This window comes from Zingiber officinale, chromosome 7B (assembly GCF_018446385.1).
Source record: "Zingiber officinale cultivar Zhangliang chromosome 7B, Zo_v1.1, whole genome shotgun sequence".
NCBI lineage: Eukaryota > Viridiplantae > Streptophyta > Magnoliopsida > Zingiberales > Zingiberaceae > Zingiber > Zingiber officinale.
The window spans coordinates 101,278,466-101,350,554 of NC_055999.1; the positions used below are offsets into that span (position 1 = coordinate 101,278,466).

At 38.4% G+C, this 72,089-nt stretch overlaps 4 protein-coding genes and 1 non-coding gene across 7 annotated transcripts; 4 read left to right on the plus strand and 1 right to left on the minus strand.

Moving 5' to 3' along the window:
- The first annotated feature begins 15,653 nt into the window (after positions 1-15,653).
- On the plus strand, positions 15,654-33,925 carry LOC122006550 (putative metallophosphoesterase At3g03305). The gene is made up of 4 exons (XM_042562098.1): positions 15,654-15,974; positions 17,847-18,088; positions 31,925-33,436; positions 33,518-33,925. The coding sequence occupies exons 1-4, from the start codon at positions 15,677-15,679 to the stop codon at positions 33,644-33,646; spliced, it is 2,181 nt and encodes a 726-aa protein (XP_042418032.1). The 5' UTR covers positions 15,654-15,676; the 3' UTR covers positions 33,647-33,925.
- Positions 33,926-34,768: 843 nt separating this feature from the next.
- LOC122003993 (cytochrome P450 71A1-like) lies at positions 34,769-36,637 on the plus strand. Its single transcript, XM_042558941.1, has 2 exons — positions 34,769-35,733; positions 35,823-36,637. Exons 1-2 carry the CDS (start codon positions 34,822-34,824, stop codon positions 36,456-36,458), a joined length of 1,548 nt encoding a protein of 515 aa, XP_042414875.1. The 5' UTR covers positions 34,769-34,821; the 3' UTR covers positions 36,459-36,637.
- Positions 36,638-55,732: 19,095 nt separating this feature from the next.
- Positions 55,733-55,806, plus strand: TRNAI-AAU. The gene has a single exon. It is a non-coding gene; the product is annotated as a tRNA-Ile (tRNA).
- A 447-nt stretch (positions 55,807-56,253) lies between these two features.
- LOC122006551 lies at positions 56,254-61,875 on the plus strand. Of its 3 annotated transcripts, XM_042562100.1 has the most exons (7): positions 56,254-56,400; positions 56,556-57,036; positions 57,100-57,311; positions 58,920-59,211; positions 59,302-59,387; positions 59,466-59,557; positions 61,215-61,875. In XM_042562100.1, exons 2-7 carry the CDS (start codon positions 56,662-56,664, stop codon positions 61,445-61,447), a joined length of 1,290 nt encoding a protein of 429 aa, XP_042418034.1. In that variant the 5' UTR covers positions 56,254-56,400; positions 56,556-56,661; the 3' UTR covers positions 61,448-61,875. The 3 variants fall into 3 exon arrangements, with proteins under 3 accessions (XP_042418034.1, XP_042418033.1, XP_042418035.1); XM_042562099.1 differs by lacking the exon at positions 56,254-56,400 and having other exon boundaries at positions 56,409-57,036; XM_042562101.1 differs by lacking the exon at positions 56,254-56,400 and having other exon boundaries at positions 56,410-57,036; positions 58,923-59,211.
- A 190-nt stretch (positions 61,876-62,065) lies between these two features.
- Positions 62,066-65,941, minus strand: LOC122006552. The gene is made up of 3 exons (XM_042562102.1): positions 65,752-65,941; positions 65,469-65,674; positions 62,066-62,586 (listed from the first exon to the last, which is right to left on the minus strand). Exons 1-3 carry the CDS (start codon positions 65,845-65,847, stop codon positions 62,316-62,318), a joined length of 573 nt encoding a protein of 190 aa, XP_042418036.1. The 5' UTR covers positions 65,848-65,941; the 3' UTR covers positions 62,066-62,315.
- Positions 65,942-72,089: the final 6,148 nt, after the last annotated feature.

Genomic DNA, 72,089 nt, shown 5'->3' on the forward strand with positions numbered 1-72,089 from the left:
AAAAAAAATTAAAGTAAAAATTCAAAATTCAATTAAAAATTTAAAATTAAAAAAATTCGAAATAAAAATTAAAGTAAAAATTTGAAATTAAAATTAAAAATTAAATTAAAATTTAAAATTAAACTTAACATTCTAAATTCAATTGAAAATAGAAGGAGGATCCAGAATAGCTGGCACCCGCAACTAAACTACTCGACTGGGTAACCAAACTTAATCTACCCGAAATGGGTAAACAAGAGTAGACTACCCGACAGGGTAATTTAAGTTAGATAAAATAGGCTAGGTTTAACTTGACCCACGGTATTGGTGAAGTTTTTGGATGATAGTACGTTAGGGAAGCTTGGGCATCGCATGTCTAGGAAGATATGGCTTCGACCTGGTGCATTTGGCCAAGTGGAACTAACCGAAGCTACCCTTAAATGAATCCTAACTAGTTAGACCAAGGTTTAGTATTAAGTTCAATGGGTAGGACTATTTGGAAAACCTCGAAGGCATGGTTACTTTAATAAGTTCCTTGTGACTCACCATAGCCCAGAAGTTTATCCAAAGAATGCTTACTTGTTGAACCCAAAGCTAAACCGGAATCTAACATAAAGTTAAACATAATCCTAAAATTGAATCTCTATTCATCTCACAAAAATTATAGGAGTCCCTGATTGAAAATTTAGATCGGGTGAGATGACTAAGAAACAAAAAAAAAAATTAACTTAAATATTTTTCAAAAATTAACTTAAAATATTTTCAAAATTAAAATTAACTTAAAATATTTTCAAAATTTAAAATTAACTTAAAATATTTTCAAAATTAAAATTAACTTAAAATATTTTCAAAATTAAAATTAACTTAAAATATTTTCAAAATTAAAATTAACTTAAAATTTTTTCAACATTAAAATTAACTTAAAATATTTTCAAAATTAAAATTAACTTAAAATATTTTCAAAATTAAAATTAACTTAAAATATTTATAAAATATTTTCAAAATTTAAAATTAACTTAAAATATTTTCAAAATTAAAATTAACTTAAAATATTTTCAAAATTTAAATTAACTTAAAATATTTTCAAAATTTAAATTAACTTAAATATTTTCAAAATTAAAATTAACTTAAAATATTTTCAAAATTAAAATTAACTTAAAATATTTTCAAAATTTAAAATTAACTTAAAATATTTTCAAAATTAAAATTAAATTAACTTAAAATATTTTCAAATTTTAAAATTAACTTAAAATAGTTTCAAAATTAAAATTAAATTAACTTAAAATATTTTCAAAATTAAAATTAACTTAAAATATTTTCAAAATTAAAATTAACTTAAAATATTTTCAAAATTTAAATTAACTTAAAATTAACTCAGATTGGGTAAGATGTAAAATTAAGGACATACTTCAATTAAACTGTCTTTTGATCCATCAACTACTTTATGTGTAGGAATTGGATCAATGGATGTTGAACAGTGGATGCTCCAGACATATGACTGGAGATAGGTTGAAGTTCACTAAGCTAAAACTAAAGAACCTAGGATCAGTTGCATTCGGCAACGATAGAAAACTGAAAGTAATCGGAAAAGGTAATATCGAACTTAACTCCGATTTTATTATTCGAAAAGTATTATTAGTTGAAAATTTTAATTTCAATTTATTAAGTATAAGCCAATTATGCGATACTGGTTACTCAGTTAATTTTACCAAGTCCGAATGTATAGTCAAACATATTAATAATCCAAAAATCATACTTAAGGACACTAGGAAAGATAATGTCTACACCATTTATCTACCAATACCCTCAATAAAGTGTTTTCTAACACAACAAGAGGAAACTGAGTTGTGGCACAGGAGATTGGGTCACACTCACACAAGACTCATTTAAAAAATGAGTCAAAATGGACTAGTTAGAGGATTGCCCAAATTAAAAGTTATTGAAAATTCAATCTGTAATGCGTGTCAACAATGAAAACAAACCAAGTCAACCCACAAGTCAACCAATCTAGGTAGAACTACTTGTTTACTTGAGCTCCTTCACCTAGACCTATTTGATTCACACGGAGCCAAGTCTCTAAGCAAGAACCAATATTGCTTAGTTATAATAGATGATTTCTCCAGGTTCACCTGGGTAAAATTTCTAACTTTAATCTAACTCAATTAATTCTAATTCAAATCAAATTATTTTTAAAACTTTTTAAACTTATTAAAAATTATTTTAAACTTATTAAAAAAATTATTAAAAATTATTTTAAAAAATTATTTTAAACTTATTTAAAAAATTATTAAAAATTATTTTAAAAATTATTAAAAATTATTTTAAACTTATTAAAAATTATTTTAAACTTATTAAAACTTATTAAAAATTATTTTAAACTTATTAAAAATTATTTTAACCTTATTAAAAAAATTATTAAAAATTATTTTAAACTTATTAAAAATTATTTAAAACTTATTAAAAATTATTTTAAAATTATTAAAAATTATTTTAAACTTATTAAAAAAATTATTAAAAATTATTTTAAACTTATTAAAAATTATTTTAAAACTTATTAAAAATTTATTAAAAATTATTTTAAACTTATTAAAAAATTATTTTAAACTTATTAAAAATTATTTCAAAACTTATTAAAAATTATTTTAAAACTTATTAAAAATTATTTTAAAACTTAATTTAAATCTTAATTATTTTAAAACTTAATTAAAAGTATTTTAAAACTTAATTAAAATTATTAAAAAAAACTTAATTAAACTTATTTTAAAAAAAACTTATTTAAAATTATTAAAAATTATTTTAAACTTAAAAAAAACCGGTTATTAAATATTTCCAAGTTTTTAAATATTCTAATTGTGTTTCAATCAACTTTAAAATAACTAACCCACTCAATTTCATCCTTTGAACCAAACTTTGGTTTACTCCTACGTTGTGTAGGGATCCAAAGCTCTGGATAAATGGATTCTGGACAGCGGCTGCTCCAGACACATGACTGGAGATCAGCACAAGTTCACCAACATTGAATTCAAAAACTTAGGGTCAGTTGCCTTTGGAAATAATGGCAAGCTAAAGGTAATTGGTACAGGTGAAATTCAATTGCAGTCCAATATTTTAATTAAAAAGGTTTTACTTGTTGAACATTTTAATTATAATTTGCTTAGTATAAGTCAACTCTGTGATTTAGGATTTATAGTTAAATTTTTATCTTCTGAATGTTTGATAAGTTACAATGACTCAACTAATATATTACTAAAAGGCTTTAGAGATAAAAATATATATTCTAATCATCTACCTAAAACAATATCAAAATGTTTCCTAACAACTAATGATGAAACTTGGTTATGGCATAGGAGATTAGCTCATACTCACCTTAGAAATTTATTAAAATTAAGCAAACAATATGGTTTAGTAAAAGGTTTGCCAAAATTAGGGAACCCTATAAATAAATTTTGTAATTCTTGTCAACAAGGAAAACAAATTAAATCAACTCATAAACCTACAAATCAAAATCGAACAAATAGAATACTTGAACTAGTACATTTAGATTTATTTGATTCTCATGGGATAAAATCTTTAAATGGAAATCTTTATTGCTTAGTAATTATTGATGACTACTCTAAATATACTTGGGTAAAATTTTTATCTAATAAAAATGAAACCTTTGAAATATTTAAGTATTTCTGTAAACAAGTAGAAAATGATAGAGATATTAAAATAAAAAAAAATAAGAAGTGATAATGGAGGCGAATTCAAAAATCAAAATTTTAATAATTTTTGTTTAGAAAATGGTTATCACCATGAGTTTTCATGCCTTAAAACTCCACAACAAAATGGCTTAGTAGAACGTAAAAACAGAACCTTACAAGAAGCTGCCCGAACCATGTTAAATGAATACAATACACCAAAATACTTTTGGGCTGAAGCTGTTAACACAGCTTGTTACGTTCAAAATCGAATCATAATTAGTAAAGATCAAAATAAAACATCTTATGAAACTTATTTCAACAAAATTCCTAATATAAAATATTTTAAAGTTTTTGGTTGTAATGTTTATATCTTAAATCTTAAAGATCACTTAGGCAAATTCACTTCAAAAACTAACCTAGGAATTTTTCTAGGATATTCATCTACAAGTAGGGCCTATAGAGTTTATAATAAATCTACTTTGAAAATTGAGGAAACAACAAATGTAACATTTAATGAAATTGATAAAGTCTCTATTACTCAACCTCATTCAAATGCTAATCAAGAAGAAGATGAAGAAATAACCAACCTTAAAGAATTTGAAAATTCAAAAATATTAAAATCTAACCCTCACCATCCAATCAACCAAATCATAGGAAATCCTGATTTAAGGGTTCAAACAAAATCTGCTTTTAGAAATCTAAGTCAAATAGCATTAATATCTAAAATTGAACCTAAAAATATAAATGATGCATTAATAGAACCTGACTGGGTAATTGCAATGCAAGAAGAGTTAAACCAATTTGAACGAAATTAGGTTTGGGACTTAGTACCTCCACCAATAAATAAGACGGTCATTGATACTAAATGGGTGTTTAGAAATAAATTAGATGATCAAGGTAATATTTTAAGAAATAAAGCTCGTTTAGTAGCAAAAGGGTTTAGTCAAGTCGAAGGACTAGATTACGACGAGACTTATGCCCCGGTAGCTAGACTTGAATCAATTAGAATGTTGCTAGCCTATGCTGCATTTAAAGGGTTCAAGTTGTACCAAATGGATGTTAAATCCGCTTTTCTAAATGACCTTATTAAGGAGGAAGTCTACGTTAGTCAACCACCCGATTTTGAAGATCTAGAAAATCCAACCTATGTCTTTAAACTAAAAAAAGCTTTATATGGTTTAAAACAAGCACCTAGGGCTTGGTATGAACGTCTGTCTAGTTTTCTAAAATCAAAGGGTTTTAAAGAATGCCAAATTGATCCTACACTTTTTATTAAAACCTTTAATTCAAACATTTTTATAGCCCAAGTTTATGTGGGCGATATTGTATTTGGTTCAACCAATTCAAAATTTTTAAAAGAATTTGTAACCCTCATGGAAAATGAATTTGAAATGAGTTTGGTTGGTGAATTAAATTATTTCTTAGGTCTCCAAATTAAACAAACTAAGGATGGTAATTATGTACATCAAACTAAGTATACAAAAGAACTTCTTAAAAAATTTGGTATGGAAAACTGTAAAGGGCTTAAAATACTAATGGCAAGTAACCTAACCCTTGATAGTGATGAAAATGGTATACCTGTTGACTTAAAGTATTACAGAAGCATGATAGAGAGTTTACTTTATCTAACTGCAAGCCGACCTGACATTTTATTTGCAGTTAGTATGTGTGCCCGATATCAGATTTGTGCAAAAGAGACCCATCTTTCACTGGTTAAAAAAATTATTAAATATTTAAAAGGAACTATTAATGTAGGAATTTGGTACCCAAGAACCTCACATTTTGACTTAGTCGGATACTCGGATTCGGATTATGCTGGGTGTAAGTTAGATAGGAAGAGTACAAGTGGAGGTTGTCAACTATTAGGTTCATCTTTGGTTAGTTGGTTTAGTTGTAAGCAACAATGTGTTGCCTTATTTACCACTGAAGTCGAATACATAGCAATGGGTGAATGTGTAGCCCAATTGTTATGGATGTCTCATACATTAAAAGATTTTAATCTAGATTATAAAAATGTAAAAACCTACATTGATAATATAAGTTCTATAAATCTAACTAAAAATCCAGTACATCACTCTAGAACTAAACATATAGAGGTTAAACATCACTTCATTAGAGATCATGTGTCTAAAGGGAATATCGAACTTAATTATATTGAATTCAAATCTAACTTGGCAGACATTTTTACTAAACCTTTACTTGAAACAGAATTTAGTAATCTAAGAAGACAATTAGGGTTATGCTTTATAGAATAGGTTTGTTTGTTTTGAAAATTACTACTTAGTTTATTTTTCAAAATTATTTGTGTAAAAATCTCCATTTCAAATTTTTGTTTCAAAATTCTTTGAAATTATTTTCTGGAATAGCCTAGGTCTTACCGTAGAATTGCATGATCCTATAGTTCTAGGAGCCAGCATCTCACAAGCACAGTAGGATCCCTTGCTTGTAAACATAGAATGGGTGAGATGCTTAGGTCTTAGCCATAGATTTCAAATGCTTATGTCAGTGCATCGCTATAAATCTGGGTTTTAAAAAGCATACATTCATCAATTTGGGTTAACTAGCTGGTAAAACCAGTTAGTACTAAATACTCAAATTGACCAACCTGAGTCAAATTGCTACTATCTTGTGATAGCTAGTCTTGGACAAGGGTTGGACATTTCATCATAAGGACAATTTTTCCTTAGTTTTTCTATATCCATGCTTGGACTTTAGGAATTTGTCAATTTTAGGGGGAGCTTCAAAACAAGATTTTTTTTAAGCTTATACTATTTTGATCAAATTATTTTCAAAATATTATTCAAAAATTCATTTTTTTCAAGATATTTTTTTTTCAAAATATTTTAAAAAAATTATTCTTTTCAAAATATTTTAAAATGTTTTTCAAAATTCAAGAGTTTTATGTTTTTCAAAATTCATTCTTTTTCAAAATATTTTTTCAAAATATTTTTCAAATTTCAAAGTATATTTTTCATAATGTTGTTTAAAAAATTAATTCTTTTTAAAATATTATTTTTCAAAATTCTTCTTTTCAAAATATTTTTTAATATTCATTCTTTTAAAAATAGTATTTTTCAGATATTCATTCTTTCAAAATATTCTTTTTAAAATGTTCAAAAGTTTTTTTTCAAAATATTTTTAATGTTTTTTTTCAAAATTCAAAATATAATTTTCAAAATATAAAATTTCAAATGTTCTAATTTACTTCAATTTTTTTTTTCAACATATAATTTTTAGAATTTTTCAAAATATTTCTTGACTTAGTATACTTTTAGTAATGTATATTTTTGGTTCTGCCCCTATTTTTGATATGTGTCAAAGGGGGAGAGATAGTGAATTCAGGGGGAGTTAGTTAACTCAAAGGGAAAACTTAAAAGTTAAACTGTTTATTTATTTACTTGTTGCTTGTTTTTAACTTAACTTTGAACCTTGGTTGCCAAACATCAAAAATGGAGAGATTGTTGGTGCAAGCTGCACCAGAATCAAACCTGAGTTTTGATGTTGTCAATGGTTCAAGTTAAGTCTTGTTATGATCTAACAAGTTGACTGAGTGTGCAGGATGTTTACTCAACCGGGAAAGTCCTAGCTGGAGGCTAGGCAGAGAAATCTTAGCAGATCGTGGAACCCAGGTGCAAGTCCAAGTGGGTCGAGGGGATCCGAAGCTTGGCAGAGTGATCGAGAGGTCTGGAGGACCAAAGATCAAAGGAAAAGTCCTGGGGAGCTGATCAAGACTGAGTGAAAAGTCCAAACTAGATCTGGAGGATCAAAGTTTGGCAGGTAGGTTGAGGTAAATAAACTGGAGGAGCGACAGTGAGGTCGGGTTCCCGAAGGGAACAACCTTAGGTCGCTGATCCAACTGAAGAAACCGGGAAGGTTTCTAAGTTGTGATCAAGAACAGTTCTACTGTTCTTTTATTTCTCATTATTATACTATTGTGCTAATATCTGTGTTGCAGGTTGTTTTGGTCTAATATTTGTGTTGCAGGTTGTGTTGGCCTAACATCTGTGCTGCAGGTTATTTTTAACACTGTCTTGCAGGTTAAGTTGGATCGGTCGACCGAACCAGAGGATCGGTCGACCGAACCAAGTAAGATCAGCACATAAGTCAGTCCAGATCAGAACTGAGCCAGAATCGGATCAAAGCCTGATCGATCGACCGAACAGTAAGATCGGTCGCAGAATAGTGACTGATAAGGCAACGAACATGGATCCAACAGAAAAAGGAAGGATGATCGGTCGATGGATGTCCGACCAAAATCAACCAGACACAGATCATGGTGATTCGGCGTCGACGCCACGAAAAGTGGTAGGCAGTGGCTAGGGTACCGGCAAAAGATCAACTCGAATGCTCGAGCCAGCTTCGAACTTCAGCCAGGAAGGAAGGGAGCGGGTTCGGTCGACCGAACAGTGGGATCGGTCGACTGAACCTCCAGTACACCTATACATTCAGACTCGAAGACAGAGGCCAATACAACAATCTTTTCTGATCAATTCTGGTGCTACTCTGCAAAACTGCTCATGCAACACAGCTCCATCAACACTGCAAGCTACTTCACCAGATAGTGCCGACTAAGCATCGTCTTTCAATTACTTGTCGGTATATTTAATTTTAGCTTGCATTGTAATTTCATTTAAGCAAGATAGTAGGGTGTTACTATCTTGCTCCATTGTACGATTCACTTCTTTCCGAGGACTTCGGAAAGAAGGATTTTAGTGCTTTGCCCATCAGTGCAGTCAAGGACTGCGGGCCTTCGAGTAGGAGTCGAGCTAGGCTCCGAACGAAGTAAATACATTGTCTCTTTTTCTTATTTCCGCTGCACGACTTTGGTTTCAAAATACGAAAAGATTAGTTTTAAAAAGGGCAATATTCACCCCCCCTCTATCGCTTCAAACGATCTATCAAAAAGTTATGGTCTCTCAATATTTAAGTTAGCAATATGTTGTTGTTGGTTTCTTAAATTCAACAACACTGTGAACGAGCTTTTATTTGATATATTATGCGTTCGGTAGTTCAACCTGAATCAAAAGTTATGATCTCTAAAAGTTATAACTTATAGTTATAGCTGTAAGTACCTTGAGTTAGTTTTGATGTGATCAACTGAGTTAAGTTAGGTTCTACAGTTTTGATCCCTTGTGTCTAAGTGTGCAGGGACTCAGGAACACAAGAAGTTGAGTAGAAGACACATCCATCGAGAAGGATGGCATGGAAAGTGAGTCGATGAGCTCAGTGCATCCAAGTGATGAGGAGCTATAGAAGAGTACACTGGCAGATGAGAAGGGCATGCACGACGCTTCAGAGGGATGAGAAGCTGGAGAGGAAGATTACTCGAGGAGAAGACTAGAGTTGGGTTCGGGTGAGCTCAACTTTGAAAAGTAAGAGAATCATCCAAGAGACCGGACTCCAGGCACTTGGATAAAGTCTAAGTGCCTAGGATGTCTCGTCCAAGTTAGGGAGATGTTGTAGCGAGGATCAACACTAGAGTACATGTATGCTGACTCCAGGTGTCCGGACCGCGTCCAAGCGCTCGGGAAGCGAAGTCCGTTGGAAATAATCCATTACAGCATGGATTGAGTTGACCAAGTCCAGGCCCCTGGACTGGGTCTAGGCACCCGAGAGGTGCTACATCAGCCAATGACTAACTTTGACAAATGAGATATAAATAGAGTCTTGGTACTCGAAGTTCAATAGACAAGACACACTCTATACTTTTGTTATAAATCCATGTTCTCTATTCTTGTACTTAAACGTTGTAAGGGGCTACTCTACCTCTGACACTGTCGAAGAAGGAGTTTGATAGTGGATTTCTATTGCCTTGGTTCAGCAACCTCCCCAGTTGCAAACCAAGTAACTCATTTTGTCCTCTTTACTTTGTTATATTATTATTTTTGTTTGACTAATGTGTGTTTGCCCTTGCTAAGTTAAAATAGCAAGAGAAAGTATTAAAATTGTTATTGCAGACTATTCATCCCCTCTAGTCGCCTCATCAGACTTACAAGTGGTATCAGAGCAAGGTTCTCTTTAGAAGGACTAACTGCCAATTAAAGCAAGGAGATGACTAGATCGAGCATTCACCCACCAAAGTGTGAGGGGGATTTCATAATTTAGAAAAATAGAATGGAGATATTTTTCAAAACAGACTTTGAAATTCTTTTGACAATAAAATATGATTTTGTAGCACCCATAGATCAGTATGAAGAAGAAAATAGGAATATCTGTAAAGCAATAAGGAACAAGTTTATTTCATGGTAAATGATAAACTAGAATTTCATCTGCTGAGCATTCTACCGGTGCAAGAAGTCAACCGAATTGACGTCTACGACTCCTCCAAGGAACTCCGGGGGAAATTTTTGGATCTTCATGAAGGAACCTCAAAGGCTAAGCTAGTGAGATGAGACCTGCTCCGAAATTAACTCAGTAACCTCTGGATGGAAAAGGAAGAAAAAGTAGCTCATCTACACGTAAGGATTTAGAGTTAATCACCAAACTCACAAATCTTAGACAATCGGTAACAAATTGAAATTCACTAAGGTATGCGTTAAATGCGTTCCTGAGAACACTAGAATGTATATCTATAGTAGATTCCTACTATATTTTCAAATACCTTGAGATAAGTAGTTTAGAAAATTTATTCTCTACTTTTGAATTAGATGAGTCTCAATGTACATGACAAAGAAAAAACTAAATCAGGGTTTCGCACTACAAGCCAACAAGATCGAGCTGGATTCCAAATCATCTCTTGATAAAGATGAAGCAACTTTTATGGTAAGGAAGTTTTCAAAGTTCTTTAAGTCTAATAACTTTAATAAGAGACAGACCAACAAGATTCTCTAGACAACGAGGAAAGTTAGATGCTACGACTACCAAGAAGAAGGATACATTAAGGACAATTGCTCGAACCTCAAAAGCACGGAAAAAGACAAATGGCCAAGACAATCGAAGCATAAGAATCTGAAAGCTACATGGGACGAAATGTCATCAGAATCAAAAGTTGAAGCGTACACTGGACTTGCACTAATGGCAAGTCACCGAGAAGAAGAAGACGAGGAAGTCTCGTCCGAGATAAGCATCGAGAGCATCGATGAAGGGGGACTTTAAATTACAAGTCTGACATAGTAAGTGAAGTACAACTCTTTCCTCTTGATCAACTTTATGAAACAGTGAAAATGCTATCTAGATCCTTATGCAACTTATAAACTAAATGTATGAATCTGAACAAAAAGATAACAATGAGTTAAAAATAAATTTAATTAATAGATGTCCATTAGAATATATTGATAAAATTCAAACAGAAAATTTAAAATTAAACGAATAAATAGACTTATTGAAAAATAATTATGCATGCTCCAATTCTTTACCAATTTCAAATTTTAAAAAATACTAAAAGGCTAAATTGATATATTAGAACTCACATGGGCCAAATTGTAAATATACTTAGAAATTATATTCTAAAAAATTTCTCATAAATCTAGTAGGTAGAAATTTATTTTAAATTCCTAAATATATTCTAAACTATTAATTTATTTTATTTTCATATTTAAATTTAATTTGGTTTAATTTTTAATATTGTTAGTAAATTTAATTATTTTGTAAACCTTCCGTTTATAGTTTCTATTTAATTTTTTTTATGAAAAACAAAGATATTATCTGCTAATAGAAAAATTTTCAAAATTTATTTAATGGTATATACTGTTTTCATGAATTTGTTAACAAAATTAGGATTTTTAAAATGAAAATTATTTCAAAAAATGATTTTTAAAAAACTTTATTTTTGTTAGAAAACATTATGTTTTATACTGTTATAAAATATTTTGAGATTTTTCAGACACTTATATAATTTTTTATAAATTTTTTGATAAAAAAAATAATTTTGAAATTTAAAATTTTTCAATGATTAATTTTAGAAAACTTTACCTGAAGATCGTTATGTTTTGAATGGTTAGAAAAATCATTAAGATTTTTAGATAATAAATTCTATTTTTATTTATTTAATTTTGAAAGTCATTATTTTTGTAAAAAAATATTTATTTTGGTCAAAATAAAAATATGTTTTTTGTAAAAAATTTTATCTTGATTCAACTATCTCTGTTTGACCATAAAAAAAAATTAGATTTTTTTGAAACTTAAAAATTATTTTTAAATTATTTTTGACAAAATAGAAAATTAACTGGTAAAAAAACACTATCTTTAAAAAATAAGTTCAGTAAAAGGATATGTTCATGAATGCTCTATTTAAAATCCCTAAAAAAATTTTCCAATATTTTTCTATTTTTTCATATATTTTTTTAATATTTTTTTTTATCAAAGGGGGAGAAATTAGGAATTAAGTTAAGGGGGAGGTATCTAATTTTTCTTATATTTATTGAAAATGTACTATTTGTATTGATTTGCAAATTTATTTATTTTAGAATAAATTATTTTATTATTTAGTTTACCCTAACTTAACTTGTATTGATGTACATAAAAAAGGGAGAGATTATAAGTACCCCGAGTTGGTTTTAATATGATCAACTGAGTTAAGTTTGGCTTTGCGATTTTGATCTCTTGTGTCTAAGTGTACAGGGACTTAAGAACAGAAGAAGTTGAGCGAAAGACACAGCTAGCAAGAAAAATGACATGGGAAGCAAGTCGACGGGCTCGGTGCATCCAAGTGAAGAGTTGTGGAAGAGTACACCAACGTGAAGGCGCTGGAATTCCGTTCTGTTTAAATTTCCTATACAAAAAAAATTGTACAAGTACAGAACTTTTCCTAGCAACCCGCATGTTCAATTAGACATGTGTTTGATCAATCAAGCAAATTCTTGACAGATCAAAGCACACCTTGATCCAAGTACAAGATCGCGACCTCTTGTGTTGGTATTCAAAATCGATACGAAGAAAACAAAACTAGTTACACAGCGGAATTAAAGAACTAGTTGTACCTTTTCTTTGTAGCTAAAGATCTCTTGATCTTCTGTCGTATTCCTCTCTTCTTCTTGGACGTCGTGTGGGCGACGATCTACCAAGACAATACCACCCTCCTTCTCTTCTCGGTTTCCAAACCGCCGGCTACAAAAGAAGGCTCTAGGATGGGGCACCTTGTAATCTTCTTCTTCCTCTTCTTCCTTTTCTTCAAGCCGCCGCCCACCAAGGGAGAAGGGGCGCCGACCCTAAGCAAAGAGGAAGGGGGCACCGACCCTTGTTGTGGAGGAGGAGGGGCGCCGACCACAAGGAAGAGATGTGGCTGACCCTAGGTGGAGATGTGGCCGGCCCTAGCAAGGGAAGAGGGGCGCCGACCACAAGGATGAAGGGAAATTGCGGAAAATTAGAAAGTTAGGTTTTAGGGGCCACCACCTACTCCTTTTTATAGGTTTGCCGTCAGTTACAAAGAATGAAAAAATAACAGAATTTTGTTTAGAAAAAATCTAAACCAAACTATGTTAAACCAAACCAAGTTTAACCAAACCAAGTTAAGTTAAACTAAACCAAGTTAAGTTAAACCAAACCAAGTTAAACCAAACCAAGTTAAGTTAAACCAAACCAAGTTGTGGATGGGTGGATGCGAGACTTTATATAGAGACTACAACAGGGACCTAGAGGAAGAATTGATTTAGGCCTCCTGATGGGCTTGGGCTTCCTGTGTTCAGCCCGAACACCCAACCCAAGTCCATCAATAATAACACATACCACTAAAGGGTTATTATTGAATTATCACACCAATCCCATATTACAATATGAGCTCCTTCTTATCATGAGTGCATTAATCTCCATGTGTTTAAGATATTGTATGTCCGTTAATTAAATAAGTTACTGACAACTCAATTAATTAACATATGATTCCAAGAGTAGTACCACTCAACTTTATTATAATGTCGGAGTAAGACCACCTGTAGGGTTTACATGATAATCCTTATGAGCTCCTTAAGGGGATATCACCAGCCTAAATAATTAGGACACAGATTCCTTCTATAATCAACAACACACCATATAAACAGTACTATTTCGTAACTCATCGGGCCTATTGATTTAACGAATAAATCTCACCCATTGATAAGTTAAAGAAATAAATACTAAGTATATGTGTTTGTTATTATATAGGGATTAAGAGGATGCACATTCATAATAACAGAGGTTCTGTTCTTTTATATAGTCAGTATAAATCGAACAACCTCAAATGATCCTGCTCAATACACACATAGTGTACCAGTGTAATTTTATAGTTAAGACAGATTAATAACAAATTACACTACAACCGTTCCAATGGTTTGTCCTAATCTATCTTGGTTGTGAGCTACTATTTATAATTTATAAGGAACCGATAACATGATCTTCTGTGTGGCACCATACACCATGTTATCTACAATATAAATTAAATGAACAACTGTATTAACGTATATATAAATATAAAATGCAAACATTTGACCAAAGTGATTCTTATTTCAAAATATTTCAAAACAGATGTTCATACAAAAGCTAGACTTATAGTATACATCCCAACACAGCGGACGAGAAAGATGTTCACGACACTTCCGAGGAACGAGAAGCTAAGGAGGAAGACTGCTCGAGGAGAAGGCCGGAGTTGGGTTCGAATGAGGTCAACTCTGGAAGGTCGGAGAATCACCCAAGCACCCAGACTCCAGGCACCCAGACTAGGTCCAGGTGCCCGAGATGTCTCGGCCTAATTAGTGAGACGTTGCAGTGAGGATTAGCATTGGAGTATACGTTAGTCAACTCCAAGCGCCCGGACCACGTCTAGGTGCTCGGGAAGCAAAGTTCTATTAGAAAGAAGTCATTGCTGAGTGGATCGAATTGACCACGTTCAAGCGCCCAAACCGGGTCGAAGCGCCCAAGAGGTGCCACGTCAGCTAATGGTTAATTTTAACCACTAGACTATAAATAAAGCCTTGGTACTCAAAGTTCAATAGACAACACACACTCTGTACTTTTGTTACAAATCTATTTTCTCTGTTCTTGTACTTAAATGTTGTAAGGGGCTACTCCTTCTTCAACAATGTCGAAGGAGTTTGATAGTGCGCTTTCTACTGCCTTAGATTAGTAACCTCCCCGGTTGCAAATCAAGTAACTTGTTTTATCTCCTTTACTTTTTATGTTATTATTTTTGTTTGACTAACGTGTATTTGTTCTTGTTAAATTCAAATAGTAAGAGAAAGTGTTAAAATTGTTATTGCAGGTTATTCGCCCCCTAAAGCCGGTCTTATTAGGACCACCAACAACAACTAAGATTTCATATTGCTACAATGTGTTGCTGATTTTCAGAAATCAATAACAATGTTGTTGTTGATTTAAATTTTGAGATAACATAATTTTTAATTGAGTCTGAACCACAGGACGCACAATATATCAAATCGAAGTTTGTTCAAAGATCTTTGATTTGATATATATATGTCCCATGTTGCAGTCTGAGTTAAAATTTATGATCTCTTAATGTTTATTCAATATATATGTTGTAGCAGCTATAAAATTATAGCTACTACAACTATGAATTCAACTTTAAGAGGTGATAACTTTCGATTAAAATTTAACTATGGGATACACAATATATGAAATAGAATATCTTTGAACAAACTTCGATTTGATATATTATGCGTGATGTAGTTCAATCCAAATCAAAAGTTATGACCTCTCAAAATTTTAATCAACAATAATATATAACTTTTAACTTGAATTGAATTATGAGATACATAATATATCAAATCAAAGATAATTCAAAGATATTCGATTTAATATATTGTGTGTGATCTCTTAACATTTAAATTAACAATACGTTATTACTTGTTTCTTATAATTAATAACAGAAATTAACAACACAACACTATACTTTTTTAAATCAGCACCAAACTAAAAAATTCATAAAATAATGATGGAAGCGGAGAGGCAATTAAAAAACTAAAAGAGAAAATCACGTACGTGATTATAATGGGTAAAAACTCATAATCATCTGTTTTGTTTTGTTGGATAAATTGACGATTATTTTGCAAGGGACAATTTATTTTAAAAAACTAAATTAGAAAAAAAAAATGCCCTTTCTCGCCGTGCGAAGGCCGCGAACAATGGCGACCACGGCCTTTTCCGTCTTCCTCTGCTGCTTCATCTTCTTCTTCACCTTCCCTTACGCATCCTCGTCGTCAATGGAGGCGGAGTCGGATGTAAGGGAGTCCTTCCCCATGGATGGGGACGTCGCCTGGGTCGTCCAGATCTCCGACCTCCACCTCAGCGCGTACCACCCCGACCGTGCTTCTGACCTTGTCCGCCTACTTGCTCCCGCGCTTCGAATTATACGCCCCGCGCTTCTGCTGATCACCGGGGACATCACAGGTAGGCTAGGCTACCCCTCTTTTTCCTAATTGAATTACTTCTAGTTCTTCATGTTTTTTTTCGATCGGTTTGGCAATTTTTGCGGTTCGTAATTCAATTGTTCTTCTAGAAAATCCAGAGCTAAAAAAAAAAATCTAAAATTTGAATTTAACATAAATGTTGGACATCATGATCCCTGGTGCTCTGATGTCAAGAGTCTTTCTGGGGTGTAAATTTTGTTGATTTTCATTGCTTATCTGATGTTTGGTGATCATGAAAACTTTCAAAATAGTTCCTTGATTTTTCTCATTGTGGAAAAGCTATACATGGGTTTAACTAAAAAATGAAAAAAAAAATGCTAATAATACCTGTGCATGCTTCAATATGGGTATAGATTTTATGGAATATGACATACGTTTTTAGATTGTTCCTATGTTTATGAGGTGTTGAGGAGGATTGAGGAGATAAAGGGATGGAAGTTTAGTTTTATGAGCCATTGGATGAGTGGAATGTGGCTAGGGGAGGGATATTCTTCCAGTAAAATACAGGCCAATGAGATGAGATCTGCAGTGCAATTGCTATGTGACACATATTGGAAAAACTGAAATAGGAAGAAGTATCAAGAGGTAGTTTGGTTGTCGCCTGTGGCAATTCTATGAAGCATTATGGTGGAGATACAGGATTTTAATGGTGCTAACGAGCCTGAAAATAGATGTGGTAATGAAATTAAGAGTAAAATGTATTTGATACTATGGAGGAATTTATGCAGGTGTTGTGTGATTGTGGCATGGACGACTGAGATGGAACTTTGCTTATGTTATCTGGTTGGTCATAAGTGGTTGGAGTTAGTACTATTAAAGGGTTGTTTCTATGCTGCATTTGTGCTAAGGAGAGCTTATGGCAATTAGGGAAGCTGTTGAATTTTGCAATCATTTTTTTCTTGCCTTCGCAGTTATATATGATTGAAAAGTAGCAATTAGATTTTTGCGTTGGGAGATGGAGGTGTTTTGGTCAGTTTGATTTTTAGTTATTGTTGTGTGGATTGGATGTAATCAGTAGACAGTTGTTTTGGTGGGAAGAATATGTGGAAGCTGATATTATAGTTGACTTTTTGGCTGCTGACATCTGTGTGTTGATATTAGGAGTTGATGAATGTTGTAAATTTTTGGCTGATATAATGAAAATAGTTTGGTAGATAGAGGTTCCTAGAATAACTTAATGGATGCACAACTTCTTTTTTCTACAGAAAAGAACATAGATCAAGGTTGGACAGAGTTGCTTTGACCATTATCTTACTAAAATGATGTAAGAAAAGGTTGAATGATGCTTCACTGACCCTTTTGTTTCTTATACTAGGATGAGCTAGTATGGTTCACTTAGGCATTATGCCTGGACTTCTGCTACCAACAGATTAACACGTTCTCATACAAACTCTTTCACTGATGTCTTCTATATGATTGTCAGCCATTGAGGGATATAATGCCAACTCAATGGTTTAGTTTTTGATGCAGCTTGAGGGACAATATTTCACACATAGAACAAAAATTATGAATGGGAATATTTATAAACTGAAAAAATAATTAACATGGAGGATTGAGGTTCCTTAAAGGCTAATAATTAACTCAAATAAAGTAGGAAATAAATTAAACTATTCTAGGAGAGAAATAATCCTAAAAAGTAAATTATAAAACTCATTCAAACTTGGAACAAATTCTCTATTCTTTAAACAAACCATAATTACCAGACTAAAAGTACCTTAATTAACGGATTCTTCTATATAAAGGATCTACCAAATAATCTTTTAGTTGAAAATTTTGAAAAATTTAATTCCTAATTTGCATTATTCCTTTTTGTCAAAATTTCTTATTTCTTTTTTTTTTTTTTTGCAATCAGATGCCAAAAACAAGAGAAGAACAACAACAAGGCAAGATTTATCAGAATGGATCCAATACAGAAACAGTATGGAAGCAGTTGTCAATCATAGTGGTTTGGACAAGAGAATAATATTTGATATAAGAGGCAATCATGACAAATATGGAGTTCCACATGTTGGACATCCGCTTGATTTTTTCTCAGTCCACAGTGTTAGCGCACAACTAGGAAGGCTAAGCACCATCCAGAGCATCTCTCTTGTGGTAGAACTCCCAATCTGGATCTAATGGTTTATCAAATTATACTTTTTCCTTATCACAGAATTAACTTTTTTCTTGCAAGAGAACAAAATTGGCAAATCACAAATCGCACTGTCATTGACATTTTAATTTCCAAACATCCAAGTTGGGTTCTTATTATTGGAAATTAAACCGAATTCTTCCCAGTCTTAAACAATTAAAATTTGCACGCGGCTAATAATCATTTTAATACCTAGAACAACTTAAGTTAGATACCATAATTAGACAAGCTGTTTTTTTTTATAATTTCATTAACTTTTTTAAGTTCTTCTGAATCCGCATGCATGCTTCTTCTACATTTTCTATATAGAAATTTAATTTTACAGCTCCTATGACTATTCATCGGGTGACATTACACTTTTTCCTCTTATATCATAAATACCACTGATCCGGTTGTAAGAACAGGGGCCCCCCGTCCGGTGGAGTCAACGCCACGTGGAAGTCAAAGTGGCAGGTGGCCGGTCGGAGAGGGGTCGGTTCGATCGGCCGGGCGGCCGGCCGGTGTCTGGTTGATGGTTAAAGGTGTCTCGTCGAAAGTCAGGTTCCGGCGCTCAGCGGACAAGATCGCAGGGCCGATCATACTACACGCTTGGCCAAAGTCATCAGGTAGAATACTGTTAATAGTCTCCACAAAGCACGTGATTGAGAATCTCCCTAAGTAAACCACCGTATACTTCCGGCCGAATGTCGCGGAAGCTGGCCGGCCGGACGCTCTCCAGGGAGTAAGGGCAAAAGGGCAAGTGACATCTTTTTCTGACAGCGGGTATGTTCACATGTAGGCCATATTCCAAATCTTATGACAGGGGGTTCCGCTGTCCCATCGAGGACATGCTTGGACTGTAGCAGTATGGGTCAGGTAAGCTCACCGTGTACACCTCGGTATGTGTACACTCACTTCTCCGCTGCCCTATATAAAGGCCCTCATCCTTCGCCGGAGGTACGCGTTCTAATATTTAGAGAGCCACTTTTTCACTACTTGCTTGCCTGACTTGAGCGTCGGAGGGTCGCCGGAACCCCTTCCGCCCGACTTGCAGCTCGCCGGAGATTCGTGCACGAGGCCTACATCATCGACCAGAGAGCGCCACGTGCCCAGTCCGTTGGTTCGATTCGACAAGATCAATTTGGCCGTTCAGGAATCGCCCCGCATCCGAACGGAAACAATGGACGAGGCTAGATGACAAGACACGTGACGCTTTCCACGGAGGAACTCGACGCCGATCGAGTTGAGGGCTAAGCTCAGAAGTAAACAAGGCACCACCGAAAGCGGCAAGCAACATCAAGATCGTGAGGCCGGCGGAGCACCTCGTGCCACCGTTGCATTCCATCGGGCCCTATTCCGCACTCCTGAAGCTGCAGCAACTAATCGAGATCGGGGATCTTCTTTGGATGAAAGGCCAAGACGAGACGACAGAAAAGGGAAAGCCCCCCGAGCGGATACATCGCCCGAGCGGATTAATCGCCAATTCTCAGAAGCCATCTTGAAGGATCCTCTGCCAAAGCACTACGTGCCCCCGACGATCGGCGAATACAATGGGACCACCGATCCGGATGATCATCTGGGTAAATTCGACAACACTGCTACCCTGCACCAATATACGGATGGGTGAAGTGTCGAGTTTTTCTAACCACCCTCTCTGGATCGGCTCAACGATGGTTTCGGAGGCTGCCTGATGGGTCCATCACGAACTTCAAGGACTTCCGAACGACCTTCCTCCATCATTTTGCAAGCAGTCGGCGCTATCAAAAGACGAGTGTCAGCTTGTTCGCCATCAAGCAAGAGCCAAGAGAGCCGCTCAGAGCTTATATCCAGCGGTTCAATCGAGTGGCCATGGATATTCCAACGGCCACCTCGGAGACCATGATGATTGCCTTCACACAAGGCCTAGTGGATGGGGATTTCTTCCGATCGCTCATTCGAAAGCCGCCCCGAGACTACGACCACATGCTACACCGGGCCAACGAATACATCAACGTGGAGGAAGCCCGGCCGGAAAAAACTCCAACCGGCGGGCCTCTTCTGAAGCGGAAGCCGCCACCCACCGGAGGACCAAGGGCCAAGCAATCCGCTCCCCATGCTAGGTCCCACGTGGCGCCCTGCCCAAGCCAAAGAAGAAATGGACCCGATGTTCGCTCTTTCCACCGGACGGACACGCACAACACAAGGGATTGTCAAGTCTTCCTCGTTGCTCATCCCCCGGAATGGCGGTCGACGGTCTCCCTCACCGACAAGCGACAGAGAACTCATGGCCGACGGGACGGTCGACAGCGAAACAACAGACTCCCGGCATCACTCCGAGGCGGGAGAATCGCCGAATGTCTAGAGAACGGTCCCGACCGTCCGCTTGAAGAAAAAATAAGTAATACTTCCCGAGGCGAGATCAACATTATCATTGGCGGCCGACCGGAGGTGACTCTAACCGAGCAAGGAAGGCGAGCGTCCGACAGATCCATGCGGTCGGCTGCAGCCAGGAACGGCGAGCGGACCCGAAATTAGTTTCGACCCGGGGACTTGGAAGGAGTTGAAGTCCCATGACGACGCCCTTCTCATCAAAGCGGTAATAGCCAACTACACTATTCACCGCTTTTATCGATACTGTGGAGCTGGTCAATATCATATTCAAGAGCATTCGATCAATCGCAAATTGATCGAGTCGAGTCCGCCTACGACAACGCCTTTACGGGTTTACTGGCAATGAACGGTTCGACGATTAAATGCGGCCATATCACCGGGAGAGGAGCCGCCGTAAGGACGCCAGTCGCAAACTTCGTGGTGGACTCTCCGCCGGATACAACGTTATATTGGGCGACTAGCTCTCAATTCCGAGCGGCCGCTTCCACCTTCCACCAAGATCAAGTTCCTCGCCGAGGACAAAGTGGGAGAAGTACGAGGATATCAATTGGCAGCTCGGCGATGCTACATCGAGATCCGAAGCCAATTCCGCCGGAAGGCGCCACGATCGAGGTGAACACTATAATGTAAAAGCCTCCCTCTTTAGTTTATGAAGAAAAGAGGAAGTGCAGATTCACTGACCCGACGGAGGCCACAACGCTCGGCCGACCGGAGGAAAGCCGTAAATGGAAGTGATCAAACCCTAGAGAAACCGTGATGTCTCAGTCGACGCACGAGCTACCGAATTTCGCCGAGCATATGAGCCGCGTCCGACGTGAAGTAGAAAAGGGATTTCACGAGCGTAATGCCATCATCCCGGAGGTGGAGAAGTCACCGGAGGCCGGCCATATACGCGAGCTTCTTGGCGAACGTAGTATTAGTATCCAAGCCGCAACAAGTGGAGAGTGCATAGATTTTCGGATCTCAACAAAGCTCGCGAAAGACTTTTATCCTGCCTCGAATCGATCAATCGTGGACTCCACCGGTCATGATATGGCCGACGCTACAAGGCTATCATCGCCAAGAAAAGGTTATCGCCATCGCCGTCTATAATGTGATGCCGCTCGGATGAAGAACGCGGAGCCACATATCGTCATGAACAAAGTGTTCAAGGAGCGATCAGTAAATCGAAGTATACGTGACGACATTCTCATCAAGTCCGTCCGGCCGATCTATTCAAGACACGGAGGAGACTTTCGACCGAGGAGGTTAAACTAAATCCACGTATGCCTGCTCGAGCAAAAGGAGGGCGTCGGGTTACATAGTAACCGAGCGGGAATCAAGCAAATCCCAGCAAGGTGAAAGCCTTACAAGATACGCCGCCTCCAAGTGAGGGAATTGCTTGTTTCATAAGTAATATCCATAAGATTTATCGTTCTCCCGAGAATTTCCTTCCATTTTTCAAAATCACAAGTTTCACATGGAATGATAATGCTCCTCACGAGCAAGATTCAAGACATATTCAACTCCAAGAGCCCTGGTAAGAGGGTTGAGCTCTGTATCTATTTATCTTCAAACGAGCAAGCAGACTAGTGAGGGCGAGTGGAGAAGAGTGTATTTTCTTAGTCATATTTTAAAAGATCTCAATCTCGCTACACTGGGCTCGAGAAGTTGCCCTTTGCTTCGGCGGCTTCGTCCATACTTCCTAGCGCATACCATCATTGTCCAATAATGCTCCAACGTTGTAGTATCGTCCGGCTCATCAAATGGACGACGGAGTTAAGTGAATTTGACATCCAATACCAGCCCCGCCCGGCAATCAAAGCGCAATCCTTGGACTTTGTGGCCGAGGTGAAGAATTGAGCCGGAAGCTATGTGGAAAATATTTGTGGACGGATCGTCCACTCGACTCGGAATGCTGCTCTTTCCTCAAGAAGAAAAGATACACTTATTCGTCCTACTGGATTATAAAGCTACAAACAACGGCGGTAGTACGAGGCCCTCATACCGGATTGCAGCAAAGACGATACGTGGGAGCCGGTAACGCTCATTCGGATTCGCATCTGCTTCAAGCCTTTCGAAGCTCAAAGCCAATTTTAGAGAAGTCATTGTTCGAAGATACCCGAGAGGCAGCAGACGAGTTAGCAAACTCGCGAGCTCAATAACGCCTGTCGCCATTCAGCAACCAATTGAAGGTGGCGCACATCGACCGTATGGAGGGTCTCACATTTCCGAGCTGGAGGACACCCATCACGGAGTTCCTCCGCTCGGGTTCCACGCCGATCGGGATGAGTCCCAGTTACTAAGGAGGAGAGCCGGTCGGTTCATCGGAGATCAACTATACAAGAAGGCTTTCTCCCGCTTCTGAAATGCGTGAGTTCAGAAGATGCAGATACATCCTCCAAGAAGTGCATCAAGGGTCGTGCGGGGGACATCCGGGCGGGCGATCACTAGCTAAAAGATACTGCTGGCCGGATACTTCGCCAACTTTACAAGCAGATGCCGCTCGGACCGTCGCGACGTGCCTTTCTTGTCAAAGTATCATAATTTCTCTCACCGACCGGCGGAAGAAATGAAGGCAGCCACTGCATTTCCTATGGCGATCGGACAACGGAAATTTTTATTGGTGACGGTTGATTATTTCTCCAAGTGGGTGGAGGCCGAGCCACTAGCCAAGATCACCGAGCGGATGGTCAAGAAATTTATTTGGCAGAACATCATCTGTCGGTTCGGCATCCCCGCGACTTATTTCCGATAACGGGCGGCAGTTCACAGGAAAATTGCTTGAAGATTGGTGCAAAAGCTATGACATCGAGCAACACTTCACATCCGTAGCCTATCCCCAAAGCAATTGCTCGGCTCGACCATTTGGGAGGAAGTTGGGTGGATGAAGTGTCGGGCGTCCTATGGGCCATCCGAACGACTCCAAAGGAAGGAACGGGCGTCACGCCTTTTCATCCGGTATACGGCGGCGAAGCGTTGATTCCCGTCGAAGTCGGTGTCGAATCCGTCCGGATCCAAAATTACGATGAGGGCAACGCCGAGCGGAGGAACATGGAGTGGATTTGGTTGAAGCAGAACTACAATCAGAGGGTGATCCCAAAGTTTTTCCGGTCAGCGACCTCGTGTGGAAGAAAGTCAAGCTGGTCGGTAACGTTGGCAAGCTCGAAGCTCCGGGCGGGCCTTCAAGGTTATGCAAAGCTCCGCTCGGACGCTACTATTTGGAGGATGAAACGGACGGTATCGATCGGCCATGGAGCGAATCATCTTCAGAGCCGAGAAAAGGTGCACTGGTGTAACTCATTTTTGTATATTCTAGTCGCCCTCAGAATGCAGAAGCGTAAATGAATTAAAGGATGGCTAGTGTGTTCATGAGCTACTGTGTTAAAATTAGCCCAAGGCCGCCGAGCTCCGGCGTTAAATATCGAGACGAGCTGCCTATAAACCTTCCGAGGCGAAGGCCGCCGAGCTCGACGTTAAATATCGAGAGACGAGCTGCGTCTATAAACCTTCCGAGCGGAGCTCGGACGTTAAATATCGAGAGACGAGTTGGCTTATAAACCTTCCGAGCGGAAGGCCGTCGAGTTCGGACGTTAAATATCGAGAGACGAGCCATCGTCGAGAAGAATTTAGATATCTCCACAACGACATGATATTGTCCACTTGGGCCTAAGCCCTCATGGTTTGCTCTTGGGCTCTCCAAAAGGCCCCGTCAATGGAGATATCTTTCTTATAAATCCATGATCTTTTCCATGTGTTTTCAATATGGGACTATGTTTGCACCCTCGCATCCCAACAATCCTCAAACAAAGGACCATGGGCTTCCCACGTCCGATCCTCGACCCACTGTGTCTTCCTGCCTCGACCCACCAGGACTTCCCCCCCTCGGTCTACCCGACCTACTAGACTTCCTGCCTAGCCGCAACTAGGACTTCCTCGGTCCACCCGACCTACTAGGACTTCCTGCCTGGTGTCTGGTCCTCTTGATCCCAACATGGCCCCACTTTGTTCGAGGTCAATATCAGACTCACGGTTCAATTGGACCATAGCTCTTGATCGGTGGTTAAACCTTCCCGCCCGGGCTCTGATACCAATTGTAGGATCGAAAAGAATTTAGATATCTCCACAATGACATGATATTGTCCACTTTGGGCCTAAGCCCTCATGGTTTTGCTCTTGGGCTCTACCCAAAAGGCCTCATGTCAATGGAGATATCTTTCTCTTATAAATCCATGATCTTTTCCATGTGTTTTTAATATGAGACTATGTTTGCAACCTTGCAACCCCAACACCGGCGTCTATAAACCGTCCGAGCGGAAGACCGTCGAGCTCCGACGTTAAATATCGAGAGACGAGCCGGCGTCTATAAACCTTCCGAGCGGAAGACCGTCGAGCTCCGACATTAAATATCGAGAGACGAGCCGGCGTCTATAAACCTTCCAAGCGGAAGGCCGTCGAGCTCCGACGTTAAATATCGAGAGACGCGCATAAACCGTAAGACCGCCGAGGACGTTAAATATCGAAGACAAGCGGCGTTTATAAACCTTCCGAAGACCGCCGAGCTCGACGTTAAATATCGAGACGAGCCGGCGCCTATGAGCATCGACGTTAAATATCAAGAGACGAGCTGCGGAAGACCGCCGAGCTCCGACGTTAAATATCGAGACGAGCCGGCGTCTAAACCTCCAAGCGGAAGACCGCCGAGCCCGACGTTAAATATCGAGACGAGCCGGCGTCTAACCTTCCGAGCGGAAGGCCGTCGTGTCCGACGTTAAATATCGAGACGAGCCGGCGTCTATAAACCTTCCGAGCGGAAGGCCGTCGTGTCCGACGTTAAATATCGAGACGAGCCGGCGAGCGGAAGGCCGCCGAGCTCCGACGTTAAATATCGAGACGTCCGAGAAGGCCGCCGAGCCCGACGTCGCGAGACGAGCCGACGCTTATAAACCGTCCGGAAGACCGCCGAGCTCCGACGTTAAATATCGAGACGAGCCGGCGTCTATCCGCGCCGCCGAGCTCCGACGTTAAATATCGAGACGATATAAACCTTCCGAAGGAAGGCCGCCGAACGCTAAATATCGAGACGAGCGTATAAACCTTCCGCGGAAGGCCGCCGAGCTCGACGTTAAATATCGTGAGACGAGTCGGCGTCTATAAACCGTCCGAGAGACGAGCCGAGCTCGACGTTAAATATCGAGAGACGAGCCGGTTATAAACCTTCGGAAGCGCCGTCGAGCTCCGACGTTAAATATCGAGACGAGCCGGCGTATATAAACCTTCCGGAAGGCCGCCGAGCTCCGACGTTAAATATCGAGAGACGAGCCGACGCCTATAAACCTTCCGGACGGAAGACCATCGAGCTTCGACGTTAAATAGAGACGAGCCGGCGTTTATAAACCTTCCGAGCGGAAGATGGCGAGCAATTGCCCAGAAACTCGCCTTCAATATCGTTAGATCGTCTCTACGTTCCGCTCGGCCCAGCACCCAAAGGTACTTCATCGATATTTAGCAAGCGATCTCTGCTATCAACGCGGAATATTAAGTAGTCGAAATATTACGTATTAAGCCGAGCGGAAGGGCAATGCCAAATACTTAGTAACCTTTCGAATATCAGAGAGGTGATAATAGGCGAGCGGGCAACACACATATTCACCAGCAAAAGGACTGAGTACATGAAAGAAAAACATTGCATTAAAATTAAAACTTTAGGCCGAGCGGCCTAAGTACAGAAAAGATCATTTTTTAGCCTAGCGGCCCAACTACATCTACCGACGTCTACTCAATGTAATCATAAAGGGTCTTGGGGATGTTATCTAGAAGCGCCACCTGATCCCCGGCCGGAATAGCAGTGGACTCTGGAAGAAGGCCCTTAGACTTCAGATATGTCATGGTGGCGGTCATAGCCAAGTCGAAGGCTGTGTACATCCGCTCGCAGATCTTCTCCGAGAATTCGGGCGAGCGGATGTAGTCCTGTCTCAGAGCAGCAACCCGACTCGGCCGCCTCGTACTTTTCAAGGCCAATCGAGACGCAGCGAGGATGCTCGCAAGGTGGTCACCGTCCTTATGCTTGGTTGCCGAGCGACTGCTTTCTCGTCAAGCCGCTCCATCAACTCTTTGACTTCGCCCAACCCCGAGCCTCAACATTCTTTTTCTCCAGATCGGAGATGGCCGTGTTTTTTCGAGTGGTGGCGAAGGTTATTTTGTGTCGAGCGACTTGACGCCGAGCTCTGGGTGAGCCCGGTGCCTTCTTTGTTCGCCAAGAACCCCGAGCCTTCGAGCTCCCGCACTGAGTACGACGGCCTTGTGGAGCCGGACTAACGCCATTTTAGTTCCTCGTCCACCATCGCCAGCGGTTGAGATCGCTATCTCTTCCACCCATCTCGATGCAAGAGAAGCGATCGGAAAATGCATGCAAAACTTGAAAAACGAACTTCTCGCCTCCTGCGTGGCTTTTGCCAAGAGGGGATCATCGCGACGCGTCGCCGCCCACATCTCGCTAGGGGCCCTTCAAGGTAATGGTGTGCTCGGGCGCGGTGGGTCGGGCGCCGGAGATGAAGAGTGACTCAGACGGTGGCTACATCAGGTCGTCCGGCCGTGATCGGAAGGGGAACCGAGAATGAATGGTTGAGTGACGAGCAATCGGGTGCTAATGGCTCGGAGTCCGACGCGATGACCCGTTCGATGGTTGGACCGCTGAGGTAACCGACCGCAGGGGAGTCTCCACGCCTCTTTTGTAGAGGTTGCTCCTCCTCCCGAGCGTAACCTTCCTCGGGGCTTGGTTCCCCATCGTGGCCTACCGCCACGCTTTTGTTGAGAAGTCGAGCGACCGACCACCGAGTCCCGCTTTCTCCTTCATGGATCCGACCGGCCGGGATACCCAAAGATTTCCATTTCGGCCGCCGCCGCCTTCTCTTCAAAACGCCGCCATTCCGAGTCCACGACGATGTCCGCCGAAGGAAAGAAGAGAAATCGCTAGCAATCAAAACAAAGGGAGTAAAATGCCGCTCGGAAGGAGTCCGTTGGACTCAGCCGAAGATGTACATCACCCTTCGTGAAGAAGCTTATTGATGTCGCATCGCCAGCATATTCACGATGTAGGTAGTCGGTCTTGAATTTCTTCACCGGGAGTGGGGGTAGGTCACCGCCACTTGGTCGAATTGGCCCGATCGGGCATACGAATGTAGAAAAAGCTCCTTCCAATGCTTATTGGAAGAGCTTATCAAAGAAGACTAGGCCGGGCCGAGCTTGAACATGAAGGTGCCTTGGGGTAATAGAAATAATAAAAGACCTCCGGTCGGAGGGGGATGTTGTGGATTTTGAACAAAATGATAACACCACAGAGGAGGCGAAAGACGTTGGGTACTAGACTGCCGAGCGGAACACCGAAAAAGTTACAAACATCTATGATAAAGGGATGTACAGGGAAACGCAGACTGGCAGTAAACTGGTCGCGGAAGACACAGAAAGCTCCGTGCGGCGGCCTGTTCGTGACTGCATGGTAGTGTACCAAGGGCTAAGGGACTGGTCTTCGGGATGGGAAGAGCTAGCCATGGGCCGATCGGAAGAAATCAAAAAAGCAAAAACGCAGGAGAAAAACAACAGCAAGCGAAAAGAGATTTCAAGGATTGAAACTGGGGAGACAAATACGGAGTAAACACCGGAAACAAGAAAGAAAAGGTATAGAGCCTTACTGCGAGGAAAAAGGATAAAGGAAGAACACCGGGGATCGTCGGAAAGCAGAAGCGAAATCGCCGGAGCTCCAAAGCGCTGGGGCGCAGAAGTCGAAATCGCGAAGGCAAGTGAGAGAGAAGAGAGCGAAGGATTTATAGGGTGGAGGCCGCACGGCCGTCCATTTCAAACCGCCTCGATCCTATCAAAGCACCACACCGTCGCCGCCGTACGATGACGACAGTTCGCCACGTGGCGTTCGGTCATTCGATGCATTTAGTGAGCGCATGCTCAGCCTTAATGTCGAAGATTGGCACGGGTTACGAGGAGATCCGAGGAAGGTTGCTGTTGACTAACCTTAAAGGTCATCCCTGTGAAAAGCCGAGCGGATTAGGTGTGCCTGAAGGCGCCGCCCGGCTAGGCTAGCAGTCCAGTCAGTCGGACTAATCGCCTCCTTCGACTAGACTTGAAGGGGAGGCAAGTGATCCGGTGAAAGGGCCCCCGTCCGGTGGAGTCAACGCCACGTGGAAGTCAAAGTGGCGGTGGCGGTCGGAGAGGGCGCGCCGCCGTGTCCGTTGATGGTTAAACGCGCCTCGCCGAAAGTCGTGGTTGAACAAGATCGCAGGCCGATAGATCGCTCGCCAAAGCCATCGGTAGCATCGCTAATAGTCTCCACAAAGCACGTGATTGAGAATCTCCTAAGTAAACCATCAGATACTTCCTAGGATGTCGCGGTCGGCGGACGCCTCCAGTGAGTAAGGGCAAAAGGGCAATGACATCTTTTTCTCGACAGTGGTATGTTCGCACGTAGCCATACTCCAAATCTTATGACAGGGGTTCCACCGTCCCATCGAGGACATGCTCGGTATGGGTCGTAAGCTCACCGACAAGCCTTATCGTATGACACGTGTACACCCTGTGTACACTCGCTTCTCCGCTGCCCTATATAAAGACTCTCATCCTTCGCCGGAGGTACGCGTTCTAATATTTGGAGAGCCACTTTTTCACTGCTTGCTTGCCTGACTTGAGCGTCGGAGGGTCGTCGCCGGGAACCCCTTCCCGGCCCGACTTTTGTGCAGGCTCGCCGGAGATTCGTGCGACCAGACGGAGGCCTACGTCATCGACTAGGAGAGCGCCACGTGCCCAGCGTCCGTTGGTTCAGTGATTTGGACAGGATTAACCACCATAAACAATTTTGTCTAACCTGTTTAAATTTGTTGTTTCTTTTAGCATATCAAATGTTGATCTTTCAAATGACTAATGTTTGACTTTTCAAATAGAAATTGCCTAAGAATAAGGGAAGAGATATTTGTAGGATCGAGATCAATGCTAGAAGGAGAGTGAATAACATTTAAAAAAATTTATAACAAAAATAATAAGCAGATAAAAAGTGAATTAATCAGAGTTAGCACAGCAGAAATAATAATTTAACTTAGACTAATTCAATCAAGTAAGACAAAGACATTAGTAGTTAAAGCATGCAAGTCGATTAACCAAACTAGACGTATAGACCAGAATTGTAGATATGCAGTAGTTTAAAAAATTAATTTTTATTTCTAATTTCTCCTAGGTGGAGAAACCTTACAGAAAAAGAATCTAAAAATTTAGTACAATAAAAATTAAGGCAATCACTTAAACAAATACAAATTGTTACTGTAGGTATTGTCGATCGGAAATGAAGCGCGTGTCATAGCATAGAAAGTGAAAAAAGCGCTCAAAGTACTAGAACAAGGCTAGATGATTGAGGGATGAATGGAAAGCTCTACCTTAAAGCTCCTTATATAGGAACTCTCCAGTTGCCTGGAGCCCTCTTGATCGCTTGTACAAGTGCTGACATGGCTGCAACTTATATCCGTAAGATAACGTTAATGTAGCTTCTCGGTTGCCTGTATACCACCAGATCGCTTGGGCAAGGGTCAAACTTCATCTTGGCCAACGTATTCGGGTTGTTGATAACGTTGTCTCCCAGTCACCTAAAAGCTACTCGGTCGCCCGTATAACTAGTTGCTCGTATACCTAGTCGCCTAGCTCATATGGTTACTTGGACCCTCTGAAATCCCTTCGTCTAGAGTTATCATCGGTTAGTCGCTCCCGAACTCCATCCAGTTGCCTGGAACTGTCTAGCATGCTTTCTTGCAATTGTTATATGTAATGAGTATGATACAAAATGTGAAGTTACTCGCACTTAACTAGATTAATCTGTCTAGTTCGGTTTTGCTAATCAATCAGCTCCCAGCTGATTCTACACACTTGGATTTGTGCCAAGCAATCAACCTCTTGGACTTTTTTTTCAAGCAACCAGCTCCTTCTGCACACTTGGACTGCCAAGCCTTAATAACTTAGACTTGAGTCGCCTAGCATCTAGCTAGGAATTTGTCAACCAAGCCTTAATCATTTGGACTTTATTCATCTACCATCCAGTTAGGAATTTATTATTTGGTCCCTACCAAGACTTAGCTCATGCCTGATCCATAACCAAGACTTAGTCATTGCCTAGTTCACAACCAAGACTTTAACTCCCGCCAAATATCTTGCACCTGTAAACATGTTGTGTTGACACAACATGTTAGATCACAACTAACCTAACTTTAACCTTAGTCATATATCAAAACCCTAGGTTACATGTTGTGCACCTGCATCAACAATATTGAGTAAATCTCAATTTTTATAACTAACAGAAATTTGAGCATGTCATGTGAAGAAGAATATCTATTGGATTGCTAAAGACAGAGAAAGAATTGTAAATATTAGGGTAATCTTAAAGGTATAAAAATAAAGATCAAAAGGTTCTTATTTATTAAGATTATGGAAAAATAGGAAAAATATTTGTGCAAGTTATTTAATGTACAAAAATTTATTTTTGAAGAGAGAAATCATAATAAATTAAATTAGATATAATGTGATTGATCTTTTAAGAAAATATAGACAAGCATGAGATATAGACTTTGATGATTGTTCTATTAGAATTGCCTATTTGGATGAACATATGTTTGATTAACATAATATGACAGAAAAGGGAAGGAACTAAAAGTGCATTTGTCCCTTGCCTCCTATTGTGTATTTAGGGGTTTGGATATGCCCTTTGCCATCATTGACAATGGTGCATATTAAACATGCTAAAGATTTGGGAAGTGAAGCACTTTGATCCATCTGAAAAGTGAGGTAAGTGGTGTGAACGTGTGCCTTGTTGTGCAATTGAACAATGTCTTCAATGATATGGAAAGGATTACATTGTCATAGAAGTGCTATTGCTTTGGTGAGGAAAATTATCAATTAGGAAACAACGAAGTTTGTTGAGGCTAGTATTCATCATGCCAATAAAACAATTTTTAAAATTTTAGAATTTGAAAAAAAAAAATCATAAACATGTCAACCCCAACTTATAAATTTTATAGATAAATTGAATTGACTAAAGTTGAAGGTTTGAAAGTTAACTCAAGACCTGAGTAAACAACATATTTAAACGATGTATAAAGGCTAAGATTACAATGTCAGGGAAACTGTCATAGAGGATTGCATATAATTATTTTCCAAAATCTCCTCAATTGTTCATAACTTTGCTCGTTGTACATACTATAAATACTAAACTAAATAATTCCATGACAGTGGAAAATTACAATGGGTTAATTTTGACCAATTTGATGCTGATACTGTTAATGTTATCTGCCTTGCATGATATGAACTGATGTTTGGAGAAAATTAATGTAACATCAATTATACTTGTTCATAAATTTGTTTACACTGAAACTGACTTTCTTTGCCTGTGTAAAAATTGAACTGACATTTATGTGAAGGTTTTCTAGGGCAATGATCGAAAATATGTGTTCATTGGCATTGATGATACAATTAGCATTGGAATTCGGGGACCATCAAATTTATTTGGTCATCCAACTGATAGAAGAGCTGCCGCTGTTGAATCTGAATTGCAGTATTGGGATATTTATCCCAATAATTTAGTGACAAAAGTTTTATTTGGGCATTATCCAATGTCTTTTACAGCTTCAACTGAAAAGGGGCAGCGTTATGAAAATTTATTTGCAAAATATTTAGTTTCCTCGTACATTTGCGGACACCTTCATGCAAAGATAAGCAAACAACTTTGGAGATTCCATTCATCAAAATCATCTTCTGATGATAAGGTTCCCAAAATGAGTAGGAGCTTTTGGGAGTGGGAATTAGGAGACTGGAAAGATTCTAGATTGATCAGAATTCTTGCCATTGATGGAGGAGTGGTCTCTTTCCTTGATATTGATTTTCTCAGAAAATTTGAAGTTGAGGATGGTTTTCAAACAACTATTCTCATAACATATCCTGTTGACTCAAGAATGATGAATGCTGAACATAACAATCACTCACTCAGAAATGATATTAATGCTCTTGTCTTTTCCTCCCAGAAAATAATTAATGTGACTGCTAAGGTGTTTGATTCATCTAGGAACTACAAAACAGTCGAAGAAGTGCCTTTGCAGCTTATTGATATTGCATCTAACAAGCTACTATTTTGTGGACGATGGAATGCTGAAAATTACCGGAGTGCATCAGCAACACGTTACGTATTACAGGTCTCTGCTTTGGACTCACAGGGCAAGGAGACTACAAGCAACCTTAGACCATTTTCTGTGGAAGGTAAACAGGCACCTTATCGAAGTACATTGCTTGCTTATTTGATTTTTGAAGTCGAGTGGGAGAGTTTATATTCGGTTCTTCTATGGAGCAATATTTGCTTTCTTCTTGTACTTTTGTTTCTTCCAAAAGTTTCGAATTGCCATATTGAGAAATATGCATCATATCAGTCCATTTCGTTGTCGATCCAGCAGCAAAAGAACCTGTTTGTGATATACCAGGTCTTGATGGAGGGTTCGAGGAACAGAGTATCATGGTTTTCTATGTTGATATATCTTATTTGCCTACTCAAATTCCCATGGTTTTGGGGTTATGCGACATCTGAGAATGGCGACATTGCTAGTATGTATTTATCCGGATGGATGGTGCCTTCACCAGATGGTCAACAGAAGTTGGGAACTCCTGATATAATGCTTATCACATTGCCTTTCCTGTACTTGGTGGTCACACCCATGTTTGTTCTTATCTATAGTCTCTTTGCAGAAAGATCAGCATTTTACTCACATCTTCTTGGGAAATCAAAATGCCGGAATGAACCAATGCCTCGTATTGAGTCAGAACAAATATCACAACTTGCGACCATGATTCCATCGAACTATCAAAATTTATCCCCAACATGTAAGATTTGCCGTGGTTGGATGAGGAGGTTCCTTCTGCTTGGTTGTCTAGTTGTTGCACTCACTCATTGTAAGGTGACTATCTACCAACATCTAAGATTTAACTTTCCCTCCTTTCTGTGTTAGATATATTCTCATTGTTCTTATTTTTCCCAGCTATGCCTAACCCTCATGCTTGCCTATGGATTTCGGCCGGTTTTGTTATCACCTGCCTTGTCATGGGCACCACTGTTACTTCTTGTGGGAGCATATATGTGTTCAATGAGTGTCAACATGGAGCCCTAACAACAATGGCAACCAAAGCACTTATGTCTTCATGTAAACTTTGAATTATTAGTCATCATACGATTCACATCTACCATCTTATATCATGTAGACTCTATTTGTACCATAGACAAGCTGGCTCATAAACAAATGTCCACATGAGGCGCAGTTATGTTTCCTGGCATGGCTTTGTATGTTCTAGTGTTTCTTTATTTTCCTAATTCTTGGCAAAGGCTAGTATGTAATCCAGGCATGGTTGGGGGTTATTCCTTTTAATGATTATCAATGAACAATGCAATATCAGTACTCATTTTATTTTATTTTTTAAAGTGTATAATCATGATTGAGCAAACTCAATCAAATTTATACAATTACAATATCCATCTCTTACTACTAATATATCTTAACTTCTTAGGCAAAAATGAAAAGGGTGCCTCTTTTATACCGAATAAGGACGTTCTATTTTAATTTTTTATTAAAAGATACCTCACTTCCTATATATATATATGACTGTGTATCATTTTCCACTTTTGCTAAGAAAATATAAAAATTAAATGGACGTATATAATTTACAAAATCATTAAATAAAATTAAAGTTAAAATGAGCACTTCTGTAATAATTTTAATAAGAAAATATCCTTTGATCTAATATTATTATAGCAACTATTGATAGTTATTATAATGTATAGAAATTATTGAGCAACTGTTATAATGACTTACAATATGTTTATGGTGAATGTAGAATTTAAAATTTAGAATTACTATTTAGTAATTGTTGTAAGGTATAAAAATTATTTTATAACTGTTACAATATGTGTATCATGAATTTAAAATTTTTTTAACACTATTATATTTTTAAAAAATTATCTGATTGATTAAAATTATTTAAATTTTATTAAAATTATTTTAAAATAATTATAAAATCAAAGCTCTAAATTCACTCTATACACACCATAGAAATTATTAGATAACTTTTATATATATATATATATATATATAAAAGTATTTATGGAATAAAAGGACGACTATGTATTTATTTTTTTAAAAGAGAGCACGATATTTTTTTTGCAAAAGTCGAAAACACCACATTTAATTATGCAGTTCATTTCATTTCATTTCAACAAATGACATTTTATATTTAAGGCAATATCGCGGGCAGGGATCCTCTGGCCCCGGATCCCTGCCTGGCTAGCAAAATGGTTACCATGCAGCTGTCACTTTTGTGGCCACTGCTCCTCCTCCTCCTCCTCCTCCTCCTCCTCCTCTTCGTCTTATTCTCCGGCCGAGGGAAAGCCAACAAGCTCCTCCTCCCCAACTCGCCTCCGGGTTTCCCTTTGATTGGCAACCTCCATCAGCTCGGCAGCCTACCGCACCGCTCCCTTGCCTCGCTCGCCCTCCGCCATGGCCCTGTTATGCTCCTCCACCTCGGCCAACTCCCCGCCGTCTTCGTCTCCTCTGCCTCTGCTGCTTCCGAGGTCTTGAAGACCCACGACCTCGTTTTCGCCAGCCGCCCCAACTCCACCATCGCCGACCGCCTCTTCTACCGCTCCCAGGACGTGGCCTTCGCCAAGTACGGCGACTTCTGGCGGCACGTCCGCCGCGTGTGCGTCCTCCACCTCCTCAGCCTCCGGCGCGTCCGCTCGTTCCGGGCCATCAGGGAAGAGGAGGTCGCCCTCCTCGTCTCCGGCGTCCGCGCCACCGCCGGAGGACCGGCTCCCGTCAGCGAGATGATCACCGAGTTCACCAACAACGTGCTGTGCCGGGTCGCCTTCGGCCGGAAGCAGTTCCTGGAATTAGGCGGCGGGGAGAATGTGCGCAAGATGTTTGCGGACTTGACGACGCTGTTGGGGGAGTTTCCGGTCCGAGATTTTGCGCCGTCGCTGGGTTGGATCGACTACCTCGGCGGGTTGGATTCGAGGGTAAACAAGACCGCGCTCGAATTCGACGGCTTCATCGAAAAAGTGCTCCTGGAGCACGAGACTAGAAGACGGAAGAGCAACGGCGACGGCGGAGACGCGACGGTGGCGGATTTCTTGGACATTTTACTATCGTCGGAGGCCGCAGAGGGCACTACGCTGAGCAGAGACACCGTCAAGGGCATAATCTTGGTACCATATATATAATCAATCACCTTCTTCAACTCGTCTTCTTCTTTTTGTTGCTGAATTGTAGTGTACTTGTGTTCTTCTCTATTCAGGACGTGTTGACCGGTGGAACTGACACCACGTACACTACGATAGAATGGGCAATGGCGGAACTCATCAAACATCCTCAGAAGATGAGAATCGCACAAGAAGAAATTCGCAGAGTCGTCGGATCCAAAGAAGCCATCGCAGAAGAGACAGTCGAAGCGATGGAATACTTGACGGCAGTGATCAAGGAGGCTCTCCGAATGCACCCTCCTCTCCCCTTGCTGGTTCCCCACGAGGCGATGGACGACGCCGAGATCCACGGCTTCCTCGTTCCCAAAGGCACCAGAGTCGTGATCAACGCCTGGGCCATCGGGAGGGATCCCGATTCATGGGAGCAGCCGGAGGAGTTCATCCCTGAAAGGTTCCTGAGGAACGATAGCACGGCGGTCGATTTCATGGGACAGCACTTCCAGTTGCTACCATTCGGAGCAGGCCGCAGAAGCTGCCCCGGAATCACCTTCGCCGTCGCCACTGCCAGACTTGCTCTGGCGAACTTGCTGTGCCATTTCGACTGGGAGTTGCCGAACGGGAAGAGAGGGGAGGAGCTGGACATGGACGAAGAGTATGGGGTCGCGGTGCACAAGAAGTCGAGTTTGATTCTTGTAGCGAAGCCTCGAGAGATGCGGCGGCAGCAGCTGTAAGGAGCTGCTGGTGAACTCTAAACATGATTATGCTATAGTTTATGATAAATAAGGGCCTTGTAAACTAATAAATTTACAAGAGCTTTCACATTGGTCAGTCTTACAACAAGTTACCTTGATGTTAAAACCAATGTGAATAAATTATTTTATGTAATAAATATATTTAAAAATAATATTATTATTTATTTTAAATAATAATTATTTAAATTGGGTAAATAAAATTAAAATTATATTTATTAATGTAATAAAGATCAATGAATAGATAATGACACCATGTTTATATTAAAATAGATATGAGCGAATGAATATGTTAATATAATATTGGTAAGATTTTAATATTTTTTAATTTTATAAGCTCGTAAATTGGGTAAGGGTGGTCCTCGCAAATTTCAATAGTAAGCTAGTGTAACGGACTCCCTCTTGTAAAAAAATTAATTTAATATCATACTTGATCTTAGTAAAAACTAAGAAAAGTATGCTTTCTGATGCGACGATAAGGAGGACTTTATCTGGTACGAGTCAATTACGTCGGTGTAGGTCAAAATTAAGGTGGTCATTGTGATGCGGCGATAAGGAGGAGCCTACCTGACACTAGTTAATTGCGACGGTGTAGATCAAAGTTAAGACGGTCAACACCTAGGCTTAAGTAAGGCTCAACCGCACCCGAGCGAAAAGCGGTTCATCGACCGATCGGAGGGATCATTGTCCAGCCGACCATCTAAGTAAACCAGTGACTGGTCAACCCTGTCGACAGGAGAGCAAACTGAGTGGGCCAGGAGCCCAAGCCGAGCGAGCCACCCGTCCGGCTCAAGGTATGATATTAGCATTGTACACATAATGAACCGATAAAATAATAGAAGAGAAAAGGATAAATAATTAATAAGGAAAAGAGAAAACAAAGGAGAACACTCCATCTATCATTAAATGAGAAGAAGCCAAGATAAAGATGTCTTCTGTCAGTAATTAATATCATCATTAAACAGGGAAAGATGGAAGGTCACTGAGAAAGGTATAAAAGAGTATGCCAGGTATGAAGAAAGGCAAGATGAATCTCTGTCCCTAGTACTTTCACTCTCTTCTTCTTCTTCTATTTCTAACTTGAGCGTCGAGGGCTAACGCAGGAACCCCTTCCGGGTTTTGGTTTTGTTTTGCAGAGAGGAGCGAGGTCTGCATCCAATCAGCGGAATTGTCACCTCCCCGACTTTTCAATTTCGAGCCTTCGAATAGGATTACTTTCTAAAATCATCGGCCTAAGGTATTTATAGAAACTTCTCTACTCACATTGTTGTCAATTCTAAGATATGTGATTAAAAAGAACTCTAGATTTCTAATTGATTAATAAGAAAAATTCTCAATAATACGTCTTAGGTGAGTCTCGAACTCTAAATCTCTGATTGATTAATGAGAAAAATTCTCAATAATACGTCGTAGCTGAGTCTCGAATTCTAAATCATTGATTGATTAATGAGAAAAATTCACAATAATATACTGCAGCTGAGTCGTGAACTCTAGATCCTTGATTAATGCATTTACGAAAATTACTAATAAACCTTGAAATTTTTTCAGTGTGAAATGAAAAAGGGATATTAACATAATTTTATTTGGATTTCACCAAAATTAGTTGATAAAGAAAGCAAATTCTTAATAAATAGTAAGATGTATCATGTGGATCTATGCTTATAAGATGGTGGATATTATAATACCCATTAATACAGATGCCCTAAGCTAAGATACCATAAGCCAACACATGTGAATGGAATACGTTAGAAAGTTGATTAAAATTGTTCGAGTGAAAAGATTTCCTTATTCCTTAAATGGTACATAACTACATATCATGCGAGATCATTAAAGAGTCTTCTTATTAAAAAAGGAAAAAGGAAAAAGGAAATTGCCTTCTTCTTCCTTTTGGCGTCTCTTATCCTGCTTACTGCGACGTGCACATTTCATGCATTTGGCTCTCTCCTTATTCTCACAACGTGTACCGCCTCTCTAGTTGTTCTCACTTGATTGTCACGTCGCCATTACAAGCACCCGTAATCACATGCGTTTTAATTTGCTTGGGAGGAAAACCACTCGTACAAATTGCAAAGTTTATTATAAAAACGTTGCACACATATTTTCCACTAATAAAATGCGGCAATTTCTCAGAAGACATACCTATTATTTGAGATTGTAAAAAAAAAAAAAACGCGTCCAATGTTGTGATTGATGAGAAGATGCACATGTTTTTCCATTTTATCCGTCTAATAAAACATGTCTGCAATGATATTCCATTTGGATGAAGATTAATATAATAGATATCAGAAAAAATATGTTAAAATTTTTTACAATAAAATTTTATTATAATTTTTAATAATAAAATTCTATTATGATTTTATCGGGTCTAGGATTTATGTACTATTTATAAAGATCATTATAAATCTATTGTATAATGATCGACAGGCCGATCGGTTGTACTATTAGTTAGCTCCGAGTGTCGGCCGACCCGAGGGCTGAGTCTTGAGGCCGATCGGCGGTTCACGTGTTCGTACTTGGAAAATTCTTCATCCGCACCCCTGGGTCGAGAGCAGTCAATGCTGGTGGCATTCGAATCTCCTCGGAATTCATGCAAATCACCTCATTAAAGCTGAGCACGCGCCCACACCTGATAATGACACCCCTTAAATGCCACCCTGTGGGAGCGTGCCACGTGTCGCTGTCGCAGTCGCTGCACGTCAGATGTGGCAACTATTGATGTGACGCTTGGTGGTTTAAATTTAACGACCGGATTTGTGCTTCAGTCATCGAGACCTAGATCCGACGGCTGTTGGAGTGTATACTAAAAGGCTAGCTTTTGTAAACATTTAATTTTTGAAATAAAAGAATCACATTGGTCAATATCTACATTTATTTATTAAATGTAATTGTTCAATTAATTTATATAGTAGATAACATGAAGTGTGGTGTCACACTCAGAAGATCATGTTGTCAGTTCTTTATAAATTATAAACAGTTGCTCACGACTAAGATGGAAAGGAACAAACCATCAGAATAGTCGTAGTGTAATTAAGTATTAGTTTATCTTGACTAATAAATCACACTGATACACTTTAAGTGTATTGAGTAGGACCATTTAGGTAAGTTCTTTTTGTACTGACTTAGTAAAAGAACTAGACCTTAGTTATTATGGAAGTGTGTGCTCTTAATCCTAATATAATAACAAACACATATATTTAATATTTATTTCTTTGACTTATCAAAGGGTAAGGTTTAGCTCGATAAATTAATATGCTCGATAAGTTGGGAAATGATATTACTTATAGTGTGTGTTGTTGATTATAGAAGGAATCTGTGTCCTAGTTATCTAGGTTGAGAATGTCCCCAAGAGGAGCTCATAAGGATTGTCATGTTAAACCCTGCAGGTGGACTTAGTCTGACATGACAATGAAGTTGAGTGGTACTACTCTTGGAGCTAGATATTAATTAAGTGAGTTGTCAGTAACTTACTTAATTAGTGGACATTCGTAATCTTAAACACAGGGAGACTAACACACTCATGATAAGAAGGAGCCCATAATGTAATTTCGGATTGGTGCGGTAGTGCGAGAATAACTCTCTAGTGGAATGAGTTATTATCGATGAACTTGAGTTGTGTGTTCGGGGCGAGCACGAGATACTCAAGCTCATCAGAAAACCAAAACCAATTTCTCCTCTAGGTCCCTGTCGTAGCCTTATTATAGCCTCAAGTCCATCCAAATGAAAGGCTCTTCTTGGTGTCCAAGAAGTGGGCCGGTCCAATGCTTGGTGACCAAGCAAGGGCCGACCACATCCTCTTTATAGGGGTCGGCCCTATTGCTTGGTGGCCAAGCTTGTAGGGGCCGGCCAAGATTAATTCAAATAGGATGGTTGTTTTGAATTTTTAAAATCTTCTCTTTGTAGAAAATTATAAGTTTTAAAAGAGATATTTTAATTTAAAAAACTTTCCTTATTTGAATTAGGCCACATGTTTTAATAGAGAGTTTTAAAAGTTTTAAAACTTTCCTTTTTTAACCATCCTCATGATTTTAAAAAAAGGAAGATAAGTTTTAAAATTAAAATTTTCTATCATCATGTTAAAAAAGGAAATTTTATAAGAGAAGTTTTAAATTTTAAAACATGGTTTTAATTTTTAAAACTTTCCTTTTTTAACTCCTACTTTAGGAAAGAAAGCTTGTAAAATTTTATAAGAGTTTTTTTTGTAAAATTTTATAAAAATATATTTCTTTTTCCCCTTGATGAGGTGGCCAGCCACCCGGCCATATTAAATTAATTAAAATCATCACAAAATTAAAATTGGTGGTTGATTCAATTAAGAGGAAAGAAAAGGAAAAATTAAAAGGAAAAAGGGAAAATTCTTGAATGATTTTATTTTTTTAAAAAAGTTTTTCCTTATTTGCCTTGGGCAAGTAATATAAAAGAAGGGGTGAGGGGACTTCATGAGACACAACTCTTATTCTTTGGCTTGGAGACTCTTTGGTGGCCGGCCCCTCTCTCCCTCTCTTCTCCCTTTACTCTCTTTTCTATTGTGGTGGTGGTGGCCGAATATTACAAGGAGGAGAAGCTCTTTTGGGTGGTGTTCATCTTGGAGGATCGTCGCCCACACGACGTCCAAGGCGAGGCGAGGAATACGACAGAAGATCTTGAGGTCATTAGCTTACAAAGAGAATGTATAACTAGTATTTTTCTTCCGCATCATACTAGTTATTTTCTTTGTAAGAATTCTAAATACAAGAGGCAATTAGATCTAGTTTTTCGAATTTATTTTTTGAGTTTGTGTTTTCTTCTTTTTCAAATTTGTGATTTGATTGTTCTTTTTGGTTAACCTAGAGTTATTTAAGGAAATTAAATATTAGCTTTCCTTAAAAGACTTTGCCTAGGCGGTGGTGGTTGTTCCCATATCCAAGAAGGACATGTGCCTCGCCATGCAGTCCTGGAAGCTAATTTTGGAAATTAATATTTAATGAAATTAATAACTTAGGTAGATTTGAATCAATAGTGTTAAGTTCCGCTTGCGATTCAAATCTAAACCATTAAGAACAGATAAGTTAAATTTGGAATCAATGATGTTAAGTTCCGTCTGCAATTCCTAATTTAATTTCTAAAGAATACAATAGGTTATTTAAGGAAAGGTTCGACACTTGTACAAAAAATTTTGTACAGTGGAACCGGTACGTTTTTCTAGGACTAACCAACAATTGGTATCAGAGCTAGGGTTTGCCTCTGTGTGTTTTAGAATTCAAATAGGTTATGCATATGTCATACATAATTTAGGCAGGATAATAGTAGGATGTGCTAACTCTTTGGTTGCAGGCTCCAACTATTATGGCTTATTGATGTTGTGTGTGATTGGACCCTTGGACATGTCAAGGGCATTATTTGTGTGCATGATTGTATGTATCAAATACAGCAGGAGCTGTATTATTTTTAGAATTTTATTTTTTTTTCGATCTAGAATACATGTGCATTCCCTCGTGGAATATAAGATCGATATATGTAAAATTCTATTTTTGTCTTGAATTGGATTCTTGTGAGGCGTGGTACTTTTGGAGCACCAGATGCGCAGCGGAATAAGAAGCAAGATGGATGCGACGACTCGACCTGATGGCGGTGGCTAAAGATGGCAACAGCTAGAGTTGGAGCATACTGAAGACAGTGAAAGGAAAAGGCCATAATAGTTGGAAAATTAATTTCTATATTTATTATTTTTATTTACTGTGATGTCTTTGTGCATGTGATGTATGCTAGCATAGGTTAAAATCCTCATTTTTAAATAACTAAGTGGGAGAGGGATTTTAATAAATCTCATGGTCTCCATTACTGGTTTGTAAGTGATGCAACAAGCTTGCGTGTTGACTCTGAGTGCCTCCCTCCACAACGGATGGGTTTGTTGCGGATCACTAGATCAAACTTCCTTTTATGGATGGTTATAGGAAATTATTTAGGAGCGTGTGATCTTCTCCAATTGAAGGGACACAATCCTATTTAATGGACTTAGTATCAAGTAATGGTATACACTTAGACGCATTCAATAGTATCCTCCCCAACGGAGTCACTGCTATTGTCTTGTGTGACCAAAGTGAAACCAACTATTAATTTTATTTGTCATAAAGTTAGGATGACAAGATAATAAAATTAATGGGTCACACCCTCCTCTTACAAATGTTGAATTTGTATACGTCCTGACTACCAGTGAAAAAGTTTCCTTTTTCATCAAGCCTTGCTTTGAAAGTTACTACGTTCCTGTCTATCCCTCTTTTCCTATTATAGACCTTTTTACACCCAACGACTTTTACACCATTTGGTGATTCTACAAGCTTCCAGATTTTATTAGAATACATATATTCTAATTCTGTTATTCATTACTCTTTGCCAAGATGCTGCATCTTTATCTTGGAGTACTTCATCATATGACCGGAGATCAGGTTCATGTCCTCTAGGGATCGAATCCAAAAACTCTCCCAAAACATGAACCTATTTAGGTTGCCTAACAACCCTCCCACTACGATAAGGCACTTTCTGCAATTGTGTATCATTTGTGATACGTGTTACAGTTTTCTTGTGGTATCTCATCTTGTACAGTTGGTACTAGGTTAGACATGTCCTTTATTATTTCCTTAAGAACAAATTTACTTATGAGCACGTGGTTCATTATGTAGCCCTTTTCTAAAAATCAGTCATTGATGCTAACAATGACCTTCTGATTTTTAAGACTATAAACCTACTTTTGTTTATCTAGGATAACTTACAAACAAGTGAACTCCTATCCAACTTATCATTATCTCTCTTTAACATATGTGCTAGATTACCCGAATCCGAATATTCTTCAAAATAGACTTATGCCTATTCAACAATTCTATATGAGTAGAGAGTTATGACTTGGAAGGCACTATGTTCACTTTCATTTTCAGAGTTTATCCTTAAAACAAATTTGGTAATAACTCATCATCTATCTAATTATTCCATAAGAGTTCTTTACCTTCTTTCTACTACACCATTCTGTTGGGGTGTACCAGATGCAGTTAGTTGGGATAGAAATCCAACTTCTGATAAGTGACTCCTAAAATCTCTTAAGAGGTACTTGCCACTACGATCTTCCATAGTGACTTTTTACTTTATTCCTCCGCATCAACCTTGTACTCTTTGAACTAATCAAAGTACTTAGTCTTGCGGTACATTAAGTAAATTTATTTGTATCTTGAATAGTTGTCTATAAATTAGACAAAATATTCAATACTACCTCTAGTCTGGATAGTCATAGGATCACACAAATCAGAATGAACCGATTTCAACATATCTTTGACTCCATACCCCTTGGACTTAAAAGCTTCTTGGTTATTTTCCTTCCAAGTAAGACTCGCAGGTTGGAAAGATTTCCACTACCAATGAACCCAAAAGTTCATCAGCTACCAATGAATCCTACTCAAGTATAACCTAGCTTTAGATGCCAAAGATATAATTGGTTCATTTCCGAAGGTTGCTTTCTCTTAAAATTAGAAGATGTGTTACTAATTTCCATTTGTTGCATCGTGGGAGTTATTGGATTATAAATTGTCAACCATCATACAAGAATAGATAACTTCCCTATTTTTCTTGATAACAACTTTGTTATCAAAATAGACACAATATCTATAATAGTTTAGAAACTGAAATAAGGTTCTTTCTAAACTTGGTACGTAAAGACAATTACTTAAAATCCATATTTTATTCTTTTCAAAGGATAAACATCTCCCACTGCAACAACTACCACTTTTCCAGTAGTGCCCATGTGGACGGTGATTTACCTTTCATTTAGTTGTCGGGTTTCCTGGAACCCTACAATGAATTGCAGACATGATTAATGGCATCTTGTATCTACACTCCAGGTTCTGGTAGATAACACCACTAGACATGTTTCAACTAATGAATTAAATACACCTAAATTGTTCTTAGTTCTAAGAAGACAGTCTACCTTAATGTCCAAGTCCTATTTTCAATCATTACAATTGGGACTACTAAGTCTTTTCCTATAGTATGACTACTAGGGATTGACAAACATCCTAAGAATCACAAAAATATTTGGTCAAGATCAACTCCTTAAAAACTCCATGAATTTTGTATATTCAAAATCAAAGAGGAGATTTTATTCATTAATTTTATTATCTCGTCAACTTTACTTTATGAATAAAATTAATAGTTGATCTGTCTTTGATCAAATATTTGGTCAAAACTCTTTGAATTTAAAATAACATTGATTCCTCAAACAATATTATTTAAATTCACCAACATCTCAAACACCGTGAATTTTGCATGCCACGTTAGTGTGGACGTATACAAATTCATCATTTGTAAGAGGAGGGTTTTACCCATTGACTATCTTGTCAATATAACTTTTTGACAAATAAAATTACCTCAAACACCATGAATCTTGTATGCCACGTTAGTGTGGACGTATACAAATTCAAACATTTGTAAGAGGGGTTTATTAATTTTATTATATTGCCAATCTAGTTTTATGACAAATCAATAGTTGGTTTCCCTTTGGTCACACAAGTGATAGTAGTGACTCCGTTGGGGAGGATACTATTAAATGTGTCTAAGTGTATACCATTACTTGACACTAAGTCCATTAATAAGATTATGCCCCTTCCGTTGGGGAAGATCACACGCTCTTAATTAACTTCCTATAGTCATCCAAAAATGGAAGTCTGTTCTAGTGATCCACAAACAAGCTCATCCGTTACGGAGGAAGGCACTCAGAGCCAACGCGCAAGCTTGTTTGCATCACTTACAAACCAGTAATGGAGACTATGGGATTTACTTAAAAATCCCTCTCCCACTTAGTTATTTATAAATGAGGAATTTTAACTATGCTAGCCTACTAAATATGTAAACCAACATGCACATACAGCACAATATAAAAGCAATAAATAGAAAATTTAATTTTCAACTATTATGGCTTTTATCTCTAGTTGTCCTCCGTGTGTTGTCATCCCAAGCTGCTACCATATTTGGCCACCGCCACTGTCGCATCCATCTTGCTCCTAGTTCCGTTGCGCCTCTGGTCCTTAGAAGGTTCCACGCTTTGCAAGATTCGATCCATGACATAAATAGAATTTTACATTTTTGATCCTATATTCCATAAAAGGAATGTACATGTATCTAGATCAAAAATAAAATCCTAATAAAACTAAATACAGCTCCTGTTGTATTTTATAATACAATCATGCACACACAGATAAATGCCCTTGACATGTCCAAGGGTCCAATCACACACATAATAACTAAAAGCCATAATAGTTGGATCCTGCATCCACAAAGTTAGCACATCCTACTATTATCCTGCCTAAATTATGTATGACATGTGCATAATTAAACTAATACCAAATACACAGAGGCAAAACCCTAGCTCTGATACCAATGTTGGTTGCTACTCTGATAACCTAGAGGTTCCACTGTACAAAAATTTTGTACAAAGGTCTGAACCTTTTCCTAGCTACCATGTGTTCTTTTAAATTAAATTTTGGATCGCCTGCGGAACTTAACACGTTTGATCCAAAACTTAATCTATTTGTTCTTTTAGGTTTTGACTTGGGTCTCCTGCGGAACTTAACACGTTCGACCCAAATCACCTTAAGTTATTAATTCCATTAAATATTAATTTCCATAATTGGTTCCCAGTACTGACGTGGCGAGGCACATGGCCTTCTTGGATATGGGAGCAACCACCACCGACTAGACAAAACCTTTTATGGAAAGCTAATATTTAATTTTCTAAAATAACTTTAGGTTAACCGAAAAGAACAATCAAATCACAAGGAAAAAAAATAAAAGAACACAACATCAAAAAACATATTCGAAATACTTGAATCGCATGCCTCTTGTATTTGGTATTATTTCCAAAAATAACTAGTATGATGCGGAAAGAAAAATTACTAGTTATACCTTTTAGAAAGACCTCTTGATCTTCTACCGTATTCCTCTTCTAACCTCGGACGTTGTGTGGGCAACGATCTTCTGAGATGAGAAACCACCAAAGCACCTTCTTCTCCTTTCTTCAAGTTTCGGCCAAGCACTATGCTTCCAAGAGATGAAGATCTTTTTCCACCAATCAAACTCCAAGGGATGTAAGCTTTCTCTCCTTCTTCTCCAAGCTAAAATCCGGCCACCACTTGATCTTCAAGGAGGAAGAGAGGTCCGGCCACAAGATGGAGAGAAGAGAAAGGAAGGAGGCCGGCCACACCAAGGAAGAAAAGAGGGAGAAAATAATAGAGGTTGTTCACCCATGAAGGCTCCTCTACCTCCTCTTTTATAATCCTTGGTCTTGGCAAATAAGGAAATTTTAATAAAAATTTCCTTAATTCTTTTGCCATGAAAAGGAAAACTTTATTTTAATTAAAATAATTTTTCTTCTCATTGAAACATGGCCGGCCACTTTATTTCCCCAAATCAAGGAGAGTTTTAATTAAACAAGAATTAAAACTTCCTAATTTGTTTCCAGAAATTTATAAAAATTTCTCCAATAATTTTATCCCTTCATGATTGGTTTATAAAAAGGAAATTTAATAAATTAAAATCTTTCTTTTAAACATGTGGATAAAAAGAAAGTTATCTCTATAAATTAAAATCTCTTTTAATCTACAAATAAGGAAAGATATCAAATCTTTTCTTAATCTTTTGTAGAAACCTATAAAGAGAATATTTAATTTTAAACTCTCTTTTAAATCATGAACATAATTAAAAAGGAAAGTTTTCTTAAAATTTAAAATCCTCCTTTAATCAACAAATAAGGAAAGATTTCAAATTTTAAACTCTCTTTAAACATGTAGATGATTTACAAATAAGGAAAGTTTTACAAAAATTAAAACCATCCTTTTAAACTACAAATAAGGAAAGAGATTAATCTCTTCTCTTAATCTTTGTAGAAAGCTATAAAAGGAAATTTTAATTTTTAAACTCTCTTTGAAATCATGATATCCACATAAGAAATAATTTTAATAAAATCCTTTTAATATTCTAGTGACCGCCACCTAAGCTTGGGACCCAAGCTTTACCCATATGACTCATCCACTTGATCTTGGCGGCCTAGCTTGGGTTCCAAGCTAGCTTGGCCGGCCCGTTAGATGGGTAAGAAGGTGGGTATGCGGTGGGTATAAATCTCTATATACTAGAGGCTACGATAGGGACCGAGAGGAGGAATTGGTTTTGGTCTCCCGATGAAATTAAGCATCCCGTGTTCGCCCCGAACACACAACTTAATTTCATCAATAATAATTCATTCCACTAAAGAACTATTATTGAACTACCGCACCAATCCCAAATTACATTTTGGGCTCCTTCTTATTATGAGTGTGTTAGTCTCCCTGCGTTTAAGATAACAAATGTCCACTAATTAAGTGAGTTACTGACAACTCATTTAATTAATATCTAAGTCCAAGAGTAGTACCACTCAACCTTATCGTCATGTCGGACTAAGTCCACCTGCAGGGTTTAACATGACAATCCTTATGAGCTCCTCTTGGGGACATTCTCGACCTAGATTACTAGGACACAGTTTCCTTCTATAATCAACAACACACACTATAAGTGATATCATTTCCCAACTTATCGGGTTTATTGATTCATCGAACTAAATCTCACTCATTGATAAATTAAAGAAATAAATATCAAATATATGTGCTTGTTATTATATTAGGATTAAGAGCACACACTTCCATAATAACTGAGGTCTTTGTTTCTTTATAAAGTCAGTATAAAAGAAACGACCTCTAATGGTTCTACTCAATACACTCTAAGTGTACTAGTGTAATTATATAGTTAAGATAAACTAATACCTAATTACACTACGACCTTCCAATGGTTTGTTCCTTTCCATTATGGTCATGAGCTACTGATTATAATTTATAAGGTACTGATAACATGATCCTCTGTGTGTGACACCACACACCATGTTATCTACAATATAAATTAATTGAACAACTACATTTATCATAAATGTAGATATTTGACCAATGTGATTCTTATTTCTAGATAAATGTTTATACCAAAAGCTAGGCTTTTAGTATACACTCTAACAGGACTGCTAGGCAAGAGGCAATGAGAAAGCTAATGACAGCCACCATGTCTGAGGGGACACCCGTAAGGGATCATATTCTCAAAATAATGGCTTATCTGAATGAAATACAAGTCCTTGGAGGAGAAATCGATGGGGAAACTCAGGTCGATATAATTCTCCAAACGCTACCCAGAAGTTTTGAGCAGTTCCGCCTGAACTATAACATGAACAAAAGAGAGTATACATTGGTGGAACTTCTGACAGAATTACAGGCAACAGAAGGAATATTTCGTCACAGTTCTCAGATTCACTATGCTGAAAATGGTTTTTGAAAGAAGGTGAATAAACCTCAGGGTACAAGACAGAAAGCTGGAATGAAGAAGCCGAAGGGCAAGTGCTTCATCTGCAAGCAGTCTGGACATTGGAAAGCGGACTGTTCTCGTAGGAATCAGAACAATAAAGGTATATCTCATACTCTAGTAGTTAAATATGTTTAGCGGTGTTATCTACCAGCACCTAGTGTGTGGATACGGGAGCCACTGATCATGTCTGCAATTCTTTGCAGGGGTTCCAGGAAACCCGACGACTATTTGATGGAGAGATAACTGTCTACATGGGCAATGCTACTAAGGTGGCGGTTGTTGCAGTGGGAGACGTCTACTTATCATTTGATAGGAATATAAATTTGATTTTAAGAAATTATCTTTATGTACCTAGTTTTAGAAAGAATTTAATTTCAGTTTCTAAACTGTATTTGGATGGATATTCTGTTTCCTTTAGTAACAATGTCGTTATAAAGAGAAATAAGATGATTATCTGTTCTGGTACATTGGTTGGCAATTTATACACTTTAAATCCAATTTCTCCCACAAAGCAAAATATGGAAATTAATAACACATCTTCTAACTCTAATAAGATAAAAGAACCTTCGGAAATGAACCAAACGTATATTTGGCATCTAAGGCTTGGGCATATTAACTTAAGTAGGATTTAAAGGCTTGTAGCCGATGGACTCTTGGGTTCATTAGAGTTGGAAAACTTTCCAACATGTGAATCCTGCTTGGAAGGTAAAATGACCAAGAGACCTTTTAAGGCCAAGGGGTATAGAGCTAAAGATGCGTTAGAACTGGTTCATTCTGATTTATGTGGTCCTATGTCTATCTAGGTAAAAGGTGGTTATGAATATTTTGTTTCCTTTATAGACGATTATTCAAGATACGAATACATTTACCTGATGCGCCGCAAGTCTGAATGCTTTGACAAGTTCAAAGAATATAGGGCTGATGTGGAGAAATGTCTTGGTAAAAGTATCAAGACACTACGGTCTGACCGTGGTGGCGAATACATCTTTGGAGAGTTTAGGAATTACTTATCAGAAGTCGGGATTTAATCACAATTGTCTGCACCTGGTACACCCCAACAGAATGGTGTGGCAGAACGAAGGAATAGGACTCTTATGGAAATGGTTAGATCGATGATGAGTTATTCAGAATTACCAAATTCGTTTTGGGGATATGCTCTGGAAACAGCAGTGTACATTCTGAATATGGTACCTTCTAAAACAGTTCCTTCTACTTTCATGGAATTATGGAATGGGCGTAAGCCTAGTCTGAATCATATCCGGATATGGGGTAGTCCAGCACATGGAGATACTGACAAGTTGGAATCACGTACAGAAGTTTGTCTGTTTGTGGGATATCCTAAAGGAACGAAAGGTGGTTTATTTTATAATCCTAAAAATCAGAAGATCATTGTTAGCACCAATGCTCGATTTTTAGAAGAAGATTATATAATGAACCATAAGCCCATGAGTGAAATAGTTCATAGCAAGTCAGCTTGCTCTTAGGTTTTTATCCATCCATATTTCTTTCTTTCTTCTTGATTTGGTCTTGCCCAGCAACAGCACCAGCTTCTTTTCCCCTTCCCTTTCCTCTCTCAAATCATCTTTTCTTATTCTTGGAACTAGAACCTTCAACTACAAAAGCTTGACCAGAAATCCTTGTTGATTCTATTCTCTCTGCCTCAAGTTCTATATGGTATGAGACATTAGTGAAAGTCTTGATACTTTACTATATAAGATTCTGTTTTATTGTTTCCCAAGAATTAGAAAGGGAACGAAATACTGTTTGAACCTGTTGTTCATCAGTCAACTCATGACCAACAATCTTAAGCTCTCGAATCATATTAGTCATTTCCCTTAGATGTTGGGTCATGATAACATTCAAGTGCTTTTTATAGCTGCCAAACTTAATTGTTAGTTGATTAAACAAACTCAAACTTACTACATTGTATTTCTCTCTAAGGGCTGTCTAAACAGTATGAGCCGATGGTAATAACTCATACTCAAATACTAAGTCATTCATCATTGAACTAATCAATATTCCCTTAGTAGTGGAGTCCTTTTTCCATGTCTTATGGACATCAAGGTCACATTTGTGCTGTGCTGTAGAACCATCAGCAGGTTCTTTCATGAACTAATTTACAGCTTCTAGAACTTCTTATTCCTCAAAAATGTATTGTATCTTGAGGTGACAGATTTTATAATTATCCCCTTATAATTTCTCTCCCTTATTGAGTTCAGCTACGAAGTTCTTAATTGTCATAATCTATAATAAATAAAAATAGTATTTATTATTTCAGTGTAATTCATATGTATGTAATTAATTATTGACTCAATATTAATTAGAATTAATTTATAAAATTAAATGGTAACTATATTTCTACTCATCATTTGTATGTTCTAATCTAATCAATATTAATCAGTTATATTACACACATCCATCAAATGAACTAATTATTAAATGAGCATATCATATAATGGCCATATTATATAATGAAGTAATCATTCTATTAAGGTTGTTAACACACAACATTCTTTTTTCAAGTTTTCTAACACATAACATAACTTTTCATAGCACTATTTGTACATAACAATAGTTTCTTTTACATAATTTTATTAATATGAGCTTAATATAGTCCATACACAATAATAACAATTGAACTCTACTTTGCTAGATAAGTTAACCTCATTCCCACTAGGACTAACACTAGTGGTTGTATTTGATAGGACATTACAACTCCTACTAGGAAAGACACTTACATAGTAGTAATCATCACAAGTCTTATCTTCCTAGGTTCAACTCAGGCAATCTAAGGCAAATCGATTTTAAGATTCTCTAATTGATTCATATTAGAATCCTCATCAAGATCCTCCTCAAACTCTTCGAGATCCTCCTCAAATTCTTCTGGATCCTCTTCAAACTCTTCAGGATCCTCCTCAGACTCTTTAGGATTCTCTTCTAAGAACTCATGGTAAAATAGTTTCACACACAATTCTACATATGAGATACGACCTTCAAAATGCCCCCATATATGGTGTGCTATCAAAGCCAAGATCTTGTAATTGTCAAGGATGGGAACCTCTTTTTGCTCGAACTTCCAAAACAGTTGATCGAGTCATCCAATATGTCCTCTGAATCCTTAAACTGGATCATACTCAATCTCCTGAAGATCTTCTTAAAGAATCTGGCCCAATTTTGATTAAATCTCGTCTATTAGAATAAATCTGGATCATTGATCAAATCTGGAAAGATTTAGCCCAATTAGATTCAATCCGGTTTGATTGAATTAAACCGATCTAGTTAAATCAATTAACGGTTTGAATCATATCAATATCTAAAAGGTTAAACTGGTATGATTAAACTAACTAATAATTTAAATTAGATCTAGATCCGATTGGATCAATTTAATCCAATTAAATTAATTAATGATTTAAATTGGACCTCGATCTTAATTAAACTGATTTCAAACCAATTTGGTAAATTGGTTTGAAATCAGACATGTAACTTAAACTTTTTTTTTTTTTTTTTTTTTTTTTAAGTTTTTCTTTTGCTGTTTCACGAGAGAATGTTTCTCTCTTTTTTTTGTTTGATTTATAAAGATGTAGCATGCCCCTTCTCAGTCGGACAAACGCACTGCCGTTGATCGCCGACCTTTCAATGCGATGGCAGGCACTCGCCGACCATAGACACTAATCGCTAGCCCCCTCGCCGGCGCTTGAGTCAGTCCCGGCGATGAAGAAAACGCGTCTCATTTCCTGACACGACTATGCGGTAGAGGCCGCGATATGATCGCCGATCGCCATAGGGATTTCTCCTTGGAGCAGTATGCTCATTGTATGTTGGCAGTACGAAAATTCGTACGACAACGAAAAGACTTAGAAGAAACCAACGAAGATCTATCTTGCTGTCGAACGAATGATCACGAATAAATACGTATTCCACGAACCAAATTCCTCTCTCTATCTTTGACGTTTGCGTCAATGAGGAAACGAAGGGGAAGAGATACCCCTTCGCAGCCCCGGCCCAGAGGCCGGGCCATCCTGGGCGATTGCCCAGGGCCCCAAATTTGGAGGGCCCACTGTTAAATATTTATATATATATATATATATATATATATATATTAATTATTTTAAGAATTAAGTTTTATAAATCTTTACTATTGCACCTGTTCTTCCGCCGCCGCACAAGCTCAAGACTCGAGTTCTTGGAGGGACCCACAACTTTTAAATGATTACATAATATATATATATATATATATATATATATAGTTTTAAGAATTAGATTTTTGTAAACCTTGCATTGTTCTGTTCTATGTTGCATCTGTTCTTCCACCGCCGCACAAAGCTTAAGCTCTTTCAATTTCTATCGACGATCTCCTCTTTCGTATTCTCTCTACTTCTCAGTTTTCTTTTGGATTTTTTGTTTGCTCTTCTTTCTACCGGAGACTCCGCGAGACCGCGACGACGTCACAGCGAGTGAGCAAGACTGCGCCTTTGCCACTTCTCTACACGGTTACACCAGTACCTTCGGCACGCTGCACCTGAAGGTTTTGAGTTTACGGTGCGGAGGTTTGCGAGTTGCGATGGTTGCGGATTGCCATATACTCATCTTTGTAATTTTATCTATTGAAAAAGAGATTTTAAAAAATTTTAAAATTAATAATATTATATAGATGATTTTGCATCTAGAAAAGTTAGAAGAAGTTATTATAAATAATTTTTACTTTATGAAAAAAAATTAAGGGTCTATTTTGATTGTTTCGCCCCGGACCTCCTGATTGTTAGGACCGGGGCTGCCCCTTCGTCTGCTCAACGTCCAACGAGGCCGACCTCCCCGGCCTCGAGAAGGAGGAGGTGAAGGTGAAGGTGAAGGTGAAGGTGAAGGTTGAGGAGGGGCGGGTCCTTCAGATCAACAGGAGAAGGACGACAAGTGGCACCGCATGGAGTGCAGCAGCGGCAAGTTCCTGCACCAGTTCCGCCGGCCGGAGAACGTCGAGGTGGATCCGGTGAAAGCGAGAATGGAGAACGGCGTCCTAACGGTCACGATCTCCAAGGAGGAGGCCAATTGTAACCGGAGTTAAAGTCCATTGGCATCTCTGGCTGAGTTTAATTAGGAATCGAGTCTCTCCGGCTGTGTTAGAATCACTGCCGATCTAATAATCTCCTTTAATATCGAATCACTTGGCATTTTGCCGTCTTCCTTCGATTTCAGTCTTGCACCTGTAAATTGTTGTGTTGAACAAGCTAAGCCAATAAAGCTCTCTTATTTCCTAGAATGTTCCAGTATCTTGAAACTTTGATCTTAAGTTGTGAGCAAGATTTTGGAGTTAAAATAACAAGATGAAAAATATATGTTATTGATTATTAGTTCACTAATGTACCTAAATTTCACAAGCTTTCTTTCCCTCTTATTAACATTCTGGCATGTGGGTCTCTCTGGCAGTTTATTGCTATTTTTCTATATTTTTTGGCGGAGCTAATTTACTAAAATTTAGCATGCTTTTAATGGAGTAGGTAAAAAAACTGATCCAATTGAAAATTTGAAATTATTTTGACTTTTTTAATAGCTTTGAGCCTGAAAAACAATAGAATTAATTTGAGATATCTAATTCAAATTGATAAAATTGACCTTGATCTAAATTTATGTGTGTTGATCCTGTCTGAACATTGAGTCGATGGACGCTGGACACGTAGCGCTCTCTGAACTGGTGACGTGGAGTTCTGACCGACCGTATGGATCTCCGACGAACCTGTAAAAAAGTTGGGCCGGGAAGGGGTTCCCGACGACGACCCTCCGACGCTCAAGTCAGGCAAGAGGAAAACGATGAAGTGGCTCCGAATATGAGAGATTGCGTACCTCCAGCGAAGTCTGAGGGCTCTTATATAGAGCTGTGGGGAGGCTTATGTACACCTACCGAGACGTACACGTGTCCTTTACCATACCTTAGTATGAGCTTACCAGAGGAGCATGTCTGACACCATACTGCTACAGTCCGAGCACCTCTCTGATGGGACATCAGAACCTCCTGTCGCAGGATTCTGCGTATGGCTTGGTCGTCGAACATGCCTGTTGTCAGAAGATGTTCCCCAATGTCCCCTTGTCCTTTTGTCTCCTCTCCCCGCGCCGGGCATCCGACCGCCTGGCAGGAACATCGTTACTGCTCTATACCTCGGTCGGGCGGGCTACCCGCTCGGCCCGGCGACTCTGTTCACCATGAGCGTCGGAAACCCGACTCCTCGTCAAGTAATCTTTGATTCCGCCCGGACCCGATCGGCCGGTCGACCCACCCCTTTTCCGATCGGCCGGACCTCCTACTGACCCTTTTGACTTTTGACCTCTACGTGTCATTGACTCCCCTTAAAGGAGGCCCCTGTCCTTACTGCCGGATCATGTGTAAATGACACTAAATTTTAAAATAATACTAAAATTTCTAAATCCTAAATAGAGATGAGTAGAAAACTTGATCAAATTTAATTTAATCTCGTTAGATATTATTAATAATAATAGTCTACTAACTCAATTGTTCGTTAGTTGGAATGTTATGGTAACAGTGTGAAGATCACAGGTTTTCTAAATTTATTTCTATATTTTATTGGTGTTTTAATGTTATTTTCTTTTTGACTAGAAATACTTATATGCTCAATGCATATCTAACATATTTTACAAGGATTAGTAGAAAATTTAGTTCGATTTAAAATATAGATTATTTTGATCTTGATACGTTTATTGATAAAAAATACAATACATTTTGATCTTGAGTAGTTAGTAGTTGTCTAAGTAATTCTTCATCCAAATCATATTTTAAATACATATTAAATTAGCAAACACTAGTGAGCGAATGTATTTAGGAATCATAATTAAATGGTTTATATCATTTCATTAATGGCCTATTAGCTCAGTTGGTTAGAGCGTTGTGCTAATAACGCGAAGGTCGTAGGTTCGAAACCTGCATGGGCCAGTTTTATAAGATTCCAAATATATTTGTAGTTTTTTATCCTCAACGATATTTTTTATTTAAAAAATAAAAGATACGATGGCGCGCATCTCTAATGGGCCATTCTTGAGGCCGACGGCTCTTAATGGGCCGTTCGCTCGAATATACCGCTTCCCACGTGCGCCGGCGTCGCCCAGGTCACTTCCGTTATAAAATATAGCCGTTGGCCGGCGTGTCGGCTGGACACTTTCCCTACCCGAACGGCCGAACCCGCTCCCCTCGGCCGTTTCCCCAACTATAGGAGTTGCGTGCGGACAGAGACCACGCGCCAGGGTGTCGATCCGAGCCACCAGCTGTCGCGTTCAACCGCGCCGCACACGTGGCATCTTCTCGTCCTGACCCCACCTCCCACCCTGTCCCGTCTCCCTGATCATTATAAATACCGTCGCGAGGGCTTCTTTTAATACGCAGCGTCGGCGTCTCCGACTTATCGCAATCCCCGTCGCGCGCAAAGGTCACACGCAGCCGTCCTTTGGTTTCATCGACCCCCGTTTGATACCCGCTTCGCGTTTGCGGTCCCGGCGGTATCTGCCAATAATAGATCGCGTAGCCTGCAGAGTATGAATTAAAAAGGGAGCATCCTCCTCCGTTTCATTTTTCCTATTAGTATGCTTCCTCCTCCTTCCTCCCTTAGGCGGCCTCCTCTTCTTCCTCATCACTCGAGTCCTTTTCAGCGTCGATTTCGCTTTCTTATCTTGCTTATTGGTCAGCAGCTTTTTCCTCGATCGGCTTTGGCTTCGATTTGGCCGGCGTGTGGAATTGATCGGATTCGGAGTATCTGCGCGTTGAGGCGGCGATTTGGGTTTCTTCTTGCAGTTCATGGCCTTCGATAGAATGTCGGGGGCAAGCTTGCAGGTGGGTCTCCGCAGTGGGGAGCATCGGTTTTACGATGCGCCTAAGGCTAGCAGGAACCGTCATGGCCTCCGCCGACAATACATACAGAGTTCGCAGAAATATACCGGCACCTGCAACTCTGTAGTTTCGCCCTACCCTCCATCTCTTCCGATGGATAAGGATGCAATGGTGATATCTGGCGTCCCGGAGCCAGAGGACCCAGGTCGAGAAGAGGAGGTTTCTAAGAAGACCGGGACAGTGACCGCTTCGTGTGTTAGCGCTTCTGCCGGTCATCTTTGCAACTTGGAACGTTTCTTGAAGTCAACTACTCCAGTTGTTACCGCTCGGTACCCTTCGAAGGTTTGAAAGTCTCCGCCTTCGCTTATCCTCATTTAGTTTAATTGACGTTTGATTGGTTTTCAGATGAAAATGGGAGGATGTAGGGATTCTGATGGGGTGTCTAGGCCTTATTTTGCTCTTTCGGACCTTTGGGAGTCGTTTTCTGAGTGGAGCGCCTACGGTGCTGGTGTTCCTCTTGTTCTTGACGGCACGACCAGCGTGATCCAGTATTACGTGCCCTTCGTGTCCGGCATCCAGTTATATGGTGCATTGAACAGGCCGTCGACTGACTGCAGGTAAAAGAGCTTAACAGTTACATTTTAGTTGTTATTGTGAAGAACTCGTAAGGAAACAACCATTTGGCTTTGTTAATTTTTTAGTTCTTGTTAGAAATGTTAGTTAGCTGCTCTACAAAGTTTGCGGTCTTAGTTTGGCATGGACACAGAACCCTGGGCAGCTCTTGTAGGTTGAGGCATATATTATTTCGGTAGTCAGAATGATGACTTGACTAATGTTAGCACCTGTAGGTCTCATGTCTTATATATTTTTCAGCCTCCCATTCATCAAAAAGTTACCTGTTTGATGTAAACACATGATAAAATGTTCATTTAAATGTCTAGATTGAATAAAATATGATTGAATGGGTCCATTTGTTGTCTGAATTCCTTGCCAAGAGTATTTATTGATCTATTGGATGAGTAAATGTCTTAAACAACCTACACTACCCTTCGTCGTCACCCCATAGTATCTGAAACAATAATAATTTTACTCTAAATCTTTCGTTCAAATTCTTAAGATCCTCAATTGGGTGGTAGTACTGTAAGAGTACAAATAGAAGCTACTAATACTATTAATACGGAAATTGAATGGCATACACTGTGACTTGAACTACATATATAATTTACTAAAATTATTAATTAGAATTGTCAAACTTGTCCAAATGAATGACATCTGTTGTAACTTGAAGAACTAACAGTTTATTTTAGTGTCATAAGTATAGTCCCTTCATCTGGAACTGTTTCTTTCACGTTTGGAATCAATAACTTGTTTGCTACATAACATGTGCTAATAGGTTACTAATAGGGGGCTACTGCTAATCTGAAAAAAAAATAATTAACCCACCATTGGAGTGATGCACCTGTGCTCAATGCTAGATTTTTTGCTACATGACATGTACTAATAGGTTTTTAATAGGAGCTACTAATGATCTCAATACAATTGACCTCCACCATAACTTGGAGTAGTACAACTTAGCTCGCCTTAAATCAGTTCCCACGTTTTGAGTTGATTCTAAGACACAGATTTGGTAGCTTATTCATTAAACTCTTAGCTTTTGGGAATTGCTTAGTGATTTCTGTGAATGTGTCATTGGCCATCATCTTGTGCAAAGGGAGAAAGATGTTAGCTGCTTTTTTGCAATGAGTTGTTGGCATATGCTTGCTGAGCCCTACCTCAATTATTTGTCTCCAAACTTGTCATTTCTATTGATTTTGTCTTTTTAGTAGTTCCATTTCTGACATTCAGCTATGAAAAATAATTAAATCGTGATTTTTTATTTATTTATGTGCAATATAGAAATTCCCACTCGCCTTTCATCCACTGATGCTTAATTAATTTATTTCATGATGCTACTATATCTTGTTTGAATTTTCCTATTGATTGTGGAAGGAATTTTGACATTTATCCAATTTCTCCTATGACTACTTGAATGAACACTGAGAGTCTTCATTTTGATGTTTGACCTTTTAATCTAGGAAGAATTCAATATACATTTTGATGTTTCCTTTTTTTCAAGAACTGGTAATCTTTAATTTCTTAAGACTGTCATTGTTCTTCCAATGCGTACTGGACTGTTATTTTAGATTTTTTGTGAATTGTCATGCTTCTTTGTGCTGTTAATTTAGCAGAAGACCTGGTGATGAGAGTGATGGCGACAGTAATTGGGATTCAAGTAGTTGTATAAGTAGTGACCGTGAACATGAAAAGGAGTTCAGATACTCAAAAGCATGGGATTCAGAGCATGTTGCTGCAAACTTGTCCACAAGGATGCATAGTCTCTGTCTGAGAGAGAAACATTGGGACCGACTAGAGGGATCTTCAAGTGATGATGGGGATTGGGGACATTCACAGTCTGACTTGTTGTTTGAATATCTTGAACAGGATCCACCATTTGTTCGTGTACCATTATTTGATAAGGTATGCGGTTTTGTGACCTTATGAATCTAGGTTTTTGGTTCTTTTTTCTCTGATCTTGTCTTTGATGTTCTGCCCAATGTGTTCCTACAGATCTCAGATCTTGCAAGTCATTTTCCTGCTTTGAAATCTCTTAGAAGTTGTGATCTACTTCCATCTAGCTGGATTTCAGTTGCATGGTGAAGTTTGCATTTTTTGAGATTCAGTTATGGTTTGGATTAATGAATATTGATTTTCTCTAATGTGAATTTGTTTAGGTACCCTATATATAGAATACCAACTGGCCCAACATTGAAGGATCTAGATGCTTGTTTTCTGACATTTCATTCTCTTTCTACACCAATGAAAGGTATTGTTTTAGTGTTTTATGTTCCCTTCTCTTCTACGTTCTAATTGTTCATAGATGGTACTATATTTAAGCTGGCCATGGAATATTATTAAAGCTACAATTGTTCTTCGAATTTTTCTTTTTTCAATGTCCTACACTGTTTTTGAAAATCATATCAGTACTAGTTGCCCATCTATTGTTATATATATTTAATCTGGCCATGAAATACTATAAATGTTACAATTGTTTTTTGCTTTTGCAGTATCCTACATTATCCATGGTATTCTACTAATACTAGTTGCTCAGTTGTCATTTGTTTGGAGGGAAAACCAAGAAGTGGATGGTTAACAAAGAGGATTAAACTTTTAATATTTTTCATCTTTGCCAAACAGCATCCATCTAAACAATGTTCGCCCATGATTATGAAGTGGGATGGCTCGGTCAGGTTGCGCGGCCAGAGCAGCTTGGTCGAGCCGATTGATGTGAATGGGTCAGTTGGACTAGATGAGTTGCAAGTTGAGTAGGTCAAGTGGAATGGATGTATGTGCTAATTGGGCTGATTGAGTTAGGCAACTGATCAAATTGGGTGGGTCAAGTGGGCTTATTAGACCTGGTGGGTTGATCTAGTTGATCAACTAATTGGGCGTTGGGTAGGAATTTTGGATTGACTAGGCATAAGCCTTTCAAGTTGATTGGCTAGGCAGGCAACCTGGTCAATTGAGCCGTTAAGTTGGTTGAGTTGTGTGCGTTGGTTAGGCCAGTGGAACATGTGCGTCATGTGAGCCGGTCAAGCATCTTGTTGAATTGGATTAGTTGGTGGGGCCAGGTAGGTTGGTTAGTTCTGGTGAACTGGGCAGGTTAATTTTTTTGGGTAGGCCATGTGAGTTTGTCGGGTCAATGAACTAAGTTAGACAAGCTAACTAGGCTTAGTGAACCAAGTGGGCTCAGCAAGCCAGCCATGCCAACCACTCAGGTAGCTCAAGCAGGTCAAATAGGTTGGGCAGTCTAGGCAATCTATCCAGTTGGTTCAATTGAGCCTGTTGTTCCAGGTCAGTTGGTTGGTCTGCCAGTTCAAACAGTTGTATTGGTGTGATTGAGTTGGTCTGGCCAAGCAATCTGGTTTTTGTGGACAGTCGAGCAAGCTGGACAATTGGGCGATTTGGAGTTTTGATCGATCTGTGTCGATTAGGAGGTATGGTATGAGAAGTTTAGGTCGGGTTCGTAGTTTCGATGGCTTAGGCAGGTTGGACATGGGCCTAGTGGTTGATGAGTCAGATGAGCCAAGCAGTTCGAATGGATCTGTTGAGCATGTGTAATGTACAAGTCATGGATCCCTTCATCACATCAAATCCTTCCTATATCCCCTCTACTAGGAAAACAAGCACTTCACTAGGATTGTCTCTTCAATTGGCTTCTATGTCTATGTTCTCTTGTATATCACATTTTGTGTCACCACGGGGTGCCCAGCCAAAGTTCGCTAGAGGGTGGTAGATATGCTACAATGGGGTAAGGGATCAAGTCCCGACGGACTCATGCCTTTAGGGAAAAAAATTCCTCCCACCCTATAGCCACTTGGCGGTCGGCTATAAGCTATATCGCATTTTATATTTCTTCGTTACATGATAATGATATTGTTTAAGGTCTGAGTGTACTAATCCCTCTCCTTGTTCGAATGCAGAACGTCCTACTGCTTCTGTGCCACAGGGGGTGAGTGGTCTTCCTATAGTCAACCTACCTACTTTTGGGCTTGCGTCCTACAAATTTCGAGGATCCATCTGGACTCCTAAAGGTGGAGCAGAGTTCCAACTGGTGAGTTCCCTCCTCCAAGCTGCAGAAAATTGGGTGCGGTATCTAAATGTCGATCACCCAGACGACTGTTTCTTTGCCTCACGAGGTGCCTACCGGAGATAGTGAACTCTTGAGTCTTCTGATTGCGTGCATGGACAATTATGGTGACTGTTGAAGCATCATTTTTATGCTTTGTATGCACAGATTCCCTGAGAGAGGGCATGGTATTTCTTGAGATGTCCTAATCAGTATACAAGCTTCATGGGCTTGTGCTGCACGCTCGGTAGTATTTTTGGATGATCGATGGCTACATTAACACCTGTCCTCAATTCCTGTCTTTTGCCAAGATTATCGAAGTCCTTCTGGGCAGGGCTTTGGCTTCGGTCTTGGATGGCTAATTACCAGAGGTTTCACAGACGCCTATGAAGGCCTACCTGCATAGTCTTTTTAAACTCATGTTATTACACTTTTGTTTTATAAATTATTTTTGAATCATAATCGAAGTTTTGTCCATGAATTTGAACATATTGTAAAGAAATCATTTCTAGAGATCTTGATGCCTCTTAATTTCTATTTGTGGGGTTGTAGAATGGTCCTCGTAACAATATGGTGATTTGTTTAACAAAGATAAATTGTTTTAATTCATCAAAGTATTTTTAAAATGACATATCAAGACCACTGCAGACAATTTGACAAAGACATTCATCTAAAATACTCTAGGGCTCCAGGAACAAATCAATGTAAGCGACGAGAGAAGAAATGCACTAACTGGAATGTTTATCAACTGCGATACTTCAATATACAAAGCAAACAAGCACTTAAAAAGACAACCTTCGACGAGGAGAGACTTTCTTGCTTTGATAACAATAACTAACAGGTCCCTTAGAATGTTATATATATATATATATATATATATATATAACACAAATTACACAGAAAAAGAAAGAGCAGACATGACAGCTTCAAGCATTTGCCATTTGCATTTCGGTATTTATTTTTCAGCTAATTCTGCCATTCCAACATCGCCCTCATTTTGGTGCTTTATCCATCCGCCTGTGTTAGCCCTGGAGTATTTCCAGTAGTAAAGAAGCGATGCCATCATGTTAATCAGCACAAATGCAGCTCCTGCTGCAAAGACTCCCTTGCGCAGATTGGCACATGATGTTAAATCTTTCTTGAGAAAATATCCCACATACTTTGTATGGTATGCATTTCGTGCCGATGCTGCAAGAAGACAAACTTCCGCAACAAGAAAACTTATCCTGATATAAAAGGAGGATGAGATGAGACTTCAGTAAGCAGCTTACACATGCGAGACATGTTGCAGTACAGATAGAGTGCTTAATCAACTAAAATTTTAGTTGGAGTGAGGATGCAGTTGATGAACTAGGTTATTAAACAACATTTCTAAAAGCCAATTCGTACAATCATCATCATCATCATGCCATTTGTTTATTCCAACTATTTAAAGTTAACTACATAAACTTTATTAAGTTCTATTTAAAATCAACTAAAGTATATCTTATTACATTAATTAATAATTTCTACCTCTTTTTTTTTTTTACAAATGTATTGATTGCCCTTGAACATATCTATACTATCTATTCTCCCATTTTACCATCTATTAGAGTTATATCTTCGATATTAACAAGGGAAGATATGATGAAATTATTATAATAAGGTATAGATTAACTGACTAAAATGCAGAAGAATCTGAAAAGAAAACAACACAAAATAGTCTTATTTTACAAGCCGAAATGATGGACATATAGAAAAGAACGTACAAAATATTAGTATAGCAGCAATAAAGATGCTATGATAGATGCATAACGTCATAAGAAAACGTAAAATTAAAAGGTTACTGAGTGAATTTAGGTGTAGCAACATAGATAATAAACCAACATTAAAATGGTTTAAAATGGCGAATAAATTCTATAGTTGGACAAATTGAATCAATTAAAATAGGAAGGTGAGAAGACTAAAGGTCCAAGTATTGCTAGCAATATAGTCTTAACTAAAGTCAAAGGGTGGGAAAAGATCTAAGGGCGTGTTTGGTTCAAGGTTTTTGCGGATAACCTTGGTTATCTGCCGATAACCGTTTGGTTCAAAGTTTTTCTAGATTCCGAAGTTTTTCAGCAAACGTCGTCAATCTCGACATCCGACCTCAAATCGAAAAACCTTGGGCTGCCAAGGGATTAATTCGATCATGCCTGTGTGCGTGCACAGGACTAATGGGGGTGGGTCCCACCGACCCCCGAGTGGGCCTCAACCACCCCCAATAAAATTATAATTTTTTTAAAAAAATAAAATATTATCCAATTTTATTTATTTATTTATATATCACTATTAATAATAATATTATCATTATTAAACAAAGGATAATATGGTAAAATATTACACTAGGTATATATTAAAGCCTCCAAACAAACAAGGTTTTATTGCATTACCTAAATTGAATCAAACAATATCAGATTATGTTTCATTACCCATAACCTTGGTTAACCACATAATAACCTTGAGCCAAACACACCCTAAATGTAATCAAATACAATTAGTTTCTCACTTGTGGTGTTGACACCAGAATGTATATCAAGATTGTACAAATGCTAAAAATCTTAAGTTTCACTTGTCAAATTCTTTTCTAAAATTCAGAACGACATCATTTAGTAGCATCAGGGTTAGCTTAGCAGATAAACTGCCAAATAAAACCTATTAATTTCAACAAATAATCTTTAATAAATGAAGCATATGATGGGGATACTTGCTGCTTTATTACTTCTTTAATAAAAAAGGACAGCCCGGTGCACGAAGCTCCCGCTATGCAGGGTCCGGGGAAGGATCCATTGTACGCCTTTTTGCAAGAGGTTGTTTTCATGATTCGAATCCGTGACCTTTTTAGTCACAAAACAACAACTTTACCGTTGCGCCAAGACTCTCCTTCTATTACTTCTTTAATAAATTTAAACTATTTTCAAATGGCATGGATTGACCTAGTTTCAGCATTTTAAATACTGGGTATCACACAGACGGACCATTCCACCAGGTGATTGAGCCACAACAAGAGTCCAAAATCAAAATCTTAGGCAAACCAACACATATTCTCTAAGAGAATCTTGCCTCCCACAATCTCCAAATGCACCCAAGCGTCTCCTAGGATATGAAACACTCCATCAACAAGAATTTTGAAGCCCTTGTGAAATTTCATGTCACTGTGCTGAATTAATGAAAAACCCATCTCGGAAGCCTAAGTTAGGTTTTATTTGGCCCTATTGGGTTGACTGAACACAATACCAGATTGCTATCCCTGTATTGAGCCAAACCAAGTTGTTGGAACACTGAATATCTGATTGAATCACCACCAATCAACATTACCAGAATTATATTGAAACTCTTTTGCAGTTCGGCATATTCCTAACTAATCCAATTCAAAATAAGCCTCCCTTTCTATTTCTACGTTTGCATACCCTACCAATCCTGATATATTCACAGGTCTCCTCTTCCTCCTACCATTCACAATCACAAAATCACAATAATATGTAGAAACTATCAATATATAAATAAAAGTCCAATTTTGATTCAACCTAGTAATAGACATTGCTACCTCTGGATGCATTTTAGAATTTGCCTTGAATGAAGATTCCACTTATTGCATTTAACAGCAGATATACAAACGTAGATCCTTTTTCCCCTCTTGACTTTTTAGGAAGAAAATTGGTCATAAAATCTGTGCACAATTTGTGTGGTGGTGCTTTTAGGAGTGAACATGAGAGACATCCACATCACGCCTCCATTTGTTTCTCTTTGTTTTTTCAATTGAAAAAAAAAATCCACGGTAGCAGCAAGCTGTTGCAAGACAACATGGATAAGATATATGTGAATGTTTCTCCGCAGCGTGTGTTTGTGAGTTCAGTTTGTTCTGTGACTTTATCTTGAAGAAATGTTTACTCAACAATCAGACAAATCACAAAAATCCAGTAGCTTTTCATCTAAGCACACTTCTCGATCTACAAATAGAAAAATAGTATCTCGATGTCTAGATGCGAAAATCCACCCTAAAAAAGGGTATTAATGGAGAAGAAGTAAAATTAATTCTCCAAAGCGAAAAAGGGGGAGAGAGGAGGAAGGCGAAATGGCGAATACGCACCAGGAGACGACAAAAGTAGAGATAACGCAGGTCCTGGATCCACCTGCAGCGAGACCTCCGCCACAGCAAAGACAGCGGGTGGCGGCGCTCACAGCCACCTGGGTCAGCAGAATGAGCACGAACGCTGACAGCCCGTAGGCCGTGGAGGCATCCGAATCATAGACGCAGTACGTCCTCTCGTCGTACTTATCGACCACCACCGTGCCCTAGATCGCCACCACCAACACCATCAGAAATCAAAAAAGAAAAAGAAAAAAAGTGAAGGCAACGGAAGGGGGCGTACAGTGCTGCGGCGCATCTCGGCGCCGATGGCGAGGACGAAGGCGAGGGCGTAGACGAAAACCAGGGCGACGGCCACCGCTATGGAGAGCACCGCCATTGACGGTCACACCACCGCCGCCACCACCACCACCACCACCACCGTTCGATTGCGTTTGGTAAAGTTGGTAAGCTTGCTCTAGAAGCTGCTTTATGTAATTATGCCTCAAATAGCGGCACGGATCGTGATCCCGTCGGATTATTATCCGTTCCTGCTCCAATTAATCTCGCGCTGTGGAGGGGGTGGACCGGTGGAGTGTACTGACTACTGAGTACTAACTACTGAGTGGAGTGGGGGTGTCAATTCATAAAGACTAATTATTAAATTAAATGGGCAATGTTTCTAAAAACTTAATTTACATTAATGCGCCGCCGACTTATATTACAAAAATTATAAAAAATACATGTGCGTGTGTGTGGAGATTTGATATGCTAAATGACACATTATGTGTAACTATGAATGGAATTTGATGTTGATTATTTGACGTGATCAAAATTTAATTTTTTTTAATCTCTCTCATATATATGTAATAACTTTTCTCTCTAATTTACATACAACAACTATAAAATTCTCATTTCTCTCTCATCTGATTACATGCAACAATCATTGTGCTACTAATTTTAAAGGTGATATAACTGCTACAACATTGTAGCAGCTACTATACAATAGCGGCTACACGTTGTAACAGCTTCTGTATAGTAGCTATTATAACGTGTAGCAGTGTTATTGTGTAGCTACTATGTTGTAGTAGATATTGTACCGTTGTAACAGCTTCTGCACCGTTGTAGTAGTTACTGTACCGTTGTAGCAGCTACTACACTATTGTAGTAGCTTCTACACCGTTGTAGTAGTTACTGCATACTAAATGCTACAAGTTGTAGCGGCTACTGCATTGTAAAGGTAGGTCCGCTACCTTAGCGACCCCCATTGTGCCAGTTCCATGGATATGGAAGGAGGTTCATGTAGGTACACAAGTAAAGCAGCTACTGCATTGTAGCTACTACAAGTTGTAGCAGCTACTGCATAGTAGCTGGTACAACGTTGTATCATCATTACCACAATAATTTTTTTGCATGTAATAATAGGAGAGAGAAAATAAAATTTTATTTTAATTTAAAAACAAAAAGAGAGAAAAGTTGTTACATGTCGATGAGAAAGATTAAAAAAATTAGATTTTAGCCGCATCAGATAGCTCATGTCGAATTTTCTTTACGGTCACGCATAAAACATCGCTTAACATATCAAAAATATATATATATATATATGTTAGTTTATTGACATAACTTTTCATTAACTACATGATTATAGCTGTTATTGCGTATAATTTTTTACACATATAATGATGCAATTGATATGTCCTCCTACTAATAATTAAAAGATTTAAAAGATTTTTTTTCTCATCGAAAACGGACCTAAGATGTTCCACATCTAGATATGCCTTTATAAGAGTAATTGCAATGCTAGATTTACAAAACTCAATAAGTTTTGTAAACCCAACAATAGTATAAGATTAGTGGATTTTTAAAACTAAAAAATTCAACATCTAAATTTAGATGATGGGTTCAAAACAATTTTTATTTTAAAAAATTTGTTAATTAGTAATGGCCCCACATATGGTGGCTTATGTCTACTTCATTTTTTTTATTTTTATTGAAATTTAGTTAATTATTATATATTACTTATTAAATTAATAATTTATTAAAATTTATTAAATTAATAACTTATTAAAAATTATTAAATAAAACTAATATATATTATTAATAAATTAATTAATATGTATATTATAAATATATATTTATGAATGAATATTATAAATAAAGATAGTAAATAGAAAATATAGATAATGATGTGTGAATTAGTGGGATTTAATATAAAGTTATTTTTTAGGTTTATTATTGTGGGGAGAAGTTTATAAAAGTTATGGATTTTTTACTTTTAATGTGTCAATGATGTGACATAGTAGATCCTATAATGAAGTTGAGTTTATAAATTTAGATGTGCAGTTTTACTAAGTACTTTTATATTTATCTTGATGAACGATGAAAATTTTTTAAATAATTAAAAGATTTAAGAATTTTTTTTCAATAAGAAGCGGGTCTATGAACATTTGTATTCTTGATAAGTCTCTATAAGTACTTTTCAATTTATCCCATGGCCGATGAAAATTTTCATGGAGCTGGATCAATCGATTAGTCAGTTCAAAAAGTTGGATATATAATGTCAATTAAAAAATAGTATAACAACTCTTTTATATAAATATTCGTTGTACTAGAAAAAAAAAATATCCTTATGATTTACTTATCTGCATCTTATTATAAAATTGACTATACTAAATGATGAGCATTATATCTTTGACTAACAACATATTACCAATTAAGATGTGAAATTTTAATTATTTTATTTTAATTAAAATTGATTATTTTATTTTAATTAAAATTATTATATATATAATTTTATTATATCCAAATACTTTTTTTATTAATTTATCAAAATTATTTAATCATGATTACTTTCAACTAATTATAATAACCAGTTGCTATAGTAGCGGAACCTAAAATCTTAAATTTTAAATTCAAATGTTATTATATGTATAACAATTACTTACCATTACAAATTTGACTATTTTATTTTAATCGATCAAAATTATTATACATAAAATTTTATTACATCAAGATATTATTATCAGTCAAAATTAATGAAACTTCATTAAAATTTTTTTGATCAAAATTCACTTTTTATTGTAGTTGAACTTTAAAATTTTATATCTTAAATTCAAATATATTATTATTACAATAACTACTCTATTACAATATATAACAGTTACTCCCTAATTATTATTCTCATGGAGATATTTTTATTATAATTTTACCAATGAATACATATCCTTAATAAAAAAAAGAAATGTTTTAGAGTAAATATAACCATCTTTTTACTAAAATTACTCATTTACTATTATAATATAAAATTTTGCTTATTTCATTTTATTTAAAATTATTATACATAAAATTATATTATATTAAAATATTATTTATTAAAATCATTTTCATAATTATTATAATGTTTTATTAATTATCACAAATTATAACATCGATAGAATAACAATTTACCGTTATAATAATAAGTACAAAATTATTACAATATTATAATAACTATTCTATAACAACTATACCAACCCCCATTGTAATTACTATAACATCTATAACTACTATATTAGTTAATCATAATTATTATAACATTATAACGACTATACAGCTAATCGTAATTACTATAACAACGTTAGAAATAAAAATATTCTAGATAAAATATATAATAAAAAACATCCATTTAATAATTTGTATAAAAAAAATCTATTTAACAATTTATTAAATATGAAACGCCTTTTAATTTTTGACCTTTTTGTTTTGTAAGGCACGCTCTTAATTTTCTACCAAAATAACATTTAACCATAAAAAACTTCAATTATCACTTGCTGGTAATGGTCACAGCAGGGCAAGCAAAGAGATTACATCATGCAAACCAGAGCAAATTTGCAGGAAGAACTAACTCAACGGCGTGTTTGCTCTTTATTTATTTATTTATTTATTTATTTATTTTTATCATTTTAGGTAAAATTAACCTCAAATGGAAGCTCGCTCAGCCGGAAATCACCTCCGGCTTCTTGGCCTCCTCCTTTGGGATCATGATTTCATTTTGTTCTGCCCCACGGGTTTATCTGGAGCATACTATCTGGAGCGGTTAGTATGTAGAAGCTTGTCACTTGAGAGCGTAGGTTCAAATCGCGGGATAGTCAGGGCGTAATTCCCTGGTCTCTGTGCACTTCTTCCCACTGTGCACTAACTTCTCCAGCTACCGTGATTTACCTCCCTCGTGAAGACCTTGGGCGTGGTGCGGCGGGGGCACTGAGGGCGAGCGATATCGCCTTTTGCCACGTGATTTCATTTTGTTCTCGTAGTGTTCTTTTCATCTTTCCCGATTTTTGCTATGACAAGTTTTTTTTAGTCGCTTGCCTCTGTCCCTAGGCTCTAGTACACATCAATGGAATTTAGGTTTAATGTGGACGATGCTGAGAGCTTACGAGATGTCTTTGAAATTCCTCCTGACCATTAGATCGTTCTGTCTTCTCCGTCCGATCGGTCCAATTCTCCGTCGACCAGCTGTATCTGTTTCTTCCGGGATCAGTTTATCGCCGGTCTGCGGTTTCCCCTTCATCCCTTCATTCTCGCAGTCTGTAAATATTTTAGTATTTCCCTTCCTCAACTTATGTCGAATTCCTTCCAACTATTGTGCAGCATCGTTGTTTTGTTCCGTCTGTACGGCATCCCTCTTACTCCTCGGGTCTTCCACTATTTTTACTATCCCAAACTGTCCGAGCCGGGGGCATTCCTTTTCCAGTCTCGAGTGGGTCTTGTTTTTTTTGATAAAATGTCAACCTCCAACAAACACTGGAAGGAGTATTTCTTTTTTATACGCCTTCCCGAGCGGCTAGACTTCTCTACCAACTGACAACTCGAATTGGCCCCTCAACCGGCTCTCAAGCGATACAAGAGCATATTGGACTACCTGCACACCACCTCGATGTTGGTCGGTCAGAAGTACGACATCCACAAGTTGTTGCTTGAGGGTGTCATGTACATTTTCGAACTAAGTCTGATTCTCACCCGGCTCCCGACCAACCTAAGTATGAAGCTTCTTCGTTCCTTCCTTTGATGCTAACTGATTTCTATTCTTCTTTTGCAACCCAAGTCACGTTGCACGCGCATCTGGCCAGCAAGGCGAAGCTCAAGGATGTCGTGATCAATGCGGTGGCCATTGAAGAACTGGTGAGCCGTGGCCTGCAGCCGGTCGACTCCCATGAAGATCCGCTCGACAAGAGCGAGAAGACGTCCGTTGTGGTGGGCGAAGGAACGACCAACCAGACTCCCAGTGTTGTGGCAGCTGAGGGTTCGCAACAGCCTCCTGAGCAGCTGAAGTCCGTCAACATTGAGGGAGCATCCGGCTCGACTTCCTCAGGAGAGTCATTGATCCGCCGAAAAAGGTGCCGCGTGGAGCCTTCGTCGCGTTCCGCTTCCTCGGTGGTGAGGACCGCCAAGCGAGTCAAGACTTTGACCCCTATTCCAGAAATTGTGGCCGCTACATCATCCGACCGGACTCCCCTCTTTAGCTGAGCTGCCGCAAGGAACCCTCACCGCACCTCCGGTGGCATTCATGCCGCCACCTTCGAAGCCTTCAAAGGTTCGGAAGTCCGGCATCCGACCAGCGTCCGTGTCTCGTCCATCAGGTCGAGCGTGTAACACCCATGAATTTCCTATATTTTTACAAAGCGCAAAAAGAAATAGAAAAAGAGAAAAGAAGTAAAAATATATACATAAATGGCCCGGGCTAGGATTTAAACCCGAGATCTCTTGCTTGAGATTTGTTTAAGTAGTCATTAGGTGGTGGTAAAGCATCACATGAGCAATATGAAACAATTCCTTATATGTGGATTAGGTGTGAAGAGATGCTCCAACTTTCACTTAGTATAAAAGGGGTTGGATGAGATCAAAACCTAATCTTCCGCCTTCTCATTCCTCTCTAGCCGAATTCTCTTCTCCCTCTTTTCAAGTTTCGGCCAAGGAAACCTAGGGCTCCAAGTTTTAAAGCTTTCCAAGGAGGGAATCTAAGGGGAGGGTCTCTCCCAAGGAGATAGCACGCAAGAGAAGTGTGACTCGGAGATTAGGCATACGAGGATGGATATTGAGGTCTTCCTTTGTAACGACCCGCCTTCTACTAACTAAGCTGTAAGGCCGAACCGTCACATTATACTGTGCTAAGCTATATCCCTGACCATCACTAAGTCTAGATGCGGAAGCTGTACTAATTAAAACTTTGCTAACTATTATCATTTCTTGATTCTATATGGGCTAAGGGGTGTAATCTAAACTATTCATGTCATATATTGCCTTCCCCGTGGTCAAGGAACTGAACTAAGGGGTTTGCAGCTGTTATCAGGCCTCCCAATCGATCGGTGGGTCGATTGGAATGGTCTGATCGATCCAGTGATTGACTCAGCATGCTATTGTATGCGGAACTTAGGTTGGATCGATCCAGTGATCGATTCAGCATGCTACTGGCCAATCGATCCAGTGATCGATCCCAGGGCTTTCTGTGCGTGACAGGAAGCATCCGGATCGATCGGCTGATCGATCCAGGAGCTTACTGTTCGTGGTACGAACTTCTCAATCGATCGACTGATCGATTGAGAAGCCCCCAATCGATCGGCCGATCGATTGGGGTTTCTGATTTTGTACCAGAAATATGATTTC

What these genes read in the sequence shown, in the direction of transcription:
- LOC122006550 (XM_042562098.1), top strand. Translation starts at nt 15,677, where the DNA reads ATGCCCTTTCTCGCCGTGCGAAGGCCGCGAACAATGGCGACCACGGCC. An exon ending in TCCAGAGCATCTCTCTTGTG is followed by an intron (nt 18,089 to 31,924) that starts GTAGAACTCCCA and finishes AAGGTTTTCTAG; the next exon opens with GGCAATGATCGAAAATATGT. An exon ending in TTGCACTCACTCATTGTAAG is followed by an intron (nt 33,437 to 33,517) that starts GTGACTATCTAC and finishes TATTTTTCCCAG; the next exon opens with CTATGCCTAACCCTCATGCT.
- LOC122003993 (XM_042558941.1), top strand. Translation starts at nt 34,822, where the DNA reads ATGGTTACCATGCAGCTGTCACTTTTGTGGCCACTGCTCCTCCTCCTC. An exon ending in CCGTCAAGGGCATAATCTTG is followed by an intron (nt 35,734 to 35,822) that starts GTACCATATATA and finishes TTCTCTATTCAG; the next exon opens with GACGTGTTGACCGGTGGAAC.
- LOC122006551 (XM_042562100.1), top strand. Translation starts at nt 56,662, where the DNA reads ATGGCCTTCGATAGAATGTCGGGGGCAAGCTTGCAGGTGGGTCTCCGC. An exon ending in GTGTACCATTATTTGATAAG is followed by an intron (nt 59,212 to 59,301) that starts GTATGCGGTTTT and finishes GTGTTCCTACAG; the next exon opens with ATCTCAGATCTTGCAAGTCA. An exon ending in TCTTTCTACACCAATGAAAG is followed by an intron (nt 59,558 to 61,214) that starts GTATTGTTTTAG and finishes GTTCGAATGCAG; the next exon opens with AACGTCCTACTGCTTCTGTG.
- LOC122006552 (XM_042562102.1), bottom strand. Translation starts at nt 65,847, where the DNA reads ATGGCGGTGCTCTCCATAGCGGTGGCCGTCGCCCTGGTTTTCGTCTAC. An exon ending in CCGAGATGCGCCGCAGCACT is followed by an intron (nt 65,675 to 65,751) that starts GTACGCCCCCTT and finishes GTGGCGATCTAG; the next exon opens with GGCACGGTGGTGGTCGATAA. An exon ending in TCTACTTTTGTCGTCTCCTG is followed by an intron (nt 62,587 to 65,468) that starts GTGCGTATTCGC and finishes CTTTTATATCAG; the next exon opens with GATAAGTTTTCTTGTTGCGG.